Source organism: Falco peregrinus, chromosome 3, assembly GCF_023634155.1.
Source record: "Falco peregrinus isolate bFalPer1 chromosome 3, bFalPer1.pri, whole genome shotgun sequence".
Lineage (NCBI taxonomy): Eukaryota > Metazoa > Chordata > Aves > Falconiformes > Falconidae > Falco > Falco peregrinus.
In genome coordinates this window covers 112,153,718-112,225,806 of record NC_073723.1, presented here as the reverse complement: position 1 = coordinate 112,225,806, position 72,089 = coordinate 112,153,718, and the positions used below count along the sequence as shown (strand labels likewise).

The window sequence follows — 72,089 nt, the reverse complement described above, 5'->3', positions numbered from 1 at the left end:
ATCAAATTACCTGACCCCCCCCACCCCCAAGACTTGTGGAGGACAGGAAAGTGCCATTTAACCTTAGTGCTCTACTTTCACACACTTTAAAAAAATAACAACATTCAAGTGGTTAAAGTTTGTTTGATTTCTTTTTTTAATTCTGTAGAACCTGTTCAATTTATTCTTTTAAAAAATCAGCCAGGCTTCTTGTAAGGGTTATCTCAAAGCAGTTCGATATTTAGTGCTTGGCTGCAGCAAGAAAACTTTTGATGGTAGTTATATACATATATACATCATTGTTCCCACAACATGTTCAAAGAGCTGCTTCTTCATACCAAACAAATCTGTAGATGAAATAACAAGTGTGAGTGTGTTATAAATATATAGCTTATGCTATTTTGGTCAGGGCCATCACATTATCTGTAATAACTCCAGCTGTCCCAAGGACAATGTCACACGCTCTGTATCTTTCTGCTACGTCATCTGAAGAAGCAGATGTACCATACTGGCAAGCTGTAATGTATTGTTTGCTTTTAAAAAGGGAATGCTTTGAAGCCCCAGTCAAGGGACAGGTGCTAGATTCTATATAGGCTTGTCTCAACACTAAAAAAATAAAATAAGATAAAAATATGGGGCTGTACCCTGAGGAACAGATCACCTAAGCAACACGGGAAGTATGAAAATGCTGGGATTCTAGAGCAAAGATGTTAAGGGAGGGGCATGTTTTTAAAAAGAGAAAAAAAAGATACTTCTGTTTATAAAGTGATGCAGGAGGGTTACAGATAGAGTTTATTTCAATGAAATTCCCTAATAGGTTTTAGAACAACATGACTTTAAGATGCCTTACAATCAGAGGATTATGACTCCACTGAAGTCTAGCACATAAACCTTTACAATTAATTGTAAGCAATTAAGCTGCAGCTTTTGTTTCTGTAGAGGCCTATTTGCAGGCCTGCTTCTCTTGAAGAGGCAGAGGCTGAAATACTTCCCCTGTAAAACTGAAGCTCTTAAAAAATGGATGCAGCCTGAAACCAGTCTTTATACAAATAATTAATAATTTCCTTGTAAATTAATGAAAACAGACTGACAATGCTGTAAAGCCCTAAAGTCATAACTGTACTGATCTTCCAATCTCAAAAACCCACAAACCCCCAGATACCAAGTTTCATTAGCATTCTGCTAGTACTCTGTAGCCATAATTGAACCACGTTTCTCATAGGTACTGTTTGATCAGAAATTTTCCAACAGTACATCGGCCGGACCATCGAGCCCATGGAAACTGCCTGCCCTCGGACCTGACATGCATTTTCCCTAGATATGTTGACCGATGAGATATTGTAACATGAGTTTCAGTTTATATTCCTTCAACTAAAGACAAGCAGCAAGAAGCTGTCACTTACTCCAGGTCACCTGACACTATTTTGAAGGACTCCATGTGTATTCCTGGACTTGTTTTTCTTCCAGTACCTAGGCTAACCGTATCTTATTGGACAACTTCTGAAATTCATTATCACTTTGATATTATGGTCTGTCTGTTAACCCTCACAGCGAGATTTCCCATCTATAATTTTGATGCAGAGTTTAAAAAAAAAAAAAAAAGTGGCCTCAATTCTGCTGGGTATTTGTGGAGTTCAAAAAAACAGGTTATCAACAGAAATGTTTCCTAACATTCAGCAATGTACAACAGTATGAGATAATGAAAATGTCTGCTCATACGTACACTGGTATGTATAGGAAATACATCCAAAAAAATACCTGAAGCCATAAATATTTAAGTGAGCTGCATGCAGAGATGTTTGTAACTATCTATACAATAAATGTAAGAGCGTTATAATATGATATTGCAATTTATATTTTTTTTTTTAACTAAGACTGGTATTTGCCCTTTTGGGTGGAATTTAGCTGTTCTCTCACATTGCTGAATGTAGCTGACAGAGACTTGAAATGTTTAAATGTGGCATTTTATTTCTTGTATGGTATCTTGCCTCCAGCTGTAGTTCTCTTCAGTCTACTTAAACACCGTCACTAATGTGTTAGATGTATTAATAAGCAGTGAGAGAGGCATTGCCTCTGAAGAGTTATGAAATTTCATTGGAAATAGCCTCAAGCTATCAGAACAGCAAGGCTTAAAAAAATCCCGAAGCCTAGATTTAGGTCCCTAAATAAAACTTTTTATGGCCAAGTGCCCTAGAGTCCCACAGATCAACATTAGAGGGTACTTAACATTTTGCCTCAATGTCTAAATACAAAGTTTAACATTAGATGTTCACATCTGCAAATGCTGTCCTCACATCGTCAAATCCGTGAAAGATAGAAGTACTCCAAAAAACCTTAAGATGGAAGAAACAGAGTGAAAAGACAGTGGCAGTAAGATCATTTTACTGAAAATGACTAGGATATCAAATTATGTACTTATATATGCGTATATATATAGAAACAGATTTGATGCGCTTGTTAGGGAATCTAATTTCTGTTAGGAGTTTCTGCTTGAACAGAATAAAAGCTGCTGAATGTGTGAAATGTCTTAAGGCTTTTAATTCCTTTCCAAAAAAACAGGATATTATGTTCCGTATTAGTGATGTACTAGCATGTGCATGATACTGGGGGAAGAACTGCACGGCTGTAATGGACAGAACAGCCTGTCCTTTTTACTTGAAGCTTGCTCTGGTTCTATATTAGTGCATGAAGTTAAGGCAACCTTCTCTACATAGCAGATGAATAAACAGGTACTGATAAAGAATGGTAAGTCAAGAGGACTTACAAAATGCTCAGTTGTTTCACGGTCTTTTAGTTAGCTTAGAAGGTCAGATGGAACTGGTACCACCATGAAATTATGATGTTTTATTCTGAAGACAATGTTTAATATTTTCAGTGAGCCCCAGGGATACTATAAAGGTCTGGACTAGTGAAGTAAGGCGTTATTTTATTCACAGAATAAGTTTAGTATTGCATCTTAGATTGGAATGGGATGATAGAAACAGCCCAAGAAGCAAGAGGTGATCCCCTCATGGCACAAGCTTTCTAAGCAGGCTTACAAAAATCAATCCATTCTTCTCACTACACTGATTCACTTCTGAATCTCAAAACCGCTTTCTTTTTGTACTGAATTCAATCTGAGCATCCTGTTCCAGAAGGCTGCTTACAGTCTCATTGTCACCTGCTTTTTCTTTTTTTCTGCCTCCTCTCACTGCCAAACTTCTCTCCTACTCTTTTGCATAGACAGTCTTTGTCTGGAAATATGCCACTTTACCAGAATTTACCTATCCATTCACATCGAGGAGGTACTAGCTACAGAAGTCCTGGAAGTAGCTAAATGGCATCTGTATCAGTACTGGCACCAAAACCCCCTTCGAGTATCTTAGTCTTTCGCCCACAACTGCCCAAAGTGGAGCAACATGTGACCAAATGAAGAGGAAAATGTGGTGGCAACTACAGCCTTTATGCTGTGACACGGGATTTGCTGCCACTAATGAATTTTCTTCCAGTAAAGTTCAGCAGTTACCTTTGCTTAGGATACAGTTCTGCACGTGGACCCAGTTCTGTCTTCTTCAGGCTTCTTTTACCAGTTCTGCTTGTAGTGGTGTGAACATAAACGTTACAATTCAGGAAGATGGTGAACTGACACTGTGCCAACTAATCCTGTGTGTAACAGGGAAGCCTAACACTGAGCACTGATCCTCACTTAAACTTGTGCTACTTTAATTCCAAACATTCAGAACATCTGTCTCCTTTATTTATCACACAGGCAGCACAAGTCTATTTGGAATTCTGTCACTGGCAATTCTGAATGATTTTTGCAAGTCTTTCTGGAAACATCACTGTACACAGGTTACCCATAAAAATGCTCAGTCTACGCCTTCTCATCAAATTGTTAAGTCTTTCTATTACTGTTTTAATAGAGGGCAGCAAAATTTTTTGTGAGTATGTATTAAACATAAAAGGTTGAAGAAAACATTGCATCTAGCATGAAAAACATAGAAACCAACTATTTCTTGCAATCCTAGAAACTCTACACAACTTCCCAAAAAGGTTTTTCCAAAGATACTGAGAAGAAAGAAAGTAAAAAGCAAAATGAGGGCAAAATGACGGAAAGGAGAAATGCGGTCACAGTTCTCTACAAAGTACTTCAATGTGGCCGTTGCAGACTACTTGTACTGGTTTTTGTTACATGCAATTTATCTGAATCCAATCCCTTCATTGACATGGGATCTTCAGATGGGTTCAAGGAACATATTCTGCAGTGCTACGCACTAAGAGAGCACCTTTCACCTAAATTTATTCCATTCAAGCCATTTGTATTGAAATACTGAAATGGGAAGTGTTCACACAACTCAGTTCTGTAGGTCATGTGCACCAGTAACAACCTTTTGCTGGATAAGCCCAGAGTTTCAAACAGTATTACTAAAAAAAGTAGGTTAAGAGATGAAGCAAGAAAGGAAAGTGCATTTTTAGCCATGATAAAATGTGATACAGAATAAGCTCTGAAAGCAGATTAAAGATCTTCAAAATATAAGAAATTGCTGAGTGTATTTTTGTAGGATTTCCAGCTTCCCTTGAAGCAGAAAATGCAATAAATTTCCAAGGTGACTCTTGATCTTGAAAAAATGAATGCCAAATGTCCTTAGACTTTACTAAATTCAAAATTTTGAAACATAATGCCCCAAAATTGCTTAATTTAACCTATAACCATCCTTGCCTTTATTCAGTACCTCTCCTGCTTTTAATCAAATTTTTCTTAATTTCTACTGTCAAGAGTCCACCTCTTTCTTCAGTTCTCACGTCAGAGAACTTCAGCCTTGTCAACTGCTTTTTGTAAAATTCAAGAAGATGGATCAAATACAGGCAAGCAGAGGGTAGAAGATAATAGCAGACAGCTCAAATACATGATTTCCCTGAATCCTTTGACTAATACATTTAAGACCAAATTAGATCTTTGATCTTTCACGTTGTGTGTTTGTTCTGAGAGTTTGCATGCCCCCCATGGAGTAAAGCCTTTCATGAAATTTTTACACCTATCTTTGAAGGGACAGAGATCTTACAACAACTTCTCTATTTCTAAAAAATTATGTAGTATTCTTGATTTCCATGCTCCTCCTAATGGGAAGCCTTTAATATGAATCACTGGCCACCATGCTGCTATTCAGGTGTAACAAATGCCTATAAAATCAAACATACCTCACAGAAAATGTTTAAGCTTTGTAACTTAAACATTTTGATCCATAATGAATACTTTACCTTCTCTAGGAAAAAGAACAACCTGCATATATTCTCCACTTATCACCATTCCAGTGATCTTCACAGTTCCTTTGTCTACTTTGCTCTACAGACACTAATTTGTTTTTAACCAATTAATAACCAAAACGGGGGGGGGGGGGGATGTGGTTTGGTTTTGGAGTATGATGAAAATGCAGATATTACTATCTCTTCATGAGTATAAAAATATGTTTGCTGTTTTAAAGCGCTGAGTTTAATTGCCAGACTTTCAGTGCAGTTTCTTTCATAAGTCTGCCTATGAATCTGGCATGTCAGAGTATTCACTTACGGCCAATTAAGACTTCATTTCGAAATTTGGGTTAGATGAATAAATGCTGGGATCTGTAAAAACGATTCAAACCCCAGCTGTTTGTGTGAAGTGACATGTTAGAGGTGCAGAGGCAGCTCAGCTGGGCAGAGGGTTTACAGTCAGCTAGTCAGACAGGTCAGCATAAGTTATAACTTTACAAGCTATTTCTGGCAGCACGCCAGAAAGAAAATGGACCTGGCTTTTGCAAAACTAATGAGTTGAAGTATGGCTTTTGTTCAGATCACTGAGTTCTCCAGAGACCTTAATTACAGAGGTAGAGAACTTCAGGATCAATTATCAACATTCCAGTTCACACTGACAAAACTCTAATTTTCAAATCAAATTGGTCTTGTCTAACCATTGTGAAGCATCCCAAGCCTGCGTAAGACGGTGCACAGAGCCTTTAGCTTCCCTGCAATGCTTTGTACTTTTCATGAAAGGACTGGGGATCACTAGTGCAAGTTTACTGTCATTCACCCTTCCACGCTGTTTCCCTTCTCAGTAACCCCAGGTTACAAAGTCTGCCGTTTAAAGGCCGGGGAACTCCAATCTGTCAGGGAACCATTCTGTACTGCTAATCACAGTTTATTCTTAAAGAAAACCAAGAGAAGAAAAACACCAGCCAACTTTTTTTTTCCTTCCTGCCGTTTTCCATTTGTATAGGCCATGCAATGCAAATGCTTGCGCTGTTGCAGAATTATAAAGAAGAAGCATGCAGTCGGGATAATTAAGCTCTTTTCCTGGGCCCTGAAAATGTATCCCTGTCTTTTGCTTCTGCTGTATTTCCAGGCATAATGCCTGTTGCCTTACTTATCTTGATGTGTTTGCTGCAAGAACACTTGTCTCAGCCTTACAGCAGTATGGTACATAAGTCTGGAGTCTGAACGCCGACTCTTTCAGTCACTTGCTCTTCCCACCCCTCCCAGGAAAGGCCAGGCAAACCTGGCTTTGGACAAGTAAACCAGACAAGTAACACTAACGTGATTAGTTCCTAATGGGTATAAAGTTGCAACATCATTAAAAACTGAAAACTGGATATAAAATGCAATCAAATCGTAATTCTAAGAATTAAGTTTTACGCTGACTTTCCAAAAGTTGTTTTAAAAGGCACTCAGTTGTGGCCATATGGTTTTAAAATCTCATTGAGACAGTCTTCTTTTTGGGTTTAGTTTTGCCAGCACCTTTATGAATAATGTTTTGCTAATTCATTAAAGGAGACAACCAGTATTTTTGTGGCAGCTGCTCACAACAAACAATGAAACTGCTGACTTTGCACTTTTCTGCATACATGCACTAGATCTCGCCAATATGACTGCCTGCAAAGATTTCAGGGGACTTGCTCCTGGGCACAAACGCAAAACATTTGCTTCGTCCATGTCAGGCGGACAGCTCTCATAAAACCTACCACTTGGAATATTTGCTCCTTCCCTCCTCGTCTTCTCAAATCAAATCTAAATGAAAGTTTGGAAGATCTGGATGAGCTAGTAACTTTTTAGCTACTTGGCTGAAACACAACCGTGGATGAGACAAAAGGCTGTGAGGAAACCTCTCCCTAAGCTTGCAAGACACTGGGGAACACTGGCAATACCATGGGAAAGCTCAGTCACTTGAGATTTCCAGACGTAAGTTCAGATACGCTTTAAAATACTGACAGGGTGGAAGAGAGAAGAGAGATGGGCTGGGACAGGCTGTCAAACTGAACAGCCTCTGGATAAAGGGGAAGGAGCTAGAAGTTCATTAAAGGAGATGGAAAGCACAGGGAAATCAAACTGATGTTTAGTATGAGAGATGGGCAAGCACTTGGTTCAAATAGAGCAAACTTTAGCTAAAGCATCATGGAAGGTGGGAGAACAGCCCCAGGTTTGGTTTGGAAAGAATCAAGATGGAAGTTTCACCAAGGCAGACAAGAAAAATCCCAACATTTTTTCCTCACGTGACTTCTTCCTTAAAACAGCAAAGTTTTACAGTTAAGAATATTTAGGGTAACCTAGATGAGTATATTAAAAATATGTTACCCGAGGTCATGAGCATAGGCAGAACCTGAATAACTGACTACAGACTCTGATGATCAAGAAAGGAGAGAAAAGGCCTCTGAAATTTGTTGGCTCACTGTGTTTTTCTCCCTTGTTGCCTGAATTCAAAGCAGGAGTTACTTGGCCATAACCTGTTCTCTTGAGCTCTTCTCCCCCAGCCTTACAGTTCTCACCATCTTCTGCACAGCCATACCCCCCTGAACACAGCCCAGACACCAGCAGTTTCAGGCCAAGTAATAACTTGAATACTCTCTGGAAAGTTTTATGCTCCAAGCCGTTTGCCTTCTCCAAGCAGCTGGGCAGCTCGCTGACAGGAGTCTATGCCCTGGTGCTTGTTGGGAGACATGAACTGTGAGATGATCTCTTGCTAAAGCTGGATTAAGAGAGGCTTTGGGGTCGAGTGGGAAACATGGAGCAAGAGTCTGGATTCCCTATGCATGGCAGTCTTAATACTTTTATTTCTTGCTCATGCTTTTCTGCAAATTACTGGCCCAAACAACAGTATTATATATCCTGCATTTTGGGGTGTTCCAGAGCCATTTCAATTTATTCCTAATACTGGAAGCAGTGCTATTTTAATGAAAACAGTCAAAATCAAGCTACTGAAGAGTGTTTCAAACAGTGTATCACAACAAATTACTTTCAGGAAAGGGCTGACAGTCACAGTTGCATAAAACAGGAGATTTAACTCTTCTGTAGCAGCTTATAGCTGATCCGTTAAATGAGAAATAAATCAGTTTTCCTAAGGAGCTGGCACAGAATATTTAGCTGCTCAAAGGGCTTATTGTAGAAAATATATTTACCAGAGTGAAAATGAAATCTGGAAGAGAACCAGCTCTGGGCTGAATGAATTTGAAAAGGCTCTTTCACTGCCTAGGTAAGTTTAGTCTGTAAATCAAAATTATTAGGGCTTAATGTTTAAATTTTATTTCTTAACTGGGAGGAGGACCTGCTCCCAAAAAGAAGCCAACACCATTTTAATGGACTCATTTGTTGAAAGCATGCAATTACTGTTTGACCAAAAATGCAGTTTGGGTCACTGCAGGCAGCACACAGACAATTTGACCAAGAACCCTCCTTCCCTCCAAGACACACATACAGAGAAAGGTACACACTACTGTAAGCCACCAAGCTTTACCTTTCTGAAGCTTAGATGCATTGTCCTGTATCCAGCTGAAAAGATTGGCAAAGTCACAGTCACAGACCCAAGGGTTGCCCTCTAAGCGTATAGTCCGCAGGGAGGGAAGCGCTTCTAGGGCTGCCACATTTAGGCTTTGTAAGTTATTGTCATTCAATTCTAACACTTGGAGCTGTTCCAGGTTCTCAAAAGCAGCCTCATCCACATCCACCAGGTTATTGTTTCCAAGGCTCAATTTTATCAGTTTTTCTGCTGATCTGAATATCCCAGCATCAAGCTGCGTTAAATTATTGTAGCTTAAGTCTAAATACACCAGTTTGGTAGAACTGCTAAAAGTGCCCTCTTCTAAAGAAGTGAGGGAATTATTCCTGAAGTCCAAATAGATTAGATCTCCATAAAATATAAAGAAATCAGCTGGTATCGCCTGAATGTTGTTATCAGCTATAAGAAGTTTCCGTACATCCAATGGAAATGGATTAGGAACACTTGGGAGTCCTTGATCCCGGCAATCTATGGTGTGGTAGTCCATACAGCTACAGACAGCAGGGCAAAAATGACCCACGGGTAAGAAAAGCAGGCAGGCAAAGACAGAAAAAGGCAGAAGGCAGAACGGAAAGCATGGCAACATCGTCAAGGATTTGAAAGCTGTGATGAGCACCACTTCTAAGAGAAAGACATTTTGCTCAGCTGAGCAGTAGTGCCTGGTACTTGTGTGTGTGTGTGATTGTATCCAGGAGATCACATATCATCACAGATCCGATAGCAGCAGTCTTGGGAGGGGGGAGGGAGAGTGACTGAGGGAAAGAGGGAGGGAGGCAAATGTGAGGATTTACACAGTCAGAATATTATAATGCTGTACAGTGTAAGGGGAAGCGATGATTGGGTAAACGGAGGATCTTTCAAAGGACTCCCTTGCTTTTGTGAGCCAAAAAAAGCCGAGAGCCTGTTTGCCTATTTGCTGCATATTCCAGCAAATGGGAAAACACACCTGATCCTGTGACTCTGACAGCAACAGCTTATGCTTAAAAAGCCCTCCAGGTAATAAACCCTGATGAAATCATTTATTTTGTCAAGGTGACCAATACCCTATAGAAATGCAAGTGAGGGTCGGGCTGGTATGTATCCTGGCTGACTGCTAAGGACTGCTTTCTTTTTCTTTTGTAAAACAGGGAGCAGAAGAACAGCAAGGAGGGAGCCCAAAGACAAGGAAGGCTGACTGGTGCTGTTCCTGGATGCCTTCTCAGCTTTTAGAACAAGCATGTTAACATTATTTAAATATGACTCATTATCTTTTAACCAAGTAGTATAACCTACTCTAGCAACAAGGAATATGGTCTCAAAAGTGAGAGGTTTTTTTTTCCTTTCTGTTCTAATGACCAAATCAGCTACTTTCTAAAGTGGCACCAGTAATGTCTGATGGGCCACATAAAAGTGAAAATTGTGGATCAAATCTTCAGGTAGTTAAAATTGAACAGATTTTCTTCATTTTCAGGGGGCTGAAATATTTGATAATCAATCTGCCTGCCTGCCATGGGACAGCAGAGATGATTCTGCAAGAGGCATCTGTGTTTTTCTGATATCCCCAAATCCACACCCAGAAAGGCAAGTCCTCTGCCAGCTGCAAGCTGAACTTCTAACTCCATCCCTCCCTCTTTATGCACATTGAGTAAAGCAGACAGAAATGGGATTCCAGTGCTTGGGCCACACCTATGTGCTATGACTATAACGGAAGATTTTTCTAAAAAGAAGGATTGTATTTGGGTGCATGTGTCCTGAATATTAGAGCACAAACTCAAACACCTTTGGAAAGCGCATTCCTAGGCCAAAGAGAAACCAGTAATCTCAGTTTAAGGTCATATTTCATATGTGAAGTCAGAGTGTCTTTCACCCAGGACAAGGTACAAAAATCTCCTTCAAAGACAGCCTACCCTCCCAAGATACCGGCACTTAAATCTCAAACAACGAAAGCAGTATTTTATTTTATGTTTTATTTATATATATAGTATTTAATATTTATTTTAATATAGTATTTTATTTAATTTAATTTATATTTATTAAATTATTATTATAAATAATAATTTAATATTACTCTCCTTCAGTAATCATGTAGAAACACTGAACTGCTGGGAGGGAACGAAGAGGGAGCCAGACTATTCTCAGTAACGCGCACTGACAGGAAAAGAGGCTATAGGCACAGATTAAAAAATTCCTCAACACAAAAAAACCACTTTTTTACTGGGTGGTCAGACACTGGAACAGGTTGCCTGGAAAGGTTGTGGTATCCATCTGCAGAGATACTGAAAACTGGGACTGGACTGGAGACAGCACTGGGCAACCTGCTCTGACTGCTTGAGCAGGGGGGTGGCACTACATGATCTCCAGAGGTCCCTTCCAACCTCAGCGATTCTGTGAACTGCTCTTCGGAAATGAACATGCCAGGAAGGGTTACAACTTTGAACACCTCTCTCACATTTTGCCACACACCTCGCTTCTAATTCGTAAGTCTTTTAGCTAAATTACCACCTTCAGCTAGCCTCTAGATCCTTCCTATAAACACACATCCTGCTCCAGGTGTCTTCCATGTCTTGAATTACTTTTAAACCACCACCCAGAAAGAAATAGGCACAGCTGCCTCTAAGTCACCAGACCAAAGCCCAATTAAATTCCCGAGATGAGTATTTAAAATACTTACCTTTAAATTACGAAGGAAGTTGAAGTTTGATAGGCTACTTCTGAATAAAATTAAAAAAAAAAAAACAAGTAAAGTAACTCTTGGCATCAGGATTCAATGAATCAGCATCAACAAGCAACTGCAACTGGCATTTCTCACACAGAACTGATGCTTTTTCAATTTTTCAGTCCGTATCTTGCAAATACTGGCTCCTGTTGTAATTTACGGGTTTTCTGCCCCTAATTCAATTAAGGCTTTAGGTCAGAGATAAAGCTGTTCCTAACACAGGAAAGCAGAACTGACTTGATACCTTGTAGTAACGATAACTTTACCTAGCTGTCTATAAACAGATAGCTATAAATAGATCTACCTCTCTATTCAGTGAGGTTATCAACACACAGGATCTTAAGGGCCCCTATGCAGACCCACCCTTTCTCTATTGAACGTACAGAATCAGACTCTGACATTTTCTTTTCAAAGATGCCTCAGCATTATTATGCCTATTTCACAGATGGCAGACTAGAGACAATAAGGCACAATTTGTGAAAGATCCAAGAACATGTTAGTGGCAGGGGTAGGAATAGGACTCAGCTTCCCAAAAAATTCCACCAGCCCCTGCTAAAATTACCACTCCTTTCTGTAAGAAACAGACCTTGCTTTTGCTCAGCTGCTCACGGGTTTTCTTTACATCTTACCCTCTGTAGTGGAAGCACTGTAAGCAACACTCTCTTCACTGCTCATTCTGCACACTCACACGCAGTTTGCAATTTCTCCACAGAATCCGTGGAGCTTTCCTGAGACGTTTGTGAAGGGGTTGGCAGCAGACTAGTGATTACTGTCAGGCCCTGGATATTTCCAGATAGGTACCCTGTAGGTTTGTCAAACGCAGGCCCTGCTCCCACAGCACCCACGCAAACAGCTGCAATGCCTGCCATCACAGGCCATCTGCCATGGTCTGACACCTTTCTCTTGCTCTTTGATTTCACAGAGCTTCTTTCTGACCTTTCTCTGTGTAACGTTTCCCATTTCATTTTGTCCATTCAGCTTTATTCATTCCTTAGTTACTGCCTATTTCTGTACCTCGTCTGTTTCCCACAGCATAGAAATTCCCTTGTATCTTTTTGAAGCTTCATTCACTTGCCAGACATGTGATTTTGGACAGCAGGAAGGAGATTCTGAAAAGCTTTCTATCCAATAAGATATTAAAGCTTTAATTTTTTAGTCTTTTATTTGCATCAGTCAGTTATAGTAACCTGTACCACTAAAAATAAGGAGTTTTTGCCTGCTGTCTGCTAAGTGCACAGCACCCTCTTGTGCCCTGCAGGACAGTGGCCATTCCACAACCACTCTGGTCTCTCCTGGCAAGTTGTTTATTATACTCCTGGTTTACCTATACTCTGAGCTTCACTTCCTCTCCCAGCGGCCTATCAAAGAAACCCCAATCACTCCCTGCAAGAAAATAAAAGATATAACCGAGGTGGTGTTCTTATGTGCTATTTTTAGAGGCATGTACAAGACGACAGCAGAAGTGTCACAGAGCAAGCCTAAGCAACGCATAGACCTGAGAAGGGAAGAAAACGCAAGGAGCAAAGCAAGCTTCTAGTTCTCTGATTGCACTAAGGCTGAGGAGCCAAATGAGAAACCTACTGGATGCTGCCCTCCCACCATCTGAATTTCATTCTACCTGCACAGCCGGTTACACCTTTTGGCTCTTTGTTGCAGTAACAGGGACACTTGATCATAGATTGCCAATCACCTATTGGATCTGGATAAGTTTTTTTTGGGGGTATGGGGAGGAGTAAATTTGAAAATACATTGCAATAGATAATGCAGATCAGGACTTTGGCTTCAACTGACACTATGGTAATACAAAATCGCTCCAGTGATTAGTCTCAGAAATAAAGATTTATTTATAATGTATGCTTCTTCAGTACTCATAAGCAAGCCCTCATAGCTTTCTTACCTGTTATCAAAAAATACTTCTGGTACTAAATTTTACTTCATATTGTTTTGAAAAAGCACAAGCTTCCCAGTTAGAAATGGATGCCAAACAAAACCCAGACATTCTGCTCTCCACACAGATGGGATCCCACACAGATCAAATCCCAACTATCAGCTCCTTTATCTATGATCCTGGCTTCCAGGCTTCCCTAAGGCAAGGGGGACAGCATGGGTTTGAAAAACATGCTTGTAAAACAAACGGGATAACAATCAAAGAACTATGGAGGGGTTTGTGTCAAATCCTTTTGTGGAGAATGAGGATGCAAAAACAATTTCTTGCCACCTCCCAGCTGTAGGAGTTGAATAAGCACAACAGTAGACAGGTGTTGGACTAAAACAACAAATCCCTGGCTTTCCATTCCTTTAATTTTCTATTCAGGATACTACTAAGAGAAACCTCTAAAATAAACCAGGGAGTGACAAGCCACACTGGTCCTGGAACTTTAGCATGCTTGCAGTACTGTATCATGGCAAGCAGTAGGAAACTAATACAAAAACATTCGCTTCCTTGCCTAGTGAAGTAAAAATAGCTTTGCGTGAAAATAACGTTTCATCTTTCCCTTAGAAAGTTCTAGGCCTTCCCTCAAAAGGGCTCAAAACTTCCTAAAGTGATTTAAGTAATGGAAGAAAAAAGAAAGAGCAATCATAGTACAGACACACACAAAGGATTCAGATCTCAGCCAACAAATCCTTACTGACAAGAGACTGAAACTGAAAACTGTCCATCCTCATTCATATTTTTTAACAGTTAATTAAGCATATTTTTCCATGAAGGAAATTATTCCAGTCTTATGGTTCATTGAGTTAAGGTACATGTCATGTCCAAGGCTGCTGTACCAGGTGCACAAATGATTGCAAAGGGTTTTCCTCCTCATTATCATACATTAGCAATGTGTCATGGGAACTAACGTTCAAACTTGAATGACTAACAGTATGCTAATCAATTAACCAAACACTGAAATCAAGTGCTAAACAACATCTCTGAACAGAAGTCCCATTTTTATTCAGATACCTACCATTTTGGCTTTAGAGGTTTTTATTTTTGAGAAAAACCTTCCCTGGCTATGACCAGCGTGCTTTTGTGTATACAGCCAAGGGGCACCTTTGGACAGTTTTCCCTCTGATCTTACATCTAAGAAGGACTGTAAAAGCCAAAGAGAAAAAAGGTATATTCCTTTGTCTTACAATTTATGAAACTGTAGAAATTGTGAACTGAAGCTTGTTTTACACCTGCCCAGTCCTTCACTGCTGCAGCCATGCCACTGGGAGGGAAACTGCATCAAAATGAATCAATGCGGCAGCAGCAATGATTGAATTTGAAAACTTGAGACACTGCAGTTCAGCAGCCAAATGAGACCAGCCTAAACCCATCAAAAGACTTCCATCATCTGCTCTAGACAAGGTGGCTCACGCAGACATGTGGTCACTATCTTACTGTAAACCATTTACAGTCACTAAAAGCATTCACAAGAGATGGAACAGTGCAAATTATGTTTCCTTTTCCCCCCTCAGGAATGAGTTTGTATCCAGCCACGACAGTGTAGTCAACTGCATGCCCTCTACATAGTGTATATACCGGTTCAGAATTACCGCAGCTTTAAAGTAAATTAAAGGTGACTAAAAGTGAAAGTTCTCCTAAGCTGTTTCACAAAGATATGCTCACGTATATCCACTGCTACTCTTGCATGTATCAAAGTCACAAGTAAAGCTGGTCTCAGGTTTCTTCTAAAATGCTATTTATCTGATCAGATTCGCCAATGGGTCTGAGAAACCTCAGCGAGATCAGAGATTCTTTGGAAGCTCAGAGCTTCTAAATAAAAACATATATGAGAAATCCAACATTGGATTTGTAGAGGAAAACTTACAAAAGTCAGTGACTTTAAAGTAGCAGTTGAACCATAACTTTCATATCTGAAACCTGCTGCAACCTGCACCCAAGTTTCAAGCAGCAAAGCTGAACAGAGAAGGAAGTTTGGGCAAATTCTCAAAGCCCCAAGACATCACAAACTTTAATCCAGCTCTGATGTAAAGCTAAATAGATCATTATTTTTAACCCATGACTGCCATTCTAAACATAGCATATTTGCTTAAAAAGATAGGAAACTAATAACTCTCAGGAACTGATTTTCTCCAAATTGTGCACTCCACACTCATTCTTTCTAGCCCTTTTCAAGAGAACAACTGCCAAACACTTGATCAAAGCATTCAGAGGATGAATACACCACTGTGCAATCTGGCTAGGCAGAGGGTAAAGTATGATAAATGGTGTATGTTCTAGTGAAAAGGAGACAATTTTTCCTTGCCTGTAAGGAAGGAAAACCAGAAATTATTTTGAAACATCTGGGAAACAAAACTGTATTCTCTCAGTAGGAAGTATATAGTTTTAATTTGTACTCTGTCCCACACTGAAAACCAATTGGAGTTCTCCTTGTTCTAATGAGCAGCGAATAGATTTACAACAATTAAAACAGTTGACAGCTGATGTTTATAAAAACACCACGTATATATTCTTTGAGTATAAACCCCTCCAGATCATTAGGCCTGCGTGATACTCAAGAGTAAAAAAAGACAACCAAAAAAACCCCAAATGACCCAATAACAAAAAAGAACCAAACCCAAAACAAACAAAGGACTTGAATTAATTTTGCTATTAACATTGTAACATTAATGGGCTGAATGTCTTTTCCAGACCAAAGAAGATGGTGCACTTACCAGGATTTTATGCAAATTCATACCAAATACAATCCCAGTGAGAAAACAGTTGTATTGACAAAGGCATGGCTAATTTTATTGGAGGTCAAGGTATTTTAATGACTCCTCAGTTTGCTCTGATAAGGGGATTTCACAAAGACATGACAAGCTACCTCTCTCAGCTGTATTAATTTTTTTGATGTGGTACAAGCTAGTCACAACTGTGGGAAAAAGCAGGCTGTATCTTCTAGATCTTCTTTCTAATGCAGAGAAAAAAAATCCCCGAGACAGTCATTTGTGCTTACTTCCCTTCTTCCATCTACCATGCTGACTACTGCTGCATACACTTCATGGATTTAAATATGCAGAAAGCACAGAATCATAGAACATTTGTGTCAGTGGGGATTGCAAGCATTAGTTGAGTGGTAGAAATAATGGAAATGGTTATTACACCACTCTGTTGTCCTTTACCATAAAAACACTTCACGAAAAAGACAACTGATTAAAAGATCAGATGGTAATTTTAAAACAGGACTTGAAAACTGCCCTTTGAAGTGCATCACACACACTGAATTATGTGCACCGTTCCTACAAGTGTGCAATTCCATATTTTACAGGTTAATTCTGAACAGCTGGCTTTCTGCAAAATAATTACTCCACAAAAATGCATCTGTATCTGCACTGGATCTACACAACACTAAGCAGTACAAAGGGACAACAAACAACAGATTAAGACTTGAGGCAAGACAATGAAGACTAGAATCTGCACTGTGTTCAAATGGAAGTAAACTGGAGTGCAAATGTATGTTTGTGTGTACATGTCCATACCTGAATGAATACACGTGCAGTTCCTTTATTTTTAAATCCAGAGGGGCAATCTAGTGGAAACAACTGAAAGTCTGGCCCCTACGCTTCATCTGTAGAGCTGTTTCTGTGGACAGATCTATCATTCTTTTTAATTCTGAGCCAAAGAAATAAAATTCCCTTTTCTAAAGTCAAGAAACACCTGGTTCTTTTATATCCACCTGAAGAACAAAACCAAACAAAATGGTAACAAAGATCCTTGAACCAAAGGAATGAAATACCCTGATGCAAAGGACTTTGTTTTACTTTTAAAGTACAAAGTAAATGTTGAAAAGGCCTGTACACTTTACTGTATGCAAAAAAGGTTTGCAAGATGACAAAAACTCACTGTAGTTACCAATCTCTTGGTATAACTGAAGTGCCTACAGTCCTGTTCATGATAGATGAACCTGGTGATTCACGTGTCTTCACTCTAAAGTGATCTTTCTATCCTCTTACAAGTTTCTCTGACTATACAGAAGTATAGTGTCCCTTAGGGAATGCAGCATGTTTTGACTTAATGCCTTCTGACATTTCACTCGCCTTGTTAATAAGATGGGTGAAATGTCAGGTGAAATTATATCAGCGAGTGCAGCAATCCCCAAAAGGGAGATGTTTGGAGCCTTGTAATACTGCATCTGGATTTCCTTTTCAAAAACATGTTGATAACCAATGGTAATTATTACAATGACTAGCTTTCATAATTGCTTCAGAAGTTACTTACCTCCCTGACAACAAACTAGGGGTACTTCTCTGATACTCAGTGATATTAGACATAACCCCCAGAATTTTATTACAGTCAGGTTTTTAAATGGTGCATTAGTAATCAGTAGCAGAGCTGGTCTCTTTAACACAACTTCTTTCAGCCTACATGCTGATTCTGCAGCAGTACATCGTAGTTTTAAATACTAGAACTTCAGGAGGACCCTTAGTATTGGGAGGTGGAGATGCCTTAGTACTTGGTTGCACAGTTCCAGCATCCAGTTGTCCCACACTACTACACAGTGCTATCACGCAAGGGTAACTCACTGCCAGGTGAGGCAGGCAGGAGGCATATCTGGTTTATGTATATAATTAGTGTTTGGATGAACTCCTTCCTACATCTCCTTATGCAGTCTTCACAGTTTTGGAGGCTGCCTCATTTCAGAGATACCAAGACTGAGACACATCACCACAAGAAGGTAAAATGCAGAATTTCCTCCCTGGGGAACATCAGTGAAGTTAATGGGCATTAGTGCTGGCAGTATGTGGAGTGTAGCTCTCGGTTCATCACAATCTCTGGATGGTTCTACCTAATTTTTTTTTTCTTCAGTAACAGAAAAAATAAATCAGTCTCACAAAAATGGAATAAATGAAGTATCTTAAATCTCAAACTTGAAGGGAACCCAGAAGAAAAAGTATGTTTGCTTTAGGCTCTTGTAAATTTTTCAGGAAGTTAATGGCACAGAAGATGAATACTGTAAAAATATTGTTGATGTGGAAACATGTGGAATGTACTATACTCTACATTTTCTCAGGCTGTGCTATAAGACAAGATATTTTTAGGGATCATGGAATGGTTGCAGACTATTTAAAAATAGAGATGCCAAAGACGTCCAACAATACACTTTTAACAGAAGACTAAAAAAAATAATTAATTAATTTTGACTGCTAATTTGTTTTCTTTTTAGAAAGCGCTTTCAGTTGTTAACCAGGGATTTAATTTGTTAATTCTTACATTTTCTCTAAGATATTTCTCAGTAGAATATAATTTTCCAAATTTTCCAAAAAGTCATCTCCTATCACTGATGGTCAAAAATGTCTTATCTATGCATACAACGAAAGGCTTCAATTTCTTTCTTGTCACAGACACTTATGCAAATCTCTTAGTTCCTTCTGCTGAAGCTAGGCAAATGCTAAAATTGTACTTGCATGGGTTCTTCTGACACAGATTTTACATTATAAACACTTTATTTGCTTTTCCTGCAAATACAAGTCTAGCTCCCCACTTTTCCTTTATCAATAAGGTTTTATTTGTTTCTAGGAAGATGGTTTGAAGTTAACTAAGTAGGTGCATATAAAGTCCAATTATTCAAAGCTACCAGAGACAGTACTATACCAATGTCGAAGCTTTTATATGACTGCCATGGACACAGGCATGGAATAGCTGTCAAGGCACTGATATGGCATCTCTGCAGTCCTCCTCAGAAGTTCCACACCAAGAAACAGCTTTGGAGTGTTTGCAGTTACTAACAATGAACTGATAGTGGTGGGAGGAGCACTTAGTTTAAAACTGCTTTTTGTTATATTGCTATTGTTGGGTCTCTATAAGCAGGGCCCTTCTTTTCACCAAAATGACACAAGAAGTCCCATGTTAGGCAGAAGAGCATCTCTCCTCTGGCTACTATTCCAACCAGGTATTAGTACATGCTATTCTGTGAAAAGACCAAAGAAATATAGTTCTAAGTTGTACCACTGCAAGTTTTAATGACTAGTTTTGGAGTAAGATGACTCACTCTCGATGCACTCTTGAGGCTAAAAAAAAACCAATAATCCAATAAAGGATTAGTTAATGCAAGTATTCAAGAAAGCCCTAATGATTTTTAGATTGCTTTTAGACTTGTCACTTTCCAGAAAACAGAGTATACTGAGATATTGCCACTGATAACATGGCTACCAGGCTTCGCTCTATAGCGCATCACCTGATTGTGACTTTTAAAGTACTGCCTGCTGCCTTATGGCACATCATTATCACCTAAGTGATAGAGGGCAGAACAGAAGGATGCAGAGTCACAATACCTGAGCCAGGAATACAGCTTCATAATTCCTGATAAGCTTTCTGGAAGACTTACGTGCACAGAGTTTTACGCAACATAAATATTCTACACATTAATAAAGTACAGGTCAAACTCTCCGTATACACGTTCTAAGGCAAAAAATCCATCTAAACCCCAGCATTTTACTTTGACTCACACTTACTGTGTAATACCTCAGGACCTCAGTTTCTCTTTTTCAAACAGGGGAAGGATAAAACTGCTATTGATTTGAAGAATCACTTTACCAATATTCAAGCAAGCGGAGGTTATCTTTATTTGGCAGCGCTGGGTACATGAAGGATCACTCCACCAAAGTCATGCACCCCAAAGGAACCTTTCAACCCCCTCTTTATACAAGTCACTCATGTCTATTCATTAACTTTCCGGGAACTCTTTAACATATCTTGCACCTGGACAGTTAGCACACTCCCTATGTCACCCATTCAAGGATTTAGTGCATCTTCAAGTTAATGATATTAACATATTGTGCCTGGACAATTAGCACACTCCCTATGTCTCCCATTTAAGGATTTAGTACATCCTCAAGCTAACAGTAAGGGTCTCCTCAGATAAACGTGAGCACACCGTTCTTTAAATAAATCATATATGGCCCATTATTCACTATAAGACTTACAGGCTATACAGGGTATAAGATATATGGCTCTAAATCCTTTCTTTTAGGAGTAATCTTTGCTATGAAAGATGCTGTATTACCAATAGTCCTTGCAGGCAATTAAAAATGTTAATATTCTTTGTACTGTACTTGGTGTACAGCTGCCTACGCCTACAAATACATGAATCATGGGCCTCTAATTCAGTTTCCTGCAGTGAAACCAAGACTAGCTTAACATTCTAATGAAGGAAAAAACCCTTAATTCACTACTTATATTTAATGAAATGATTTATAGAATAGAGACGGTGTTGGCACTGAAGGAAGAACCTGCAATACTTATTTCCACTCCTGACCTACTGTGTAACCTAGGCAAAGTCACTACAGAGCTCAGTGCCTCAGTTTCCCCACTGTTTCATATGGAAATAACTAGAAACAGCAACAGGATGGAGCTTTAAAGATAGATGATACTTCTCTTAAAAGCTTTCAACCTTTCCATTTTAAAAGGCATGGGCTTTTAAATATTTATATTTTAACAACACAATAGTGCCTTGATCCAAAGACACATGTAGATAGCTTGGAGCTATTAATGGGGCTAGCAGGCCTCCAAGAGAGCGACTACCTCATTCTCCTTTGTGTCCTAGCATTAGCTTATGTAAGACAGGTCTTGCAAATACAGAGCAAAGCATAAAACATTTATTTCCTTATTTAAAGCATGAATTAACTAGCCCCTTAGATAGGAAAATCCTGCATTTGAACTGCCTTCCCTTCTTTCCCTTGAGTTATTACTGACAAGCGAATATCACAAAAAGTGATCTCATGCAATGGTTTGAGTAATGCAAAGATAAGGTCTATCTTTGTGAAATCCAGTTTAATTGCATTCATTTAAGTCCACCTTCTACATTCATACTGGGACTCCACTCCACCATTTCATTTTATCCAGACATAAATGATTTATAGTGTAGTTCAGAGAATAATCAAGCCCTGAATCTAATCATTGTTTTAACTATGATGAACATTCATTCATTAGATTTTTTGGTGTGCTCTGTTGTTCTTGCTTCCCTTGCTATGATACTTACTCATTTTATTTTTCAGGAAAACAACCCAAGATTATGAACATTTAGAAAAAAAAATTGTAAAGCCATACTATTAGTCTAGTATCTCTCCTAGACAAAGCATTAGCAGTTACAGCTGAGACCCTCTATTAAATTCAGTGGTATAGTATTTCATTTCAGGAGATTACAGTACCTGATTCAGCTACATGTCAGTGGAATATGTGAATACATCCAGCTTTTGCAAATAGCTGAAACATCCACGTGCCCTGCCCTGATTTCAGTGCTTGATTTAATTTTCATTTGAAGTATGTATGCTTTCCCCTTTCATAAAACTCTACAAATTGCTGCTATCTGTAGAATTTGGTTGCCAGTCAGATGGTGAGCTGGGGTCACCACAACAGCTGTCATTTCAGGAAAACCCATAGTTCCTACTGTTGAAAGATCACTGTGCCTTACTTCTCTCCCTGAACCCTTCACTGAAGCATGTTATTTTCATACCCGTTCAGACATGTAGCCAAGGTGGAAAAACATGCTACTGCTTGAAGATGTGAGGAAAAAAAAAAATCAGCTCAAAACCTTACTTGGCTGGAGTATATTTCTCTGCTTGATTTGCTGACTGGGACTAGGAAAGTGGTGGAATCCAGCCCTGGATTAAGTGCATTTTAAACAAAACAGCACCTGTGAACGTCTTGCTCCCTCCCGTGGCTACAGAGCACTGCATAGATGGTCTCTTTCTCTTTATTCACCTGCATTATTTGCAGATAAATCCCATTCATATGAAAGGTATCACAGTCAGTAAAGGCCACTGGAGAACATCACTCTGCAGTTGCTCCTTCCCCACCTTTCTAAGTATCCATCCCCACATTCTGCCTGCTTTTCTGTCCCTGCCTGCCCTCCCTCTTTTTGAAACACAACTATTCTTTATTCTTTCCACCAGCTTTTCTTCATCTTTGCACTTCCCTCATGAAGCTGCTTATTCTTGGGAACACTTTGTGTACAGAAAAGGAAAGAATGTGGTTTCTTTTCCATGTGATTCCCCCCTAAAATCAAAGTTGAAATGGGAATTTTGTTAGGGAACTTAATGAGGCTAGTATTTCTCACTTATTCAGCCACGTACACTTAATTTCTTCTAAAAGATGCACTAGCTTATTCAAAGAGACTGGTACTAATTTACAGAAAAACTGGCTGCTCACATATACTGTGCGTGCCCTGGTTTGCCCATCTCCTTATAAACCCAGGCAAATCCTGCCCCACGCTGAAGATGCCCAGACAGCTGACGGCCTGGCTGCGAGGACACAGGATGGCTTCCAATAGTACAGGGACTGTGCTGGGTTCTGCTCAAATTCCAAGCAGGCGGGATCTCAGCCACGTTGTCAGGATCACAGCCTTTCTTGGTGCATTTCCAGCACACTAATACAATGTGTATTTTAAAAAAATTCAGACATGTAAATTCCTAATGACAAGGCATTTGGTTTATCTGTACAAACTCACCGTAACAGCAGTGAAAGTCTTTGAAAGTATTAAGAAACAAACTCATAGAACCATTCTGCAATAAAGAAGAGACTGAGTACACAGTATGTGTTTTCCCCCCTGCTTCTGGCTCCACTGCTGTGTTGTTTGCCTTATATAACTGTTCTAGTTAAAAGAACACTCCTGACCTAAGAAAACCTACTCCAACCTTATAATTTTTTGTTAAATACATGGTGGTCATCCACAGGTTTAAAAGTAGTAAAGAGTGGGCATTCCATATTTAACTCTGAGTCACTCCATTGTATGTCACGTAGAGACAACTACTGGCAGACTTTGGAAAGACTTTTTCTGGATGAAGTACTGACAGGAGTTCCAACTCCAGTGCGTCCTCAGGAGCGTGCCCACTCCCTACAGGCAGCTCTTACACCGTATGTAACCTCCTGCATTCTGTGAAATTCACGTTTGCAGGACCCTGCCCCCAGACAGCTTGGCTCTCTCAGTGGAAGGCTTTCTTGAGAAAGCAGCACATCGGCTCTGCTCCAGGGGTCTTTGCAACCAACCAACATACATTTCCTCTTGAGAAAGGTGGTGCAGACTGTCTACCAAATGTGTCCTACTCCACCAGTATTTTGCTTCAGGTAGGCAATGGTGTTACTCAAAAAAGATGACAATTCATACTTTTGTGTTAAGGGCCCAAATTCATCTGCTCTAATGAAGAGCCTTATAGTACGAACAAAAACCAATTTCAATTTTGAAATTATAAAAGCAGGAAATAAAATCACTTCAACATCAAACCACAGACTTTGAAACGTCATCGAGAAATCTTCACACTTTACATAGATCAGCTCACTCCTATAAAACCACTGTGTAGCCCTCCCTACCCCTTCTCCCTCTCTCAGCCCATCTTCATCAAGTCTTTTCAGGACTGACTGAAATGACGTCATGGAGAAAAGCAGCTTGTACAAAGAACAATGACCTGTAAATCTCAAATGAAACTATTGCAAGTGTAGATGCTTACTACTTTTCCCTTAAATACTAGTTTATTTTGAGAGTCAATGCAACACATCCGAATTTCCCGGCTAGGATGAGACCTGGCTGCTTCAGAATGGCTCACTCTCCATCATCCTGCTGTATAGCCCAGAGGCACTGGCTCAGCGTGTGCCCATTTATCAGACCATAAAATACTTTAGGCTACCTCTGTGACCCATAGATTGGAGTGCTGGATTGTGAACACTGGTATATACTGATTTTGGTGAAACTCTGAGTTGTATCAGCTAGCCACATATATATATGTATGTATCTCTAGCCCCATCTCTAAAACTGACTGAAAAATATCATTACTATTCTAGCTTAAGACTTGCAACTTCAAGAATTGTTGCAATTTTCTGATTCAATAATCTCTTCTCTATCTCTGACAGCTAGGGTTGCTCACACATCTATCTATGCATGCAATATTTTACAATCAGGAGTTCAGATGGTCAAAGAACAGGACTTGATTTATAACTACTTATCTTAAAGATAGCTGTTTGTCAACACTAATACCAATCCCTTCCTGTAGGGCACATTTTACTTTTCAAACAGTGAATTATTCTTGTCTCTTACACCAGCTCTAAGTCTGACTCCACATTGAATGTTGCATCCCTGTCAGGAAAGGCTGCTCGAAACACAAAGAGGGTGAAAGTTGCAACTTCCAGTTCTCCCGTTCCCTGATATCTGCCCAGTGAAAAACTTCTGGATTGCCATTTTAAAAGCTAGAAGCTAATATGTATTCTCAAACCTTGCAAACCAAATGCATTTCCAGAAATTAGAAACTAAAAACAGTGACACAAAACCAAAAGCTACCACGAACCCACGCCTATTGAAGGCCTATGCAAATCAGCGAAGAGATATGATTGACTTCAACAATTTGTGACTAAGGGAACATAAAGGCAATTTCTGAGGGCAAGGGTCTCTATTTCTGCAAAAGCCCTTTTAGAATCTTTGCCATGTAAATAACCCCACAAAATGAGAACACAATTATCCATATTCTCCATTTAAAGCCCACTGTGTAAACCCGACTATGTGCATGTACCTATACAGATGACCTCTCAATAAACACATATATAAAAAGGACACACAAATATCCCATCTCTTGAAAGAGGAATATCCAAATTACCCCTCTACTGTCCCGCAAAGCCTCAAAAGTTGTCAGAGATTGTAGCATGGTGACAGATTTGAATGTCTTGGCTTCTGCCTGACTTACTACAGTATTTTCCATGAATGTGCAGCTCCACGTGCTGTTAGAATTTATCTTGCCACAGAACTGTTTCCAGTACAAGTGAAATCTTAGCTTAGATCTCCACTACAGAGAAAGCAAACTTTCATTTTCCCTTCCTGCTCTCTCACTAAACATACATTCAAAAAGCGTAAATTAAATATTCAACTTGATGATATCCTTTGTAAATCTGCTCTGTAACTAAAAAGATACTGTCTCCTTCTGTTGCCACATTTCCTGCTTCTGTACCCCAGGGGCAGCTGTGGGCCCTGCAGTATTTGGTCAGAAGCATAAAACCTATTTTCTGCAAGCTTATTAATTTTCAGGCCATTTCCTGTTTTCCCTTTGCAGCCAACCCACCCCTTTTGGCAGGTACTGAAATACAAAAACACCCAATTCAGCTTGAGGAAATGTTCTATTACTTGAAAGGGAGACCCAGAATGATAGCTACAATTTTTCATTACCTGCTTTCAGCAAGGCAACTTTGCTTTACTGTGAGGTAATCTTTTAGCAAATCATACTGTATTCAATTGCCCATCTCAATTTTTGAATCCTCTGCATAACAGATGTAGTCTTAGAAAATATTGTATAAGTCACAAGCAGAGAGCACCCACAAAAATTCTTCTGTAAGTGGAAATACAAAGCAAATTCTATTCATAGGTTGCATTTTTCATAACAGATGTTTAGGCAGTTTCTTGTGATATGTAACCCCAAACCATTGAAACCTTCTGTCCAGTTTGAGACACTAGAGCCTGGGTTTGCAGAAGGGATAACCATGCAGAGGCTCAGACAGTTTACAGGAGCTCTGTAAGCTTGGCACTCCTGAACATTAGAAGGTGCAAGTGTCCTTGAAGATTTACTAAAAAAAAAATAGAAAAAAAAGGAAACATGAAAAAACCCAAGTACCAATACTGGTAATACAGCCCTAAAAAGTTGAGACCTTGATACGTATAATTCTTTGTGTTTAGAGATAGCTGTTGTGAAAGGGGAATAATTCCTGAGATATTTCAGGAAAACAGTAATAATTTTGTTGTCATCTGAGATTAAGTACAATTAAGAGATTCCTGCTACACCTGGAGTTCTTAACAGTCCCTTCTTCTCTCCAGCCCATCTACCCCAGAAGCTGAATCAGCATTGTCCCTGGAGTTCATTGTCACACTTTGCCCAACATAGCATTCCTTACTTGTTGGATCACAGCAACATTCATTTGCAGGGAAAAGAAATCTGGAGTTAGGTTTTTGCAGTGTAAATGTATTAAACTCTCATGTTATTTAATTCAGCAGAGAAATGCAATCAATTCCAGGATAAACTGCCAAGCAAACTGCCAATTGTAAAGGCCAAAGCAATACGAGAGATCACCATAAAGCACTGCTCTCTCTGGAGACAGTACTTGGGCAGACTGCCTAACCCCAGTACTGCAAGGAACCACACAGTCACGCACAGTCACAGACATCAAGCTGGCGACATACACCCCCTGCATGACACCCACCTCAGCAGCAGATTATACAGCATCAGTGGCAAGGCTGCCCTTGCACGAATTGCTGTTTACAGCCTGGTTTATGCTTTTTTTTTTTTTTTAAAGGCCCATTTATGACGCTGGGGAGTCTTCCACTGACTTAGTGCTCCTAGGTTCCTCTTGCAACATTGACTGATTCAGGGGAAACCATACCATCCCACACGGCTTCTGCCACTGAGGCGTAACGCTGCAGGATATAGTCACTATTTTTCTACTCCCCCAGCTATGTTTCATTCTTTGCTTTTACTGAACTAGAAACAGCCTAAGCCTCTCACAAGCCTGTGCAAATGACTGATACGGTCAGACGGAAAGAACAGCTTATGAAATGAAAACATAAGGGCTGCTTGTACTCTAGACCCTTTCCACCTCCTCCCTTAAACCACTGTGATTAAAAACACAGAGCTGCCTGGCAAAAAAAAAAAAAAAAAAAAAAAAAAGGGTGACCCATGCACTCATATCCTGGCAATTTGTGGGAATTGTCATAACACACCCAGAACAAAAAAGACCAAATGACAACATCTCTGCATAGACCTAAACCTCATTTCATTACAGCACTTGAGCAGACAGACACGTCCACTACCAATCAGCAAAGACATACCCTTACGTGTCGGTATGAGCTTACCTTCTATTTTGAAAATGACCACGTAATTAAGTGCTGTTTTTAAACGTAGATGGATTGTTAAATCAGAACCTTAGCATAACTCCTTTTTTTCCACAAAACCTATCAGTTTAACAGAATTATAATACAGTGAACTATAGTTTCATCTAAAAAAAACCATTAATATGATACAGTTCAGAAGAAAACCACTCCTCATCTCTCTCTGGCTCCATACACTCTCCCAAAGATATACTGGCTCTTCTGAAAGAATTTTATTGATGTTTTAAATCAGAGGGCTCAGCAATGGCTTCCAGCCTTTATCTCCTTACTCAGCAACATGCTGTCCTCACTGAAAGGCAAGTTCCTGTCATGGTTGTCCTTAAGGAAGAATTTCATTCCAAGATGACAATTAGTAAAGACGTTCCTTGCTTTTCCACTATCTTGTTTTGCATCTGTAGGCAAATTTCTTTCCCTTTGTTGCACTTTGATACTGTGACAGAAGCAGATTTTATTAAATTCTTCATAGTTCAATAAATTTATCTAAAGAGTTTTTCTTTCAAGAACAGGCTGGAGCAGGAGAAATAACCTCGTACAGGAGAAACTATTCCTTACTGGGCAGAATAATAAAAATGTTAAAAAGTGTTGAAGTATCCACTGGAACTTGGACATCTCCAATTCCTGCAAGCTCAAGAGCTTCAGTTCTATACCCAGAATACAGTACAGTTTAAAGAAAGAAATTATTGAATCTAGCAAATATCTTATCCTTCTTTAGAAATGCTTATTCCTAAACCTGAGACAAATGTGTTTATATGAGTAATCATAAAAATGAAAGGTCTTCAGTGGACCTTTGAAGAAAATTGAATGAAACCCTAAAAATACCTTCTTTATGTTCCCAATGATAATTCGTTAACATTAAAAAGTCACTGTTTGCTCCAGTTTGTCTTTCATAGTGTATTACATTATTTTGTTCTGAAAATACACACAGAATTCCAAACATTCCATTTTGATAAAGTAAAAAATTATTTGTTTCAATTTATCAAAATAAGTTTAATTAAAACTGACATACTCCCCTAGCAAATTTCAGTTTTATGTGTGGCATTTCCCAATAAGCAAACATGCTTTTAAATAAATTTGAAGCAGCATTATAGATGAATAATTAATCCCAGATTTTAAGAATCAAGACATGCTGAAAGTTGGTATATGGGAATATTTATTTTACTGTTTTTCTAAAGACAATGAGCCAATATTGCTTGTTGTTTTCCTGCATTGGCACTGGCTGCTTTCATCCTACTCTCCCAGTGTTCTTCAATACAAAGAACACAATTATAGTGCCATAATTTATATCTATAGCTAACAAAGTCCTTTGGCACTTATCACTTTCAAAAGTAAAGAAAACCCCTATGGAAGGTGTTGCATTTCCTACCTGGAGCCCTCTTTACGTCACTGTATCACTGCTTATGTTTAGACTTTGCTTTGCTCCTTTATATTGCAAAGCACTGTGGGGTCTTAATGACAGCTCTTGACTCAGTCACTGACCAAAACAACCTAGCCATGGTTTAGATTTTCTTTTCGCTGTTCTTTGTTTTCTAAAGAAGATAAAACCTCTCCCACAGGTCTGTCCCACTCTTCTCAGAGGTTACCTCCTCCACAACTGTCAGCAGAAAGGAAACAAATCTATGATTCTGCTGCTGTGCTTCAGAGTCTGATGTCTGGGCTGCAGGACTTCAAGGTACAGACACTGAGGGAGAAGGTCATGTAGTCCTTCACTCAGCGATGAAGCACTGGTATAGTTAGTTCACATGTGAGCGCTGATTAAAACTCACCACATTCCTAAATAGATGTAAATCGGTAGTTCATTACTTGTCCAGGACAAGGGAAGATTCAGAAAAGGATTAATATAAAACATTGATCCCAAAGTCCTGCTTCAGCCCCAGTCCCGTCTAACAAACTTTATTTGTGTGAGAAAGTATCCGTTAACAGATGTTGGCAGAGTGTTGATCTAGTCTTGCATACATGCCACGCAATGCTGATGCGCAGAACCATACAAAAGGAAAAACTAGTCTTGCACAGACCATTGTACAGCTATACTGCTCACAGTTACAGATGAAAAGGAAAAATCCTCTCTGTCGGGTGATATTAGCACACTGAGGCCAGCAAGCCTGTGGGCAGAGATAAATGCTAGACTACAGCTAGGGTGTCACTTGAGGACACAAGCTGAGGGAGACTTAGACATGCAGAAAAATTCAGACAGTATTTACTGCAGAAATAACCCATCCTAAAACTATTTCAAGTATCCCTAAATGCACCACACTTGCTCAGATAAACATGGGGGCTCACTGAAATTAAGAAAACCTCCACCAGTTCACAGCTGGAAATAACAGGAAAAATGTTCTTAGTGTTGTTCCTTAAATATTTTTAAGGACAGTTTGCAGAAGGGAGGGAACTACCCGAACACCTCACCCTGCCTAAACACCCTTTCCCCCTTTGCTAAATAAAAGTCTCCTGAAAGCCACAACAGCTCCTGTAACTTTAAACCTGGGCTGAGATCATAATTTTAGTACTGACCAAACAGAGTGCAGAGGGCGGGCCTGGTCTTCTTTGAGGACCACCTTAGACATGCTCCCACCCCTTGGCTAAAGAAAATAATGCCGACTCCACTCAGTTTTCTTTAGCTGTGTAGTTATCATCTGGGAAAACCTTCCCCTTTAGACTACAGAGGTTAAAGGAATATTTGGAATACCAAAGTATTTTTTGCAGTGATCTCTTTTTGTTATCTCAATTCTCCTCTGCCTCTAAAAAAATTAATCAGAATTTGAATCCATCTGATCTCAGGATTGGAAAGCTCTTCTCTAAGCAGATCAAAGATGTTCATTAAAGTTCAATTCTTCATCATCGTCCTAGGGAGCGTGCCTTTCCTAGCACTTGCTGAAGAAGGTAAGAAGAAACTTTGGTTAACGTTATTTCCAGTCATTTCCTGTAATTTAACAGTTTGTGTGCTTACTTATAGGCAATATAGTTGCTCTGTCCTGTTTATAAAACTTTTTGAATTCTTAAGCTACTACTGGGCATCTACTATGGCTGTAATCAGGAAAGAAACACATCAAAAGTTTTCAGATGTGCAGAGTTACGCTCTATTAGGCATTTTCTGTGGGTGTCTGTGTAAGGGAAGGAGGACAGTACAAGCAGTCAGGGAAGACATTACATCAACAGCCCTTGGAAATGTCTTCAGTTTCACTGTAATATATGCAACGGAGACTGCAAGCAATAATTTAGCTGTTACTGACATTTAGGTGGTGAAACTCTACGAAAGTAACTTACAAATCTTTCCATTCAAGAGTTCACTTCTGGTACTTGGAGGCATGACAACAGCTTAGAATGAGCCTTCTGCAGGGTTTTGCTAATACTAACTTAAGCCATACGAGCAAGGGAAACTAAACCAGGAAGAATTATTACCCAAGACAGATTTGTGTTATGTAGTGTTATATATCTACTAGGAAAAAATTGATTTGGCAAACTATTTCTGTCGCATTTTAGAAGAAAAATACAATATAGACTTTTAGGTAAAACAGATGTTGAAGTCTTTTTCAGTTAAAGGAGATGAGTCTGATTTATTAACAGTAAATCAGAATTACCCTGAGCAGTACTTGATTCCAGGAACATAACATTCAAATTCAGTCTTTGTGCGTAGTATTTGACTCATTATGAATGAATTGGCCATTGGGCAATGTGCCTGATGTATGCGCAAACAGAAAGTATGCCTGTAGCAGAGAAATACAGCTACCACTGCTATAGAACGTGTTCCAAGCACTAGTGCCCTGAAAACAACTTGACACTCAACCCACTAGTCTTCCAAAGCAGAGATCTACTTGTCTGCCTTGGACTTGGGGACCCTAACCCAAACATATCACCTGATTTTGGCCTGGTGACAATTATCATTCTGCTGGAAATAATCGAGCTATATCGATATACAGGTACATGTGGATGTTGGATGAAACTTCTAATGGGAATTCCTGGTGTCCTGTATGTCAGAATATGAGGCTGGAAGTTTGGGGTTATGCTTCAGAATTTCACAGAAAATCTAAAACCAACAGGTATTAGGCCAATCACAAATACTGCTTTTCAGGCTCACCCAGCTACCTTATTCTTAAAAAGCATCAATATTGAAAGTACCAGAGTTTAAAGCCATAAGAAATGAGGCAAACCCACCACCATTTTACAGAATTCCCTTAAACAGTTTCCAGGATACTAAAGCACAGGAAAAAAGGGGTTTTTTATTTTTTAAGCATATTTCCTTGCAACCCAGAGGAGTACAGCATCGATCTGGTTAAAACCCTGCTAGCCAGAAAAATGATAAAATATTTCCTGCTTGCAAGATTCCACCTCTGTTTCAGTACCAGCATAGTTTGCATTGAACTCTACAGCTGGATCTAGAACATAGTTCACAATATTTAAGGCTTTTTGTGTCCGTTCAGATTTTACAAGTTTTTCTTCATGTGGAGCCAGTCATTTATGATAATGTCCAAAGGATACACCAGGAGAACAGACTCCAGATATAAAATAAGCAAGTCCCAAATATTTTGCATGCATATTGCTGCTGTTTAGCAATAACCACTGCAATTACAAGTTAGAACTAACTTAAAAGGTTAATGCCACCTTTGGCAATCTGTGCCTGCAGTGAAGATGGGAGAATTTTTTTGCCTTGTATAATACTAGGTAGGACTAGGAGTGCATATGTTCATATACCTGAACCTCTAGTCAATTTGGCCTGAGGGTTTTAGAGGAAAAAAGTTTCCCTATCAGATTCTGATACCTCTTAACCCTGACCAGGCCATAAATATAACAACAGAATACCTGCAGATTTATCTAGACACTCTGTTTTATGGATTGAGACTGAATCAAGAAAAGCAGATTTGTTTCGATCAGGAAGTGTATTTCCAAAAGGATTATTATTGGTTCCAAATTTCTCCTTGAATTGCCAAATAAACTGAATTCAGCTCTTGATCCTAGTTTTAAGCATAGCATTTTCCCCCTTGCAGGTAGTGATCCACAGTTTGAGTAGTTTCATTATTATCTGCTGTCTTTGAGTTACTGCAACTTTATGAAAAAGTCAGAGGCAAAGAAAACATTTCAGGACAACTGTGAACCAGAAACATGATTAAAAAATAGCAGTTACCACTGACCCAACAACAGGGCTACCAGCCAACCTATGAACATTTCTGTGAAAACCTATGAATCTTAGAGGAAGAAGTCAGAAGTGCTTATATATTCTTTGCTCATAGGGAACATGAAAATTGTATCTAACACCAGTAAGTTAAAAATGAATGAAGATACATGTTAAAGTTTTCTGCATTCGTGCTACTCTTGACAAAGGCAGCAATGTGGTTTCCAAAAGAAAGGATAAAGGCTCCTTTAACTGAGTCACATAAAGCAAGACATAACAAAGCTGTAACAGCATAAAATACTATATTGATGTAGAGGAGAAGTTAATTAACATATTAATTCACTTCACTTTATGTGTAAGCTTCCAAATAAAATGGCAGAAATTAGGAAAAATACAGAAAGAAAACCTAGTGACAGATCTTACTTCACTGTCTACTTAAAACATTCACACATGCTCTATTTGTGTTATCTACTCATGGTTTAAATCCTAACGAAAACAACCAAGTATTTTTGTCTTTCTTACCACCAAGAACAGCCCTGAGCACTCTATACAAGCTGATGAATATTTAGACTAAGGTATTTCCCTATTGAATGACTAGTAGATACATTTTTGTCCTTCTGTGGTCGGGTTCAGCATATAAAAATTCAGGCAAATCTTTCCACACAGGATCACACCAAATGAGTTGAAATGGAAGTTGGTGTAATTTTTTTCTGGGCACAGCATTAGTTGAACAATTAAAAGCACAAGCATTCAAATGAGTGCTTTACAGAGGCAATGCATTTCCTAATTTGAAAACTTTCCCATTGTGCAAGTATCATTGCAGAGAAGATTAATTTACTGGCTGTCACATAACATGAACAAAAATTAACATGATTGTTTAACAAGTTACCACATGCCACTTGAGCTGTATCAACTGTCCACATGCCTGATCTTACCTAGAGGCAAATACTAGATTATACCTCCTTATGCAAGTCTCAAAATTAAACAGGTTTATACTAGGTCATGTTACTTATGTTTTGGACTAAAAGCAAGCACATGGACAGGTTAACTTAGATGAAAAGTGTTTATACAGTAAGAAAGGAATTTGAAGTTTACAGTCAACCATGAAAGACTAAGTTTTCTATGTTTTTCAACGTTATAAAACCCAGAATTGACAAAATCACAAGAAAGATTTTTTTCGCAAGTATCTTGATTTACCCAAACTCTGTTGTCAGTTCAGTGACAAAACCAAACAACAGGCAGGCAACTCTAAAGTCTTCTGAAAAATCAAATTCTGTAGCTTCTGGTAGTAAACAAAATGAACAAACAGAATGAACAGTCGCATGTGACTGAAAAGGGAGCCAGTTTTCTACTAAATAAGTACAACAAAACTTTTCACCCTTCATTTGGCTGCATTATGAATGATGAGTACACTTGCACGTGTGTCCCCATATATGCCTGTTGTAAACTACATTAGCATGATACAAATCTAGCTCTGCATGTTCAATACCCAAAACTTAATTATCACAAGAAGGAAAAAACATCTTACTGGGTCTCAGTAAGTAGGTCTGCAAATCAGTCAGTATTTTGCAGCGTCTTGGTAAAAGACCAGCAGAGAACAGATAAAATTTGCTTTCTCCTCTGCACTGGGAAAGCAGAGAAGCTTGCCCATCTGCATGTCAAGTTACTCCTTGAATCTGTGTAACTTTACAAGCAAAGGAAATAGGCATATTTAAAAGCTTGCAAGTCGACTTTTCAGTAACTCAACCTGCACAGTGAGAACTGGGAACAGAGAGGCCAGATTCTCAGCTCCTGTAATTCAACAGCTTCTACTAACCCAGGCGTTTACCCCAGATCTCGTATTTGTAAGTCATCTGCAAAAATAAGCAACTGAGAACCTAGAGAGCATTTTTTAGATAATAATAAAAAAACCCAACCAGTAAAGGAAGGATAGCCCACAGCATGCAGGCTGTTGGGCTCTGACAGAAGCATGCAGTGTTTCCTCCTTGTGTCATTTGAGGCAAGCCATACATACACACGTACCACAGAAATGACTACTGTTTGCCCAGCTCTAACATATGGTCTGTCTCAGTTGCACGTTTGTTTTGTTGGTTTGTTTGCTTTTTGTCTGGATGCGGTCTGGAATTACAGGACAGAACCCAAATGCTGCCAGGTCCTACTAGTCACCGCATCCCAGATCCATGTTGCAGACAGGCAGCCTCTATAACGGCCCCCTCGGATTTCTGTGCGCACATACCATACCCTCAGTTTGAATTAATGCTGCAGCAATGCTCACATAGCTGTGCAGCATACAACTTGCTACACAGCATTTCAGAAAAAGATAAGGATTGGGACTATAGGTATGCTGGGTTGTTCTGAAGAGAATCAAATGAGAAAAGTAAGAGACAGATTTACTATTGATTTCCAACTCTGTCTCAGAAGCTTGGCCAAAGACACTCAAAAGAAATAGGAACTGTGATGCTGAGCACATTCTCATGTTGCTTTATGACTTCCTCATGTTTTTTCCATTTTGTATTTGTTGATTGCAAACACTACAGCCAGCTTAAGTTGCATCAGAACAATTCTTTGTGAAGGCACAATTCAGCTGTGTACACCATTTCAGGCAAACATACTCTCTTAGGAGGGCTTGAGCAGAATATGAGAGATGCTGCTGAGTCTGTGAAGGGGATGCACTTAATGCCAAATGCATATTGATATGTTTTTATGACTACGGAACCCATCCACATACTAGCTAGTATGTTTGTTAGTATCAAAGTCAGACTAAACATATTTGAATGGATCTGGCTTGCTGTGTGGCAATATAAAGCAGCCAGCCAAAAATCATTGTGTGAACAAAATTAAAGCCTAACCAGTTTCCAGTTTAGTTTAGCATGCATATTTCAAAGAAATGAGTTAAGAAATGATCATGCAAAGAGTTCTGCTGGCAGATATAAGGGGTTAGTAACCTTTACCAACACAGCTGTGAATGGCCCTCAGTTTCAGGAAGGAAGTGATTTAGGGAAAAGGTTAGTTTTACTGTATTAGAGGTAATTTCTTAATTCCTTTTGTCTGCATTTATATATCTCACTATTTGAACATGGATTGTCTGCTGCACACACCATAAAATTTGCTGATCCACTACACAAAATTTTGTACTTTTCTCCTTGCCTTAGCTGCAACACTCCCTTTTCCTTGACCATGTGAATGGGATAAACACAGTATGGTAATGCTGCAGTTTTAGGTGCCACTTACAGAAAGATGCAAAAGAGACTTACAGCTTGATCACAACTCCAATCTTCTTGTCCCAGTCAAACCCCTACTGCTCAGAGAAAACAATGAAATTGCTAGTAAGACTGCAAACAGGGTCACAGGGCAGCAAATGGCAGTAAGAAAGTAGGCTTAGCCCACAACATTCATGGGATAGCAACTGAGGTCAGCGTGCTTACCAGACAAGAAATCAGAGATTAACACAGCAACACTATTCAAAGCATAAAACTTAGAAGATTCATCTCTAGTTCTGCAAGGAATATTTTAAAGGAATATCCTGTAATAGAGTTTCTGCAGTCTTAATGGCCACAGCTCTGTGGCCAGTTTTATCCTTGCATAAGAGAAAGCGTAGTAAATCACCACCTTTTCCTCTTGTGGCTTTGTTTCCTAACTCTGGTTGTGGGTCATATACCTCTAGCAAGCACTTGACGAGCAGTTATTTTTCTATCTACTCAGTTAAAATGCATTTTGTTTTACTTTTCTGTGGGTGTCCTATATATGGCAATGTAGACTATTATAACATTCAGAAGACATGTGACTTAAGAACATTCAGAAGCAGCCAAGCGATTCTTTGCCACTTGGCACTGTAGATTCAAACTCTGGTTTTGTTCCTTTGGCTAAGCCAGCCACAGCAATAGAAACCATCTGTAGTAGGGTGTGGTGACCAAAGGAAATGTTTCTGACAATTCAGCAAAACATTGTGATCATGAGCTACATGGAATACCTGCGCAAAATCAGTCATACTCTGGATAGGGCTGAGTTAAGTCCTTCCTTGTGCATCATGAGCATTTTTCATCTAGCAGATACTTTCCAAAGTTCATAGTCACTCACCTTCCTTCATTACATAAAGCAAAGCTGTTGATCTTTGTATAAGGAAACTGCAGCATGCACTTCAGGATTTAGACAGGCAGTACATACTTTCTCCCCAACAACAAAAAGTCTAGACACTTAAACATGCCAGGACACTTCTGTATTATGTCATGATACATTACTCAAGCTTCCAGAAAGAATTAACAGAAAAAGAGAAAATGCCAAGGCTAAAGAAACGAAGTTCTCAGGATACTGCAGATGTCATGAATTTTGCAGAAGCCACAGGTACAAATGAGAATTTTGGTTCTTATTAAAAAAACTTCCTTGCCTTTCTAAAGTCTAAAAATGTTAACTGTCCAAAGGCTCAAAATCCAGAATAAACTATATCATATTCTTCAGAACCTCAGATTTTCAAAGTAAAAAAAAAAAAAAGTTCTACCCTGGATTTGGCAGTATTTAACCATTTCGCTAATTGAGGATGAGGCCAAATAACAGACAAAATTGTATTTGAAAGCTACAGAGCTGCTGCTGAAATATTATGCATTCAGAAGGCTGATACCTTATCAAGTCACACATTTTTGTTAAACTTCCACCACCATGAGTAAAAGTTTCCACTGAGCTTACAACTGAACTTACTCCAATAATGAGATACTGACTTGAAGACTTACTTTGCTCATAATCAATTTAAGGTCTGTGAGTGAATAATGCTTCCTCAGAAAGAGAATTCCTGTATCAGGACATAAATGCTGAGTAAAACACGGCCAAAACAGGATGCCTGACACAGGTACATCGACAGTCCAACACCACCACTTGGCCTGCACCAATTCAGGAAGCAGATACTGAAAAACATTAGTCCACTCCAGACAGTTAGCTCAGTGATCTCTCAAACAGAAGAGTGGTATCTCCCAAGTGACCTGTCCCACTAAATTCTTTCCCTTGCTTTTCTCGAGAAGCATTCCATAAAGCACTTATCTAGCAGAGCTGGATAGACTAAAATATAAGATGCAGATAAAACTAAACTTGCATTTTAAGATCAAAGCCTTTGTTTGACAGTTAACCTGCTAGTTAATTTTTGTTAGCTGTTATAACTGAAGCTGCTCCCCCCTCTCCCCCACCCCAAATAGGAGCAGAGGGACAATGAGCAATAAAGATTATTTGAGTTCTTCCTAGAGGGAATCCTTTAAGGCTAGCCATTTTTACCTACTGGTCTTTTATCGCAGAGATGGAAACTCATTCTATTTTGAGGGCTTCCTATTTCAAGTACTAAACTAAAATACCGGCTTACAACTGCCTTTGCCCACTAGCGTCTGTGTTTATCCAGACTGCTGGGAAAGAAATAAGATCTTACAACATTTTTCATCTTCAGAAGTATCTTTGTTGGTTTTGGAGATACCTGAAAGAAATGCTAACGAACAACAGTTTTACAACTCACTCTCCAACAAAACCACTGTGCTTTGAAAGCAACCCTAAGAGGTTTTTCTAGTAAACTGTCACTCCATGCATAACAATAAGTAGTGAGCTCATCTTCCCCTAAGTGGGTCATGGGATGCTTAACCATGGGATGTTTTCAAAGCAGTATTAAACTTTTAAAGACATAAAATTTTCTCCTGGTGTGAGAAGCTGCACCCTGGTAGCAGCTGGGGACTTTGAAGTGAAACGCACCCAGCTGGAACTTTGGCAGAAAAGAGATGTAATGATTAATTCACATCTGCAGCAATGTATAGCTGCAAACAGAAGAGGCGATAGGGCTGGTTGGAGACAATCATAGCACTGTGAGGCAATGTTTTTATTTACAGCCTCCTCTAAGATAATATTAAGAACATATGCAGAAGCACTACTTAACCCGATGGCTCTTGCTACATTTGGCCCACATAAGATGAAACCAACAAATGACTACAGCACATACACCCTTACACCCCATTTACATTCTCTTCTATGTCAGTGGTATATATGCCTTGTACTGGGTACAGGGAAAGAAGTTACAAGTCCAATTAGTTTCTCTCAATTGCATTTAAATATTTTTTACTTTATTATGACTTCCTCTGACAAAAAGTATTAAATATGCCATCCTACAAATGCAGTACACCAATAACACATCCCCTCCCAGTCTCTAAGAGTCTGCTTAACTACCACCTAGACCACCTCCACCATCTGTCCAGAAAAATCAAACCTGGAAACGTACTCCAGGGACTATTCTCCAGCAAATACAGCACCTTGGCTTGAACACAGTATTATGTAGATTGGATAGGGCTGGGACAAGAACTTGACAGTAGCAGAAATCAGCTTGACCTGTGAGCTTTAGGAAGTTAACAGGGGAGCCATATTATTCTAGCTTCCCTTTATAGTTAAGGAAAGCCAGCACTACTAACGATGACCCAAATCTCAGGTGAGCTGAATTACCTTCTAGAAGTATTTATCTTTCCCTACAGACTATAAAAGAAGATAAGGGCAAGCAGGCACCTTATTTAGGCACCTTTAATAAGAACCTAAAATTAGTAAAGATTAATCTGGGCCACCTCCTTTTGTCAATCACCGTACAGAGGGCAAATGCACTGAAATAGATTTTCTACATGGCACTTATTGCCAAGAATCTGCAATAACTTTTATCACGCACAGAATAATTCTTTTGTGTTTCTGCGACATTCACTAATTCTCTACACCTTTGTTCTGTGACACAGTTTCCTTTCCCGACTTCACTATCAGGTCATTCTTCAGGCTGAAAGCTACTGCCACACCAAGAGTATAAGCAGCTTCTCTGAATAAGCTGCTTGTTGTTAACATACAAAACTTCACCTTCTACTTGGTGTTTTTCCTCTGGTAATTGGTTTTCTCCATCTTTGCTTATTTTGCAACCAGTGAATAAAAGCTGTTTTTTCAGTTCCAACTGGGATTACAAGGTAAACTGTTCCATACACAATTCATGTTGTTGAGCTCTATTGCTGTTTCTTTCTTTATACCTGACATTCACATAGCATAATCCCAGTACTGTACTTTAAAGACATTACTTTAAAATACTTTTTGCTTATAAAGTAGTGCTGTATCTTAACATGCCCTGATCTTTAGAATGTGACTAAATCAACACACCTAAAAGTCAAGCCCCCTTTATTCCATCTCAACAGAAAATTTTCAATGCTGCTTACTTGGGGTATTTCAAATGTGACCAAAACATTATTTACACCATCTAATTTGGAGATATGATTCACCCTGGCCTGCTCTGGTCTTTGCAAGGATTATAAGGTGATTTTTGGGAAACTGGCTGGCTTAATTAGCCACTATATTAGGTCTCATGTTGGCATAACATGAATATACTTTCTTCATCTGTTAGTGCCTAAAGTACTACTTGCACACCCTTTTGGCTCTTAAATAGAAAGTGTATCTGTATTCAGGCTTATAAAAGGTATAAAAATATAAAATTCTATTTACTTGAGTAAACATGGAATTAGAAATCTAAATTTAGATCAGTGTTTAGTCTCTTGGCAATGGGACAAAGCTCTCAGTCTTACATGGTTAGAGATGGATGAAAAATTTGTAATTTGGTTCAAAAATGAGTTTTGGGAGCAAGAAAAAATATTTGCAGATTTCCAGTAGAACTCAGATGAGAGTTTCAGGCAGAAACAGATATTTTTTTTCTCCAGTGTCAAATCATTCATCCTCTTTATGAAAAGTTTCCTTTAAAGTGCCAGTGCATTTTTTTCTTTTACTCATTTCAAAATTAAATATTGTCTTTTTCATTTGAAATAACATCTTTATTTTAAAAGGGACAGTTATAAAGTGAACAAAAAAATGGGACTCAATTAAAGAAAAATAATTTCCAAGTAATATACGCACAGCTGATCCAAAGTGATTCTATTCTTTTTCAAATTTTTACTGATACCAAGGAAAGTGTCCGTTCCTTCTAACTTCAGTCAAAGTACAAAAATTGTTTACTTGCCTCTATCATATACAACACAAGTAGGATGCATTTAGGATCATAGCTTTTCATGTGAGTCTTACCACATGGAACTAGTCTAACAATTCAGAAATAGTCTAACTTCAAATGCAGAGGAGATGAGAATGTTTTTACGTCACTAAAAAGCAGGTGAAATTAGTAGAAGCAGTGTTAACATTTAATAAAACAAACAGGTCATGAATATTTCTCTTACATAAAATATTCAAATGGTACAGTAAATCCCTGTCTTTAAATAACTCATGTGAATAGCTGTCCTCCTCCATGAAGACATCACTATGCAGCACTACCAATATACCACTTCCATTTTACCAAATTACAGAGGTATCAAGCTGTCTTGCAAAGGAGAAAAAGATTAGTTATTCTTTGTTCATAATTAGCCTATTAGCAGCTGACAATTGTTACCTAGCATGCATCACAGGCAAATTATGTGCAAGCAGCCAGGGTTTTCTCCAACAGCCCTAAAAGGTCTCTGCCTTTTGAAGAGCATGAATGTGGCTCTCAGTCATACAACCATCAGCTACCATTGCAGTATTTCCTAGCAATAACGCAGTGTTATTCTGAAAAAGTTTAAGCTGGATTTGAAAATGTTTGGACAAACTGTTGCTCTGATTGCTGAAATAGAAGTTAGATGCAAACTCCAAATCCAGGAAAGATTTTTTCAGAAGTTTTAAGGTTTTTTTTGCCTGAAGTTTTTGCTCAGGACAATGTTTATTAGTAGCTCTTTGCTTTAAATGTAAATGCTGGTATCTGGAATTAGCAGAACTCTTACGCCCCAGGCAACAGCATAACAAGCAGCCTTACCTAGCTTTGTAATCATACAGATCAGGTACCATACCACATTAACATCATACTGTATATGGACATAGTTTGATGAATCAGCAAGAAGCTTAATTGAATGATACTTACATTTTCAATATTTTCTTGATACTGCCAGTTATCTTCACATATCTGTATCTTTCATGTTCTACCTTGTCCCATCTCATCTTTCCTATTGGTGAAGTCTGGCTGTCTTTGTAAAGAGTGAGCATTGTGCAGGCCAAAATTTAAATGTCCATTATACCAAAGACCACAGATGACATGCATAGGTCTAGAATAAAAAGGGAGACCTTACAGTGTTACCTAAAAAAATCCAAAATGTGGCAAGTAGGGTTTGCCACTTCAGAAATATTTGAGTAGGTTTGTGCAGGAATATTTTCTAAACTATAGCTACACCTGTAAATAATAACAATAGTTCTAAAAATAAAGGTTGCAGCTGGGACTGAACTGGAAGATGGGAGAAAGCTCTTACATTTCAGAAAACGAAAGATGCTTGAAGTAATTTATCCAAATACATAAGTTAATGCTTAACTTGAAATCTGGAAGTCGCATCCACTGGGGCAGGAGGGAGGAATCTTTTCTTCAAAGAAAAGAAATAAATCTTTTCTTGGCCACAGTTTTTATTAACCAATATGTTTCAAGGTTATATCAGGGTTAAATGTGTACTTAAGTTTTGTCCTACAGCTTTGTACAAGAGTACAGCAGATTCAAAGTTAATCCAGATAATTTTGTAAACCTAAGTGCATGGGGCAGGGAGATGGAACTCTACATAGATCTCATGTTTAACAAAATTTACATGTCAAAGTAGCCAGAACATGTGACTACCAAGTAAGATCCTAACAAATTTTCTAAAATTTTATTCAGCAAGCTCAGTTCTAGAAGGAGAAGAAAGTGCAACAATTGATTTCAGAGAGAGAAATGACACAGAATATGAAGAATTACCAACCCTGGTGAGTATCATACTGAATAGAGATTCCTTTAGGTTACCCTGATTTCATATTCCTAGTATTGTCTCATGGCTTAGATTTTGAATAATCATTATAAATTATGAAGAATAACCTTGAGTTCTAACACCACTGCTTTTTTGCTTTGCAAGCAATCATGTTGAAGGTGACAATTTAAAGGTTTTTTGGTAGCTGTTTTGCGCTGCAAAAAGCATTCATAACCTGCTTATTCACTGCCATTTACCTTCTAATTCAGTAACTCTCCATTAGCTTCAGTGAAACCAAACTGCCAAACTAGTGTAAAAAAAGAGAAACAGAAAAAAAGGCAGGTCTGCAATATTCTGCAGTCCTTTCCTACACCATTTGTAGTCCTCAACTGAAAGGTTCTCTGATCTGGAAAGCCTCTAGCTGGGAAGACAAATTGGCTTTTTTTTTGTCACTGTACAAAAGTCAAAGATGACAGGTGATAGCTAAAAAAAAGCATCCGTGAGGCACCTGATAGGAGAAGAAATTTAAATGCTTATTCCATACATGTAGACTGGATGTACTGAGGTTTTCTTTTCCCTCTTTTTCCCCCCCACCAATTCTTATAGTTGCCCACAAGACTACACAATGTAACAAATCTCTTGCAGTTTGGACAACTGATGACCACAGAAAGTGCATTTGCCACAGCTGAAGAGAGTGTTAATTCTACTGGTTATGAAGTTAACACAGAAGATGTTGATGGTAAAAACAAGTATCTTTCATTGTTCTTTTTTTATAGCTGAGTTTTACCGCCATCTACTTAATATCTGGAAAATTCAAGTACCAAGTTTAAGGTGCTCTCAAAGGTAGCACTGCTGATTTTTGAAAGGAAAAAGTTAAGATATCTAAAACTACTTCTATACCATTTTATTCACCAATGCACTGCCAGTTCTACTCTGAAGCCTTCACTTTGATTTTCATACTAATCATCTGAAAAGAAACAGCTCTCCAGCTTGTGGTTTTTTGGGTGGTTTTTTTTTTTTCTCCTTTTTTTTTTTTGACCAACTCAAATGCAGAAAACGTTAACTGTTAGAGCCTGACTGTTCTCTCAATTTTGGCTGAGTTGTCTGTCTTAGCTTCCCTGCAGAGACACAAATTACTGTCATGCATGTACAAAGAAAATTGCACCCATTTCTATACAGTAGTCAACAAGCAACAGATGGGTGCAGGAAGCTGGTAAAGTGCATTCTGACCCGTTTACCTTATGCCTGCTCAGCTGTCTTCCAGGCAGCTTGCTGAGTACCTACACCTTTGTGTCTGATTGTGTACAGGAGAATGTGTGGGCAAAACAAATGGGCATATGCTCTATATGGCTTTTGGATCAGGACTGTTCTTAGTGGTTTGTTCTTGTGTTTACCAGTAAAAAAAACAAAACCACAGGGATTATACTTTCTGCTCCAATATTCCCCTCCTGCAACAGTATCAATGACTGGTCATAAGTTTAATGAATCTCACTTTAAAATGGCCAGATGAGCAGTTATGAGAAGAGAGGTCTTTTTGTTTCCAGACCAACTTTTTGATAACTAAATGCAAATTTAGCAGTGTCTAAACAAATGAAGCATGGTTTCTCCAATTTATGTGAACAGTAATAGCTGCTGCCAACAGATGCTCACAGTGCACTTTACCTCAGATATAAACTAAAAAACCAGGTCATAAGTTTGAGAAATCTGTGACGCTTACAAGTATGTCACATTCACCTATCAGAATACATTTGTGATAGCTTAATTCACATGAATGGCAGTCTGTCAATCAAATCTCAAGTCAGTTTGGTTTTAGCATATAGGCTTTGGTTTGAAACAGTCAAATCTATCTGGTGGCAGTTGTATTTCTACGAAGTCCTACAGTGTGTATATAATTTACTACTTGCCCTCTAAGTAGCCTGAGCCAATTACTTCTAGACATGAGCAAACACCTTCTTTACCTAGCCTTCTTTTTGAAGCTTCTGTGTTCAATGGCAATTTTATGTCCCTCAATAAATTAGACTCATTTCTTTAGAAATTGTACATGCTTCTATCTCCTTTTCCAGCCTGCTTGTCTCTGCTGAGAGCATAGACCTCTTCTCTTACCATTAAACAACAGAAGCAGTGTTTAGTAGATCTGAATTGCAGATAGAATTTGAAGAACTTTTCTAAAGGACATAAGTACTAAAGAATTGGGATGACATTTCTAATGAATTAAAAGTAGCATTTGTGTTTCATCTGCTTCTGATGGGGACTCCACTAAAAATTCAATTCCAGAATTAGATAAATGTACTAAACAGATTTTGTACAATCTTCCATACACAAAAAAAGCTACTTAAACTTTTAAACTGCTAAAACCCCTTTCTAAATAGACAATAGTTCAGCAAATACACTGAGAGCAAGGCAAAATTTTACCAGCCTGAACCTCAATTAAAATCTGACTTCTGTTTTAGTTATAATCATTTTACACCAGGTATATCCTTACTGAACTTAATGAGATCACACTTAAGTTTCGCTGGTACATATTAGATCACAATCAGTCCATTAGATTTTAATTTCTTTCTATTACTTCAGAGAGCTTTTTGCCCTCATTCCCTCAAGCTTTTCATCTGCTCACTTCCTGTCAACAGAACTACCCGTTACACAGCCCTCAAACCATTGTGATTTAGCTGATGAAAGTTTCCCTTGGATATAGCATTATAAATTGGGATGCAAAACTCTGTAGAAAGCAGAGTAAAAGTAATTATTTTCTTTCTGGCTTTACAGGTGAACCGAGTGGGGAACCAGAGAAAACTGAAAAAGGTATTAAATAGAATTGTTTATAAAGACAAGGGAGAACTTAACTGCCAAGCGATACCCTTCTAAAAGCCACTAGCTATGCCCACGCTATTCTTAAATAAAAGTTTTGGGAAGAGCCACAAGTGAAACTCCCTGACCTGCCTCCTGCAGTGCACCCCATTACTGTCTCCACAGCTACTACATCTGTACAGAGCCCTCCAGCCCAAAGGCACATTTGCAGGTCTGCAGGCTACAGCTAAGCCTGCTGAACTTCCCAAACCTGCCTCCGAGTTCATGAGAGAGAAAGAAATTTTCCCCAAGGAGTGGGATGCAGCAGAACAGTGTCAGTTCTATCAGTAGCCTCTCATCAGTGGTCTCCATGAGAAACATGCTAACATTCCTTATTCCCTCTTTCAGGTGGCCTGGAAACAATTGCACTGGTTGGAATAATTATTGGAATCATAGTTGCAGTTGGAATCCTTGCAGGAATAATCATCGCTGTTGTAAGGAAGATGTCAGGCAGGTACTCGTAAGTAAATTGCTAATCATGCTTTTCAAACAAGCATCATCCTCTGAGCAAGGTCGCAGGAATTGCTTCAGAAATTTCTAATGCTTCCATTTTGACAAAACAACCTATTTTCATGTTACACAGTGCCCGATTCTGTAAGAGCTGCCAATGTGATGCGAGTGATCTAAACCCCCTCATTTGCTTAAAAATGTCTGCCAGATAACAGTATGCATGCTGTCAGAACACTCATCAGGTGCACAAGTTTTGGATTACTCTGCTGCACAGAGGTAAAATTCACTACAATTATTACAGGGCAAACTTCTGGAAGTGCTGGATAACATGTAAACACTGACAAGTGATTTTTATTTTATTGCTCTGGACTTTTGTGGAAGCTATTTTGGTACCAACGAGATTCATTTGTGCCATACAAATCTAAAGTGCTTTACAAAGTAGCAAGAAAACCACACTACACTTAAATACTGTTCACCCAGCATTATGAGAAAGCAAAATATGAACTGGGAAGTGAAGTACAGCAGTGACAGGAAAGACAAGCAGGGAGGAAAAGAGATCATGTAACTATGAACAACAACATGTTTGTGGTTTTTGTTTTACAGGCCCTGAAAACAGCTGAAACAAGCAACCATGCCATTCTACACCAGAAAAATACAAGTGCTTCTTATTTCATAAGAACTAAAGACTATTCCTGTTTTGGTGTGAGAAGATGATCCATGGAAAACATGGTCAAAGAATTCCAGATCTATGGGGATCACACACAACTAAGGACTTCTTCCCCCACTACAGAGTATAAACATTTCATAGGATTTTTACTAACCAGGAGTTTACTGGAAGAAAGGAAAAGCTAATGCAGTAAGAAAAAACCCAGCACCAATGAGATTTACAACTGAAATGTGATTTGCAGGTAATATATGCTAGCTTGATTTTTAAATGATATAAAAAATTATTTCACATTACATTTTATGCATTTCTTTAAAAACATACCTGGAATCTTATAAGTGTTTTTGACTGATTAAGTGCTTGTGGCATGTTTATCTACCAAATGACGTATCAAAAAGGAGGAATTAGCTTCAGAGAGAACCAGTTATTTACAAATTTAGAAAATACTAGATATTGGAAGCTAAAAACCTTTCCACTATTGATACAGATTTTTCTGCTTTTGAGACTTATTGGCAAAATATGGTAGGCCCAGCTGGAACTGACCTACCAACTGAAAGCTTGCTAATCTGACTGTTGCACCAGGAATTTCCTGTCTTCTGTTGTTACAGAGACATACAGGGATTGAAATACACATCCTGAATGAAAGGGTGCTTGGAAAATACCCAATTTTGATGGGTCACTTTAACCAGTTACTAAGCATGCTTTAGAGCTGACATGTAGAAGCTTTTGAATTAATAGAAGCCTTTCAATTAGCGTATGCATTTTTTTTCATCTGCCTCATTTTCTAACTGTACAGTTGGCTTGTTTGATAACGTGTGCAACACTAGATCAGAATATGTTAACCAAGTATAATGCATCTTTGGAGTCTACAGCTTTTCTGTGGCGTATTTAATGCCACAGTACCCAAATGCAGAATTCAGACCAAAGGTTTTTTATGTCAAGTGGCTGCAATGCATCATGTTTTCTAAACTTTAAGGCACTTAAATGTTTGGTGTAAAAATTGTGATAATCCATATGGTCAATAATTGCTAAAGATGTCAATTTATCTATATTTGCTTTTCTGTTTCATGTGCCATGAACTATCACATCAATCCAAGCTTTGGAAATAAAAGTTGTAATGTAAATTGTCTTATTTTACAATAATTGTTCTTTATTTTCTTAAAAAAGTTAATGTTTTAAACTTCCCTTAGTCTTCCTAAATTATTTTGCTACTTGTCTTGTCAGTGCAGTGTCAACCAACTCATTTGACACTGATAAATGAAACTATCATAAAAACTAAACATGGGAGAAAAAATAATTCACAGGTTTTTTTAGTGTCATTCTTAAGCTCATATAATGGGACACTCAGCCTGTGATTACCAAGTAGTAAATTTTATCTTCGGACTGGTCTGTGCTGAGACCTACAGACTAGATCCAAAGGCTGTGATTTCTAGATTCTGGTGACTTTATTGCATCTATAAAGTTTTTGAAGTCTGAATTTAGACTTCTTGTCAATCTCTGAATTAAAGCATATTTGGATACAAAGTCTTAGTTTGTAGCTTGCTGTCAGTAAACATAGGTGTCTCCAAATTACTGAGCTTTTATTCCTAGTAATACTTTACCTGGAACAGTCATTCTCTTCCTTACCAAAGGAAGATTCTAAACTACAGTTTTCCTGCAGGAACAACTTTCCCCTTGAATAACTATTCCCATCACATTACAAGCAGTATCCACAGGTAGGAAGTTTATAATGAAATCGAGTTTTGAGACTCTGCTCTGATAAAACACTATCAAGTTCATTACATGTAAATTGAAATTATTCAGTATGTATGCACCCACACAAAGATGCAACTAACATTAAGGAATTTCCCACGTGTTTGGATTTAAGTACTAATCCCCATGCAGTGCAACTTCAGATGCAGAGCACATGCATCCCAGAAGTTGTCCACAGTAATGCAATACCGTGCAATAATACATTCATGTGTCACCTCCAGCATAATCTCACCTGGTTTATTTCTGCTTACACTTAAAAGCTGCATAAAACTAAAAAAAGGGAAAAATTAATGATACCACTGTACAAAGTCATGTTATATAAAAAAAACCCTATAACAAGTCTAAGCTTAGTGTATAACTCAGTTCTTCACTAATGCTAAGTTGGTATTGGGCATTGTACTTTAAAGTACAAAATCCAACACCCACAAGTGAGCTTGAAGTAGGCTGCAAAGTTTTCACTACCTTTAAGCCATGGGACCTTGATTTAACATTTTTTTTCAAGGCATCTAAGTAAACACTTAAGCATCAGTAATTTTTTTTTTTACCTATGACTCAGTGCATTCTGCAGCATTACTCATGTAACTCAGTTATGCAGTTAGGGTAAACTTTCATTTCTGAAAGTTCTGGTATATTAAATCAGCTATCTTTAAAGAAAACAAGTCTGCAGTCTCTTACAGATGAGTATACGAGGTCCCATCCCTGAAATACAATTCACACACACCTTAACACATTTTCCATTTCCTGTGACAGTTGAAACATTTATCTTGGCTAGGAAGACTAACTTTTCACACTCACACTAATGTCCTTTGCGCCTGTACTTTTAGGTTACAGTACTTCAAGGGGACCAGATTACTTCAAGTATTGTTTCCAAGTGTCCATACATACCACTGGTTTTTAAAAGATAATTATAACAAAGTTTTATGCATGACTGTTCTATTTGCATGTGTGACTTGTATGAATTAGCTAAAAATGCATGTAAACTCTTATGAAAGCAGAAATATCACAGCTTTTTCTTATTGTGGCAGTGTAAAAGAACAGTATTTTCTGTTACTCCAGAGTTAACAAATTCTTGTCTGCACTGGAAACTACTCCATAAAACGTTCTGACAAAATGCATGCCATATGGAATTATGAATTATTCAACCATTGTAGGGAATAGCACAGATGTCACCAGTTTCTTCTGCACCAGCTCAGTTGCTGCTAACTTGCAAATACCACAAAAGAAAGCCATTCTTGGGCCAATTTTGAATATTGGTTAAGCCAGGAGTAACAAGACCCCATGTGAAAGTGCACAGCATTACAGCAGACAACCTTTTTGTGAAGTTCTGAGTTTTCCTGGATTCTGTACAGAACGCCAGTTGAACAGCCTGCATTCTGCTCAAATAAACTGTGCTTTGCTCCTATACTCCAGAATCTCCCACTAAGAGTCATTTTAACTTCATATACAAACTATCCACGTTTTCTGGTCTTGACTGTGCCTTTACATTTCTTCCCTCTAGTTTAAGAAAAGGTTTATTAACCTTAGGTGAAATCAACCCCTAACCAAGTGACCCAGTGTTCCACTAAAACATTACTGGGGGGCTTCCAGCACTGGAGACTCAATATTAAATATTGTGCTGTACTAAATCTGAACCTGCAGAGTGTGGAGACATTAATTTCCTTCCGGTTATCAGCTGAAGTACAGGATACTCAGTATATGGCTGAAGAAAGCAAGGGCTCTGAAGAATCAGACCTCCATTATTCTGTCAACGTGAAGAAACAGCAACTGCTGCTACACTGATACATTTAATATTCTGATGATTCATACCGCCTTGCTGCCTAGAAATCTGAAGTGTAGCACATTTCACTCAGCTTCAAGCAAACATCAAGAAAAAATGATTTCTTCAGGAAAGTCTGTCATATTTGTTATGTATTTATATGCTACTGAAGAATTCTTTAATTAATTCATAACTTCATGATACAAGCATTCTAGAAATAGCCGTGCAGAGGTCTGTATTTCATACGCAAACTACTGCAGCATTCCATAACTGAGCTTTCATTGACTTGTATTATCTAGCTTCCCACTACTAGTTCAGGACTTCAAAGGTAAGGTCAACAAACGACATGTTTTTTGATAGAATTTATATGGAAGATGGGATCTTTTCTGCTCTGCAAGAAGTCAAACAGCACATTGTCTAGGGCAAATACTGATCATTCATTTTAGCTTACAGAAGTACACATGCTCGCAGAATCAAGGCCCAAGGTCAGGAGACTTCCTATGCATGAGAACACATGGGGAAACAACAGCTCCATACTTTCATCAGCTGGCCAGGTTTGATTTTTATTTACAGGGAACAACATTCAATGTATCAACACTTGCTTTTGATTTAAAAGTCCTTACTCCTGATCACATTCATTCCTTTATAGTTAGTAACAGTAACATTCCCTCTTGCAGCTTGGCTTTGAGTCATGAATGTGGCTCTCCCTAACAGACAAGCAGGCACCAGGCTTCCTGTGAGAATGCCAGATGTCACTAAAAAGTATCATAAACATAGCTGTCCCCTTGTATTTGTGTCAGTGGGAAAGATACACAGCAGTAGTATACTATGAAAGCAATGACTTGATGCATCAATATTTATAATACTTCTAGCCACCAGTACAGCAATTCTTACAAGAGCTCATCTAAGGCATGTTTTTACTCTAAGAACAGAAAATGTCACAAGAAGGAATTGAATAAAACTAGCAATAATTAAGTATGAACCAGAAGAATTGTGGAGATCGAGTTACTCCTGTAAATTTCAAGTGTTCAGTTATAGTTAAATACCAATCAAAACATACAGCAAATGCTTTTAAATGTAATTACTCACTATTTTAAGAGCACCTGCAGTATGCTATTGCAAGTATTTTAACCACATTTCATTAAAAATTAAGTACAACCTGCACACTAACACTTTCTGTAAAGGTCTCAGAGTCGAAAGCACTGATGTATCATTCACAGAAGGATGGCAAGTACTACCCCCGGTTCAGGAGAGTACCATACACAGATTAAGTGACTTGCCAAGGATTATAACATAGGTAAGGGAAAAGCTACCAACCCAGGAATCTTTAAACATTAGTCCTGCCAAAGCTTCATATTAGTTCAAATAAAGTGATGTTCCATTCTCTCGTGTTATTATCCTTAATATGCTTTAATGTGAGATAGCAACAAGGGACACAGGGGAAAACAGCAATTTGCAGAATTTACCAAGAACCCTCAGGTCAGAAGTATGCTCAGATTGGTTTTGATTAAAAACCATTTAATTTCTCCTCCCACTACCTGAAATTTTGCAGTGCAGATGCTACTGAACCACTGCAGTTTAAAGCTTAAGCCATAACTAGCCTACACCATGCCTGAAGACTTTGTTATACCTATTTATACTTATCTACTTAACTAGATTAAGTACCAGATTAACCATACCCATCCTTTACCAGACTGCTTTTTTAACCTAAAGTATTAATCATACCCTAGTTCTTGGCATCTAGTTTTGTTAGACAACTACTGATGGATATAGAAGGTAGCAGTGGACATGCAACTTGACACTAGGTGCCATAATGAGAAGTTTGAATTAGTGCTTTGTACATTTTTCACAGCTGCAGCATGGAGGTATTTGCGTATAAATAAACCCAGCATCACACTAGCCATGTGTCTTTGTCCAGGCCTTGTGGATTTAGGCATCAGACCAAACCCACAGCTCCCCCTGCTCTGCAGCAAACAGTTGGACTGCAACACAAAGATCCCCATTCAATCATGTAGCCTGTTAGGCTCTTCCAGGCTGAAGAAGTCAGGTTTTCAGACTCTGGTAAATGCTAAATTGGCAAGTGTCCTAGCAGGCAAGGAGTGCTGCACATTCCATGCATTTTCAAGGTTGTGTTCTGTTTCCAGAAAGCAGTTGCCAAGGATGATTGATTTTGAGAGTTCAAAACCAAAACCAAACAGTGCCATTCACAAAAAAGCAGAAAATGGAAGAAGAGATTGTCTTCGCTAAAATTTCATTTTCATTCACATTTCCAGATTAAGCTAAAATGAAACAATGGACTTGCCCACTTGTGTGGGCTATTTCGCATGTTAAGCCGCACCAGTACTCAGATACACTTGTATCAGGGGAAAAACTTAAAAATCTTTTGTTCTGGCAGATTAGAAGTTTGTCTCAAAAAAAAAAGCGCCATTTGTCCAGGGTCAGACATACAGGGGCTCTAGGACATCAGTCTAGTCTTTTTCTGATCTACACTTCAGGTTGTCATAAAATCATAGTTCTAAAGTGTTCTCTGGGATCTGGCAGCACAAATACAAGGATAAGGAACCTCTCTATTCATGCTGGGCTGCTCTTGCAGCATTAGAGTGTTCTGCTGCATAGACACACAGCATCCTTATTTTTATGTGCAATCAGGACCCCATGAACTACCAAACATTGTCTTTAAGTTCACTTCAATGCATCTGGATCTGGCTGTACTATTCTTTCCCACAATTGCCCTTAAAGTCTTCTGAAATAAGTCCGTCAAAGGGTGAAGAAGGCATTCCCTTACAATAAACCATTGTAAGTTTTATCCAAGTTGGAATAAAGATAAAAGTTTTACTGATAAAGGAATACCAGCTTGCACAGAAGGGTAGAAAAGAATTATTCTTCAAAGCACTCCAAGTTAGATCCTCCCTCTACAGCAAGCCTGTTGAATCAATAACTACACATACAGATAAAAAAAATAATTTGATTTTAAGCTTACTTTTTCCTTAACAATCTAGAAATTCCAAATACATACCTCAAATCACACTCATTAACTTTGTTCAATGAGAACATAGCTTTAAAAAAAAAAAGCTTTTGAAAGATTTCTACAAAGTCTACCACATCTTCTAGCAAACTGTACCAATACTTAACTATACAGTCATAAATGTTTGACTTCTCAAGATCTGAGTTAAAGCCATGTGCCGGTTCTGTTAAACTAGAGTTGTATTCACTAGCAAACTTCCCTCAATATAGTAACTATAGTCCACTAGAAAGTTAGATGGCTTTCTGCTGAGTATTTTCGGGATTTTGACATGAAGTACAGACTAGAATCAAATTATTTTTCCTGCAATAAGCCTAATTATGCACATCAGTAACACAGCTTCTCTTTGTGCTTATAGTCATACAAAACTCCAGGATGTACTTCTCCACAAATGAAGAACTGCTTTCTAGTCAAAGATTGAGTTCACAGCAAATATTTTTGTGCCTGTCTCCTCCCCATTGCTGGGCCTACATTCACAAAATAAAAAGGGAAAGAAGGACTACTTTTCCATGGCTCATCCTTCTGAAAGCATCATTAATTATAATGCAGTTCTATCGGGTAAACTTGAATTGTTTGTGCTCTGCATCTAATTTAGATCTGGACTGTTTTTCTTCTGAAATGGTCCAGCAACACTGGTATAATCCAGGTTTAGTCTTCCTAACGGAAGGTAAGATAGGAAGACACTGCAGTAACAGAAAGTAACTGCTACCTTATCTTCCAATAGGAAAGGGAACACAGTAAGAGCGATACTGATGCAACGCAGCAACAATTCCAATAAAACCTGGATAAAAACAGAAGCTCCCTCTAGTTTTTTAGGGGGAAAAATGGCAGAAAGAATCTGTCCTTCAGAGAACTCCTCTTTATGCTTTCTGCAGAACAGGAAGCTACTGATGTTTTAAGAAAATTGTTTTCTCTGTACTACATAAGCCCTTTAAATATTTTTTCCCCACAATAAGACTGCCAGGGGGTAACAGCTTAAGGCAATACTGACCAGCAACTGAGTTAAATCATTGACTAGAAATGGATGAACCTAAATCCTTATTAAAACACTTCCTTCCTCCCTCCCTCCAGAATGACTAAACATTTTTTAACAAGGCAATTTTAAACGTACTGATGTTTGTCTTAGGAAATTAGTACTCTATGTCTCATTTGAGCTGGGAAGCAACTCCATTTCCTGCTTTTATCAACCATGTTATCCTTAACACATTCATCTAGAGTATCATGAATATTTTGCCTCATGACATTTTTGATTCATCCTATGCAGGAAACAAGGAAGGAATTAGCAGGTTCAGCAGGTGTACTCAAGGGAAAAGAGACAGGAAATGAGGAAAAGCTGACATTCCAATCTACCATTTTGCAAAAAAACCACAGGAGTTGAATAAGCAGTAACAATTGAGCATAGCATAACACATGCTAGCTTCCTTCTTGAAGCAATGTCCTCCCCTGTGCACTTAGCATGGATGCAATTTGCTGAGAAATAAGGGACAGCCAGTTGCAGAACTGTTTTCCTGCCTAATCCCATACAAACTATTTATACAAAGAGAATTGAGAAAAGTCCAAGTCTCACAATTTAGATAGAGCTTTAGAATTTGGTGGTACAAGATATTTTGACCCAAACCCCAGCTCTTAAAGGTAAGTTGTATAATAAAATGCAGCTTACTTTTTTAACAAGGCAGCCTTTGGCTTTAATAGTGAAGTAGTGAAATAACTTGCATAGTGTAATTTGGTGCATAAAGTTACCTCTGTAATCCAGAGCTGGACTTAGTCTGAGGAAACTGCTCCTGGCGCTAAAATCTGTCTCTTTGTAAGAGACAACAGTAGTCTATGCTTTCATAATCTCATTAATATTTTAACCACAACTCAGGGAGGCAATCCCTGCCATCTGTTCATTTGAACCTAGAAGTGCTGAACTTAAATCTTTAACTCATAATCATGAAGTTACTTCTTGAAAACAGGAGTTTTCTGATCACTTTTTCCATCTCACTTTGTCATGATTAATAATTAGCTTACTTCCACAATAAGCATGCTTAATTGCCTGAGTGGAAAGTAATAGAAGTACCTGAGAAAGTAAAGCACACTTGCATTTCATGCAGAAAACTAAGCAAGAATAAGAATGGTTTTAAGATTTGCTACACCTGACAAGAAGCAATGTATAAAGAAATACACAAGCAGAATACTAAAATGAAAGACTCTTCACTGCAGCCTAATAATGGAGATGCACCATGACTGCACACTCAATAAACTGTGTCCTAGCACCAGCTAGTGGCAAGAATTACTGAAGGCATTTTTAGAAGAAAAATGAACATGTTCATAACAGAAAAGCTTCAGATTATTACATATTGCCTCCTAGCCATCAAGCCTCATTTATTTTAAATGCTTCCAAAAAACCCGAAGTTACAGATCTGTTTCACAGAGTACGCCTACACCATCTATACAGCACCTCAAGTGGTTTTTTGTTGATCAGTTGCTAGAAGTTGAAAGAAGCAACAGTACAGACAACCTGATGCTTTCTCCATACTCAGCACTATTTCATCCTCAGAGCCAGCTTGACACTAAACAAGTAGTAGGTAGCCAAAACAATAGTTAAGCATTATTCATACTTTCCCTCCCACAAAGTATTGCCAACATCTTCTCTCAACATAAATATTTCTTGTGTTTAACTTAAGTTTAAGTGATTACTTCAGCTAAGAAGCTCATGGTCATCCATTTTCTGGACCCAATCCTGTAGTGCTTGAATCTGTTTACAAAGGCAGTCCTAAAATGTGCTGTAGTTTGCAATGGATACCATCCAATGTCAGTTTCTAACTTTAAATGGACCTTATCTTTATTTCTGTGTCACTGTTGGTGTAATTAACACAGATTAATTTTAGCCAGTTAGTAGGAGTAGTACTCGGGTAATGGCTACCAAGTCCTACATAATTTACCTGATGGGCTGAAGACCTCAGCAGCTGTCACATTCTGGAGAAGGCAACATTCAAGTGAAGCATGTCTATTCAGTCTTGGACAGAAGTTATCTGTTCTTTAAAATGGAAAAGTCTTACATTCCACAGCCTATGATCAAGAGGTAGTAGATTAATTTACATGAGCAGCTAGAGAGCCCTAGGATTCATACATGGAAGACTTCTGCATCAAGAGTGACATAGTAAAATATTTGTAAGTTTCTACTTTAATGACTCCAAACTAGCAATATTAATCCCAGCTCAGAGATAAACCAGTATTTCACTCCTCTACATCCTTTCTCACCTTTTGCAAATAAGCATACAATGACACTCCTGAACTACAAATCCCTTTATCCACATAAGAAGAATAATTTGTGTCAGTACTTTGGTTATCACAGTTGAGATACACTAATGATTTCCAGAAAGAAGTGCAGCTTTGAAATTTGACAAAGATTCTGTCTGTTGGATTCTACTATAGCTTTAAAAAAAATACTTTGTCTATACTACACAGATTATCAGTTTCCTCTCAGATGCAAAACAAGCCTTACAGCAAAACAGGAGTGAGCCACATCCAAGTTTTCCCTTTGGTAGTGTTTTGTTTCAAGTGAGGTATTGAAATAACACTTAACAGTCTATCTGTGAAAAGCAGCAGTTACTAATGAAAGAAATACATTTTTAATCAAAAGGGCATCTGCCAGATTCAACTACTTCACATAGCTCTTGCATTTCTTTAAAAGAAAGGGCATTAAACAGCAGTGTCTCTCTGGTCCACCTTTCACTTTTAAGAACTATATATTAACTGGACCACAGCAGCACAGAAAACTAGAAATTATTTTGATTATTAACAAGAAAACAGGGGAAAACATACTTGACCATAAGGTTATGGGTTCCACTACATTTGAAGTATATGGGGAAAACTGTGCTGAAGGTACACAGTTATTTCACTCACTCAAAGCATGCAGGCTAAACATATGGAACCTAGTTAGGTGACAGCTAGTTGGAAAACAATGGTGTCCAGTAACACTTGAGCAAAGCTCAGCTGTTTAGAGCAAGAGTGATGGGATAAATAAAAAAATACACAGGCTGCAAAACGACCAGTGAGACCCCTAAGGTAGAATAATCGGAACCCCCGCAGTTCAATATATGTGATACTGAGCTGACAAACCATGCCTTATGCCTCAAGTTTCTTCAGATCTTGAGGTCTTTCACACAAAGTAAAAGTTTGTGTTTGTGGACACCCCATTACTCCCTACTCTTCTGTATTAAAAGACAGTGGAAACTGGTGAAGATGATCATAGCATTTAATTCAAGTCACTGCATGAACACTACAAGGATTGTACAAAGCAATTTTACTTCCTGTTATCAAAACTCTTTTAGTTTAATGAGACCCAGTGACAGCTAGAGAGATCAAAATTGCTTTTAGACAGCTTAACAACACTCAAGTTATTTCAAGCAATTGTAAAAGCAAAGTGTATATTTTCAAAGTGATTTATTATCACACACAACATATTATTCAAGGATACCCTTATAAAAGATTCACCAAGCATTTGACATAGATACTGCTGTATTTGCAGTTTGGCTTATTTGCATCCCTTGTGTGTTTGTTTATTCTATTCTGTGCAGTGGAAGTTCCTGCACTAACTGTCAGGTTAGCACTGACTGTTACAGCCACAAACTAGTAAACATCACAGACATTCTCAACTTTACCCTAAAGAGAGCTAGAGCATTGTTAATGGGTTTGTTAACATTCAGATTTTTACTATTAATTCATCATTGTAATGCAGGGGCTGGGTTGTGGGCAGACACACTCAATACAGTATTTTGGAAGCTTTTGATAGGATTGCTAGCAGATGGAAGTACGATACCTCTTTCTGCTCACTTTTCTTTTATGCTTTATCTTTTCTTCATATTACTTCTGTCATCCTGAATTTTGGAAATAAAAAGAACCTGCTGTAAGACATAAATGGAAATGCTATACTAAGCAGTATTAAATGAGAACCTTTTACTACGCCTATAGTAGCAATGCCTACAATTTAAAAGGAAGTTTCTTGGTCAGAAGTGACTTAAGGCATTGAGTACCCTTTTATTCTTTGAAAAACCTTGGAGGATGTTACAAGCTAAAAAATGCAAATATCAAGCCTAGAAGAGACCGTGCATCCATCTGGACAAAAATGGAAATACGTAAGACACATACAACAGTATATTTGCTATCAAATGGCTTCGGAAATACTATGGGAAGACAAGGACTAGACTGAGCTCATTCTGATAATAATGTTAAAATTGTTAGTTACCAAAATTAATGATAAATTGACAGCACTAGACAAGTTTTTCCTACTTTTTGTAGTCATACACAGCTACATTTCACACATTTAGAGTATTACTGTTTTCTACACTGAAAATTCTGACTGAAATTAACACTTCTTTAAAACACCTGCAATTTTAAGTTCCTTAGTTTGTAAATAAATGTAAATCAATCTAAAAACCTAGCCTGTCTTAGAGAGTGATTAGCAAACTCTTCCACATTTAGGATCTTTGTTTCAACTTACTCTCTTCTGATTAAGTCTTATTAGCTAACAGACAAAAAACTTTAAAAATCTAAATAACATAGATTGTCTTAGGATTCAAAAAGTCTTCTAACATTTATAATATAAACCTTCCAAAAAACTATGAACTTGATCAAGAAATGTATTAGCTTTTGTTATCATGAAATTATATATTATTAGCAATTATATACACAACCCCAAACAATTGGAATGAGTCATCTGAGAAAATACTATGCCTACTTTTCAGGTGTTCCTTCTTTATCTACAACATAATAAGAGTATGACAAAAAACATCTAACAGAATAAGTAGTAAGTGTTAAAAACAACACAGGACTAGGTAACTTTCATAATTGATTATATAAATAATTTCAGATTTGTTTAGCATTGTATTTCTACACAATAAGAAACAAAATTATGCTTCTGAGTCAAAATAATTTAAGGCTTAAACCCTATCCATTAAAAAGCTATTTAAGAAAAACCATTCATGTCAAAAATATATCAAAGAATCTTTAAAAAAATCTTCAATTAAGACAAGAAAATAATTTCAGCTATATACCATTCCTACTCTCAGTACAAAAAGCCCAAAAACTGTTAAAAAAAACCAAAACCCAAACAACCCCAAAAAACACAAAACTAAACTTAGAGAGAGGAAAAAAAAAAAAAAAAACCACCAACACAAAAACCCCAACCTCACTGAAAGTGACTCTAATAGCCTAAAATCACTGTAGCCTTCCACCATGACTTTTAAAGGGACATCCTCCAATCAGTAGCAGGGTGAGTCTTCAAATTAAGTGTCTGAAGAACCACTACAGCCTTGACCAGGAAGGAGTAAATATGTAGTATCAGTACTTGATCAAAAGCCTTTACTGCTTTTAGTCTTAAATAAGTGAGTAAACATTAATACTGTAGTATTTAACTTGGGGGGTGAAACCAAACACCACAGCAAAATAAAACTCAGTTCAAAGGAAGTGTTAAAAGTATCTGTGTTTCACAGCTAGTGCTAGAAATTTTTGGGTTACCTTGTTCACACCTACTGTGTCTTGTTTACAACCTCAGAAACACCACCTCTAGAATATGGGAGGGGGAGCTAATGTAGTAAGGCAATAGGCTAATTTATGTTTTTAAAAAGAGGTGTGTTTTGAGTGCTCTTGGAAACTTTTTCTACAGCTATAAATATGTTAGGTAAAGGAAAGTTATAACTTGTTCTGTTTTCTTTTTCTCTGTTATAAGGCTCTAACATGTAAAATGGAGCCTTGTTTCTTTTTTAAATAGCCCCAAACTTACACAGGTATAATTAGTCTGCTTATAAAATTAAATGATACAGTTAAATCATAAATAAATTAATTTAGCCTAATAAGTTTAAGTAGTTTAAACATATTTATGTGAGGATTTGTTACTGTTAAAATCAGAAGTTTCAAAGCTGATTTTGGTATACCGAAGCAAAACTTTAAAATATAAAGTGAGTATTCCAGTGGTGAAGACCACTGAGTCATGTTGGTTTTCAGTCCGCTGTCGCCTGGCAGAGTTAAGCACTACCACAGAGGTATTCAAATGTAGCTTCAGAGTGTGCGTTTTCCTTGCTTGAAAGGCTATCTTTGTAGTTATGTTTGTTGGAAGTATGGTAGAATGTTTTAAAAAGCTTCAGTTTGACTAGAGTGGGTAGCCAGGTGGTTTAGTTGGTTACTTGCTGAGGATAGCTTCATGGAACGGGATTCCTCTGCCCTGGTACTATTGTGTGTGCTTTGGGTGCCCAAGGTTATCGATAAGCTTTAATGTTACTCCTTGGTGTACATGCACAATGAACATGAAAACCAAATAAAGAAATGAAAAATATTTCTGAACTTTAGACCTTTAACTGTATTAATGCCTTGCATCCATGAGTTTCAGGCAGGGCGTTTTTCTCTGAGGAAAAATGACAAATTCTTAACATTTCCCTGTTAAAAAAAAAAAAAATAAATCGTAGTCCAGGAGGATTACATCTCCTTCAGAGTATTACACATACAAAACTCAAGTGAGAGAAAATTATTTTGCTCTACAAATTAAAGAAAGGGAGACACTGTTAGCCTTGCAACACAAACACAAATATCCCCCAGGAGGTGCCTGTGTTTCGTGGTTGGTTTGGGTTTTTTTCCTCTCAGGTACTTGCTCAGGAATTACAGTGCGGTTCGGTTTGCACGGGACAGCACAAACGGGTCAGAGCCGCCAGTGCCAGCCCGGGAAACAGCCCCAGGGGCCAGCCAGGCTCTTCCCCTCCAGGTCGTCAAGTAATTTCCCCTCAGCCGCCGATTTTATTGTACGTTTTCAGTCACCGGCGATAAAACCACCTCCCTGAGGAGCTGCGTGACTACGAAAATAAGAAAAACAGACGGGGAAAAATTAAATAAATAGGGAAAGAGAACCTGCTCGTCTGCACAGCTCATTGTCTGGGATGAGGGCGGTGGCTGGAGGCCGCGGTGCAGGGGCCGGCTCCGGCAGGCGGGATGGGCTGAGGGGGGCTCGGGGCAACACCGGGCGTGAAGCGGCGGGGCGGGGGGCGGCCCCGCTCTGGAGGGGGTCCCGCGGCGGGGGGACCTGCCCGCTGGCCTCCCCCCAACGTCACTTCCGAGGCTGGAGACAAAATGGCGCCCGAACGGTGCCGGAGCTGAGGCCGCTCCGCGCCGCTCCCAGCCGGGCCGCAGGCGGCAGCGGCGCAGGTGAGGAGGAGGAGGCGGCGGGTCCCACCGTGTGCTGCCCGCGGGAGCCGCCGCGCCGGAGGGCGGGCCGGGCCGTGGGGCGGTGGGCAGAGCCGGGGGCGCGGCTGCCAGGGGGCCCGGCGCGGGAGGAGGGGACGGCGGCGGCGGCCCGGCCCGCAGAGCAGCCTCCTTCGGGGGTGGAGCCGCCCGGGGTGCCCACGGGAAGGTGGCGGCCGCAGGTGCGAGGAGGGAGCGCGAAGCCGCGGGAGCCTGAGGGAGAGAGGCGCTCTGGGGGGCCGCAGGGGCCGTTCGGTGGAGCGTGCAGCTTTCCCAGGTGTTTGTCTGGCAGGCGCTGCCCGGGAGGCGTCAGCCGGTGAAGTGGAACCCTGCGGCCTTGGCCAGCCCGCCGGTGGGACACGCTGCAGTGTTCCTGCCGGCGTGTGGGCGAGCTGCGCGCCCGAGGGCTGGCGGCAGGGTGCCTCGCAGGGGGGCATGTCAGGGTTGGTTTCCTCACGGGGAACGTCCTTCCTAGGCCGTGTCATGGAAATCGGAGGTTTCTTCATGATGGCGCAGTGGTAGCGTGGGGACGTATGTTTGGGGTGAGCAGGAGAACGTGTGTTTAGGACCACTCGAGAAGTGTCTTCAAGTACGTGCGTGTCTGGAGCCAGTGCAGTGTGTGTAGCGGCACTGATGGCTCGTGTGCCAGCACGTAGCTGAAGTCTAGTATAAAGTTTGTAGTGGTTTCAAATTCATATGAAGCAGCAAAATTTCCATTTTGTGCTAGTAAAGAAAACTTCAAATTGTTCTCAGCTGCTGAGGAAGGAAGGGAAGGTGATGTGGTTTGCACCTGCTATCTGATGATTCGGTGGCAAGAGAAGTATTTTTTTTAATGTTCCGTTTGAGTAATCAACAGTGGGCAGCTCTTGGAAACAACAGGGCTGCTTGCATCTCTGTGCTGCTCCGGTTTGCTGTTCCCAGTCTGTGCTCTTGACTTCGGGTGTGTTACTTGGATGCAAAAGTCTTTTTCAGTTTATTCACACGCACTAAGTAGATTAGGAGGACTGGAGATGTACAGCAGTGTAGTATGTAATTACTATGTTGCTGCCTTTTGACACTTGCCACATTCTAATAAAAATGATGTGCCCGTTAAGAATTCAGAAATGCTCTCCGTGTTACAGACAGGCCTCCACTCTTCCAGCGGTTGAAACATGTGATGGTGAATCAGTGATAGCATGGGCACTCTGCAGACAGAGAACTGCGTCATTGGTAGATGAGGGGAGTAACTTTTAACAAACGAAACAACTACTGCACTTGCAGAGACAGCAACGAGAACCAGGTAGTAGTAGTACCTCTTGGTTTTAAAGCAATGCAGATTGGTGAGGGCAGCAGTGTCTCACCAGCCTGTCTGCCCATGGCATAGACTGTAAAAATGAGGCCAAATTTCACCTATAGTAAAACCCTAGTTATGTTAAATAAAAGACAAATCATCATTCTGGGTAAAATATCTTGGGTAGAAATGCTATGATGAGTAAGGTGTTGGGAGGTTCCTGAATTGATGCCTGTTTAGTGTATATATGGAGGTCTGAAGAACAGCCTGCCAGAGTGGCATGGAAGATGGGGGAAGGACGCTGAAGTATACTTATGTACATTTGTGTAACTCGCCCTTATTTTTCTACTTGAATATTTGCTTGAAAATGGCAGGGAAGTAAAGCAGAAAGTCAAAGTGAGCAATTGTTTTTCTGTAAAAACTAAAATGGCTCTTGAATCCTCCAAATGCAGTGATGTCCCCATTTCACTGTTTTGCTTAAAAGCCTTGATCCTTAGGGGTAAACAAGTAATGGTATATAAAAAGGACTTCTCAATATTGTTACTTACTAGGCGGCTGGCTGTTGAAAACAGAAGTTCAGAGAGGTTTAGTGGTGATCAGTGTGGTAACTTCTGTATCATTGGTATCCAGTTGACAGTTTATTTGCAGTGTGCCTGCAAGACCTCTGAAATGAGGATCTCAACCAGAAAAAACCCCAATAAATTAGTCTATGGCTTACAGCAATAGTACCTTGATCATCATGAGTCCCTTGCTTACTGGTGGAGACTGGAGACTGCTAGTTGTATTTTTTTTAATCAGGGATTTATAAACAGCTGGAGTTCATAAATACTGGATATCTGCGTTGGCATACGTTTTTAAAGTACTGCAATATATTTGCTGTTGAACTTGTTAGCATGTGAAAGGGCAGATACTATCCTGATACTTAGTGACTCCCCCCCCTCCATGAAATAATTTCTTCTACCACTGTGTTTTCTCTGATTGTATTATTTCTTCTCTGCCTCTGTATCAGACATGCCTGTAGTCAAAAGTGGGAGACTGAGTCCTGCATTGTAAAAAGAAATGACTGATAGGACTTCTTCACGTAGTAGGAAATCAGCAATATACTTCTCTGAGGAATTTTTCATTTGCATTTACTGTCTGTGCAAGTAGAATTAAAAGTGTACTTATGTGTGAAGATTGGAATGGTACTTCTGTATATTTGCAGTTGTTAGAGACTTGCTATTTTTTGTTGACTTCTCCCGACTACTTGCTGTTTAATTAATAAACTTGGGTTTTATTTTTGTGTTGGTGGTTTCTTGGTTATCTGAATAAACTTTTCTAAGGTGTAACAGTTTATTTTGGTTACATGGCAGTAAGCAAAGCCTTGTTTTCTTAATGGAAGATTTTGGTGTTCAGAAAATAATTGTTTGCCCATTTTTTTTCTCCATTATTATTCTAGCAGTCTTGAGTAACCGAAAATGTATGTGCAACTAAATGCCCATAGCTAGTGCTTCTTGTTTCCATCAAATACTTATTTTAATATTTCAGAGTTAACATGAACTTAATTTTATTTTATAAGCTTTGTTTCACCTAATACTTGGAAATTTTGTGGGTTAGAGTATTTCAGTATTGAACTGAAAAAATGTAAATATCCTGATGATAAAAAAATAATAAAATATAATGTGCTTCAACTAAAAAATAAACAAAAAATAGCACTGCAGTATCCCTGCCTGAAACCGTGGTCATTAGGAAAGCAGACTTGAGACTTTCAGGTTTTGTTCTGTAACGAACGTGTTTTCATCAGAGCAGTAACATAATGCATGTCCCGTTTTTAGCTTCCAAAATAGGATTGATAGTCTTATACCTGGTTTTTCTTTTCTCTGAATTGGAAGCAACATTCTCTTCCAACGTAAGTTTTGCTTCTGGAATTTAAAAAAACACAAACCAAAACACCCCACATACAGAAGCGATAAAAGTAGCTTATAAAATCAGAAGATAGACTATTCAGTAAAACCTGGGAATGCATACTAGAAGTACCATTTGAATCAGTTTGAAAAAGATCATCTGTAATATTGGTTTTGTACAAAATTACTTGCTCTTGTTTGCAAACTTTATTCCCAGTAACTTGTATTTTTTGTAAAGGAATATTTAAAATTAAGTGTAGAATTCAGAAATAAGGTAAAAATATTTTTTGTTTCAAGCATTTAATTTTAACATGACTACGGTGTTGCTGTAAATATGAATGCCTTGTATATTCCTATCCAAATAAATATTATTTGTTGCCTAACAGTGAGCCTTTCTAAATATACTTTTCTGAAACTCTTAAGATTATGTGATGCAGTACGTCATCTTCTCATGTGTTTGTTTCCTGGATGCTTTAATGGTTTGAGAAAGTACACAGTATTTTTGTACTCACAAGATAAACAGTGGTAGGTAGTGGTTTGAAATAAATATGGCTTGGCAATGTTTTCTGGAAATCAATTAAAATTCAGGTTACTGTACTGGTGAGTGTGCGTCATGTTTGGCATAGAACCTTTATCTTTTCTTAGGGACTTCAGTGAATCTTCAGAGTTTACTGTGGTAGATGTAATTAACAATATTGAGGTCTTCGATAGATGCAGCTGGATGTTCTTGAGTTTTGAGGAAAGGTTGAATTGAAATAGTTGTTGCCTCTCTTTTGATGGAGCTTCTGATGTGACTTTTTCAAAGTACTAACACCGTTGTAGACTGTTGCTAACCTTAAAACTGATTTAATGTGGTCATTATCACTTCTTTTAAATTAATATATCACAATTCCCCTAATGACAAATCAGAGCAGTATCATTTCCTTTGGGGCTTTCCTGGAAAAACTTGCATTGGACTTCACTGTGTGTGTAGCTAAGAAAGTCATTAATGTAGGAAGTGAAAGCTTGTTCGTGCTTGCAGTGACAAGAGTAAGTACAGTGTTGGTAGTCATTGATCATACAGGGAACTAATATTTGTGCAGCAGTTGAGAATTTGTTTAATATTTTCTTGGTTTTGTTGAACTTTATGTACTAAAAGTTAAACCCCAAATCTAGTGGTACGGATACCTTGTCTTTCCAAGGTTTCATTTAGGCAGAAAGAAAGCTAGTGACTGTACGTAAGTCTGTGTACAATTGTGTGTCCCCCACGCCCCATCATCATCCCTGTCCCCCTGCCCAGTGCTATTAATCTTGCTTTCCATATAGTTGAGTTCATTGTTAATAAAACAGGTAACATGGAGAAAGGAAAAATGGGGAAATATTTTCAGGCATTTTTTCAGTTAGAGAGTTCATACGTGTAACTTGTCAGAACTGCAGGAATAAAATTCTAAGATTAAATGTATGTTTTAAGCTAATAGCTTTACAAATAGCTGAAGCTTTTGGTTTACTGTAGCTTAATTTCTCATGTAACTGCATTTTGTGGTAACTGGTTTCTCTGGTTGCTTGCAGCTGAAAGGGTATAGAGTAATGTGCCGTCTGTTAGGAATCTAACTAAACTGTGTTATGTGAATGTTTAAGGACATCAGTATGTTAAAATTTGTCATTTTCTCTGAAGAAATACCCTTGAGAGGTTTGGATATAGCCAGTTCTGTAAAAGCTGAATAAAGCATTTATAAAATTTGTGAAAATACCAGGCTTAGTTTTTGTTTTCAAAATTCTTTGAAAACAATTTTAATTCTAAGCAAAATAGTTTTGAATTAGTATGTGAAATGCAATAAAAGTGTATTTTTACTACTTAAACGAAACAAAGTAAAAAAAAAAAAGTGTTGACTTTTCAAAATTTTCACAGATTTATTTAACAACTCTGGTAAGAAAGCTCAGCTTAGAGGAACTTCTCAGCTTGGTAGGACTTTCCTTTAGGATTGATCCCTTCATCCCATCACTTAATTGATATTTACTTGCTGTCTCTCAAATTCTTTATGTTTAGTAGTGATGGTGTTGGATGTTTGTTTCTGTAAGACAGTGCTTTAAGTCTTCATTGTCTTTACACAGCTAGAGTTCTGGGCTAAATGCCTTCCTCTTGTAGCCAGTGTTGAAAATGACATATATGCTTCAGATGACTGTCATTTACCACAGTGTAAGGTATGTGCGCTTCTTAGGTTTTCTAAATCACTTTTCAGAACCATGATAGAAAATGGTTATGTGAACAGTTAAGCCCTTGTCATTGAGGGACTGATAATCTTCAGTGAGAGGGAGGAGAGAAGGTAGAAATAGGCAGCTGGAGACAATAACCACTTACACTCATATGCTACAGCCATAACAGCTCATCAGGGTGCACTTTAAAATCATGCCAATAAAAGGTTTGTGCTTTTGTTGCCTTTATGTGAATAGTTGTCTTTCGTGTTGTAGCCAAGTATGGAAAACCAAGACATTTGTTGCTAAAAATAAGTTGTTTTTCACACTAGGAAATGTTTTGATGCCTCTCTTGCTATCCAAAACATTTCATGTATAAATTGACATTGTGTGTGTATTGTCCCAATGAACAATGAATAAGAGCACTGGATTTTTCTGCTATTCCGGCCTCACCTCAACTACAGAAGTTTATACTGACTCCAGTTTTTACTTTTCCTTAATCAGCATTTCCAAGTGCTAAGGCCACTTTCAGCAGATGACAGGCAGTCTGTGCCTCGAATTTCAGAAACCATTTGCCTAAAGCACTTGTGTAAAAATGTCTGAAGTAGAAATCATGTTTGTCAGGAAGGAAAATCAAGGCTGAGGGAAGTAAAGGGTGTGTGGAAGATGCATGAGAAACAACTGTGTGCTAGTGCATGAGAAATGTAGAGCCGAAGGGACGTTACTGTCATGGCAAGATTTAACAGTCTCAGGAGCGACTGTAACTCGCAATGAAACCTGTGGAGCATTCCTGACTGCTTGGTAGTTTCTTGGTGTCACATATATTCTCTCTCAGTAGAGGAAATTCTAGAAATTAATTGCTTGGAATGCATCATTCCTAGGAATTGATTTGTATTTGGCAGATGTACTGAAATAAGTTAGAAAGTTGTAAAAGTACATTCCAAAAGGAGTGCTTTTCTTCAGATGTTTAAAGCTGTTCAGATGGAGCTCCTCATCCCGTAGCTGGTCTTTGCTGGCAAACTAAATCCCACAGAACAAGTTGCAAAAGTGGAACTGAAATACAAACGTTTCAGCTCTTGGTCTAAATGCTCATGTGATAGGGAAATATTAGAACCAAAGGAGTTAATCCTGGAAGGGCTGTATACAACATAAATATCCTTTTCAAGGGTGTTTTTGTTTTTCTTACAAATTTCTTAAGCAATGCAACATTTGTATGACACTGGGAAGTATTTTCATTGTTACGCAGCATTAAGAATTCTTACAGTGCAAGGATGTGAAGGATTATATGAATTTTTTTTGAGTATTTATTGGGAGTATATTTTGCTTCAATGTAGTTTATATTACATGTTAGTATTTATACAAAGTACTTAGCAAAAAACCAGTGGTTCATTGCTATAATAAGAAAACCAAAGACAGGGAAGAAATAGCAGTACTTGAATAAAGAGCTTTAAGTGATTAGGCACCGGTTAACCCCCCAAAAAGGGTGTGTGTTTATTGGAAATTCTGGGTGACACCAGGAAGGGTAGTTTCCAATGTAACTTGCAATAATGCTTTTTTGTGTGTATTAAAAAAAAAAAAAATTGAGTTGATTAGTCTAGACTCTCAGATACAGCATCATTCTGATAACTTCTGTGTTGTCATGAGTTTCCAAATTTGATGACTGCTTGAACTAGGATTTTTTTGTTTGAAACATTTTGAAATCTCAGGCTTCTGTTAAACAAGAACGCCAAATGCATTAGTGTAATAAAATATGTTAATGAAAGGCTCAGTTTAAAGGATTTCCTATTTCTGATATGGGAGAGTAGAAACTCAGATGCATGCATTTTGTTAATTTGAAAACCACTTAAGGTCTTTCATAATGCTTTGATACTAAATTTTAAAGAGATCTGACTGCTAGAGATCTTAAAAATACTCAGTCTCAAACAAGCTAACTTGTTTTTGAAAACAATCATACTTGAGCTCATTTCTGCTGCATCATCATTTAGAACTGGGAGAAAGATTAATGATGGATACCCGTCTTGCGATTAAATATATACATCGGAGCTATAACAACAAAACTGTAGCTTGGAGCAGATGTTTTTACAAAGCATTGTGCTCCTTTGTGACAAACACTTTAGGAAGAGAAACTAGAGGTCTGTGTGTACTTTCAATTCAATGTAAACTTGTAGGTAGGTACGTGTTACAATTGTCTGTTTTTCTTTTTAGGGCTCATGTAATCACAGGAGTTTCTTTGTTGTGTGTATCTTTTCAGAACACAACAGGAATTCAAAATGAATCAGGTGAGTATAAAAGTAAGACTTTATCAAAATACCTAGGTGTTAGAACAGTTAATTATTAATAAGAAAAGTAAATAATCCACTAAAAAAGAAATGTTCTTTAAAGTCTTCAGTGCGATTAAATTTCATAATCCTCCTTGCCACAATGTGTATGCTTGTAAGATTTATTTTATTTCATGGATTTAAGTTTTTTGTGTGTGAATTCCCTTTAGCAACATGTAAGTTATTACTGCTGGCGCCTCTTATAAGAACACCTCTCCAGAAAAATCTATTTCAACCTGAGGCTTTTGGTAATAACTCAGCTCCTTATAAAAGTGGCTTGAAAATTGAAGACTTCCTTTTTTTTTGTTTGTTTTTAACCACTTTGCCATTTCAAATGTCCAGTGAACAATGTGTCACACAAACTGATTGATCAGGAAGTTTCACACTTTCCTGGAACCCTACGTATTTCCTAGCATCAAGTGAAAAGACCGAGAAAGCGCATTTCTCTTGTGCTGCGGTACTCTACTATATTGATGCAAGAATATCCTGATTGGAGGGTGTTGTTTTAATCAGTGCCAGGTGTACATGATTTTATTTTACATTTGTCTATCCAAGTAGGAATTATCCATCTGGTTGTTTGTCATGCACAATTGTATTACTTAAAGATACTTACAGGAAAAGCGTATGTCGCCTTAAACTTTTCTCATAAGTGCTTCTCTTTTGGATGGTCTTATGATGTCCCTTTGGCATGGGAGTGTGAATGTAGGATATTAACTGAAGGAATGCCATTTTTAATTTGCTAAAAAAGGCAGCTATGATCAGAAGCTTTCTTAGCCAAAAACAACCACGGTACAGAGTCTTGTAAAATGCTTTGTATACTTTTTTTATTGATACCTATATCTAATGTGTGCTTTTATTTCCCTTTATGCCCTTATTTGATCTTCAGCAGTTTTGAATTGAATACAGTTAGCATCTTGCTGAAGTATGTTTTCACTGAAGCTGTAGAAGTATATATATAATATAAATAATTACAGTGTGAAATGGGTTGGTGGGATGTTTCTTGTTGCTTTTTTCCTTTGATTTAAAGTAAAAAATTTTCAATATGTATGTGCATATTTTAAAAGTGAAAAGCAAAATATAATCTTTATTAGAGCCTTGAAATACGTATTGTTAAAATACATATTTATACGATACCTATACACAAATATAAATTATCATCTGTATAATGCAAATGACATTTACATTTGCACACTTCTAAGCATTAGTAGTCTAGTTTGGGGTAGCTTGGTTATCTATTGCTTCATGATTTATTTCTCTTGAGACTTAACATTTTTTAACCTCTGAGGTTTGTTTTGAATGTGCTCAGTGGCATGAAGTGAACAGTTGCTCTGTCTGCTTGAGTAACAATCCCGCTTCGTTAGACGTTATGATAATCTTGGGATTGTGCTAAAGTTCTGAAAGCTGTAGATCCTGATCTGTAATTGTTATCATTGGCTGTTGCCTTAGCATTTCATTTGTGTGTCCATATCTCCCTGCGTCCTGTTCTTGTGATCCCTCGCCCCTGAACTGTTTCTAGAATTAAGTAAGATTTCTGTGCTGTATGAAAACAAAGTAATCTTTCTTATTGGAACTGCTAATATTGTTTATGCAGTGCTGTGATGTATGTCATCTTACAATTAAATAACGAGGTGACCCTGCCTCTGAGAATACTTACAATAGCTTAGAGTCCTTGGTGCTTCTGGCTTTCACATTTAGTTTTCAGAGTGTGCAGAGCTCATACGGCTTTTTATTGTTCAACTACCATTCATATCAAGTGTGTATTTATCATCAACCCTGTGGTGTTTTTTTCTAGCAGCGCCCTTGTCATTTCATTCACTGTTGACAAGTTGTAGTGCCAGGTCTGTATAAGAAATGTTTTTGCATGATGCCAAACGTCTTTCAAGTGTTCTGTTATCTCATTTCTTGCATTCTGCTTATCTCTGCTTTTGATGTGACTTCAGTGACGCTGAAACTAATTGGGCTATTCTTAATTTGGTTTGTACAAAAAGATTTTGTTTTATTGTTTATCCCATAGGAATCTTGAAGTAGTGAAGGAAAACCTTTGATATGGTCATCTTGTAGGCAGCAGGAGGAGGAGTAACAAAAAACTGCCAAACAGCTGTTGCTGAAATTAATATTTTGGGGTTTCTTGGAAGATGGCTGTCACAGGATAGACAGTGTGCATTCTCTATCTGTTTTAAAAAGACATCTTCCTTTACTATGTAAACTACTTTGTCAGAATATGCTGAATAATTTATTTTGAAAAACCCATGCGAACATGGGGTTTTGATTGGTAGCATTTATTGCATCTCAGACTGCATTAAGATAGAGCAGGAAGAAGGTTGTGTGCTACCTGGAAAACTGCATGGGCAGTTATTTAAAAAAATCGTGAGGCATATGTTAACAAATTACACCTGCACTTGTTCCAAATCTCCTTCCCCCTGTTTCTTCTGAGTTTTTCAATGATTATTTAAAATATTTCTGATATGCCTTTAATTTTCAAGCACACACAGTGAAATTGTGGCAAAGAGGGGTAGCCAAACAAGGTCCTTGGACAAGCAGAGTTGTTCCTGCTTCTGGTTTACCTTTCTTACACTAGCTGGCTGTTTGTGTCAGCAGTTTTCCTTAGTCACTTCATGTCCTTTTCACCACTACCTCTTCGAACTTTCCTGCCGTGTCCCCCTCTCTTCAATGGTATCCTTTCCTTTATCTTTTCGTTTGTCTTAGTCTTATTTCCACCAAAACATGATACTGTTTGTCATTCTTCACACAGTTCAGGATTATTTTTTTTTCCTTTTCACCCTAATCTCTGATCATCTGTAAACATCTTGTTGCAGGTGCTGTTTCTACTCTGCTCAAATACTGCTTGTAACATTATAGTCTAATTGGTACATAGGTACAATTATATTGAAAGTGGTGTGAAACACTGCTTAATCAGTGTGGTGAAAGGTGCTGTCAAAGTCACTGGATTCTGAATTCAATGAACCAGGAAAAGATAGTTTCAGTTAAAGGAACCCCTTCAGCCCTCAGCTAATTTTTTTGCCGTTGCTCTTAAGTCATTTCACCCCAGCTAATATGAATGCTAGCCATGTAATATTTTTGATGAACTTCAGAGTAAGAAGCTTAAAAGTGAAATAAGCTTCAAGTGCTTTTGTATTCAACATTGCTGCCTGGGAGTGAGTGAAGAATACTGTATTAAGTCTTCAGTTAAATGTAAAGTTGGCTGTAGGAAATGCACCAGTATGCTGTCCTTATCAAGAGGTGAATTTTTAGACAGAAAAATAAATTTGAATGTGATTGTTCTGTGTTGGTGGAAAAATGATTGAAATACAGTATTTCTTTTTTTGGTAGACAGACATTCCTTGAGGACAAGTTGTGATCTGGAAAATATTTTAAGTTGCTACATTTAGATTGCAAATAAAATGAAATTGCACTGATTTGACTGAACTAAATTGTTGTTTATTTTACTGTTTAGTATTTGGTTACTTATTACCATTCGTTTGAGGTGTGAAATGTATTGTTATGTACTAGACCATAGCCAATTTTCTGGTTCCATTAATATGACAGGTGTCAAATGAGTCTGAGTGTTGTATTCTCTGAATGTAGCTGCTAGTCTTTGATTTATGTAGGTACAC

The 72,089-nt window shown here is 38.4% G+C and overlaps 3 protein-coding genes across 16 annotated transcripts in view; 2 read left to right on the top strand and 1 right to left on the bottom strand.

Annotated features, from left to right (window-relative positions):
* LRRC38 (leucine rich repeat containing 38) overlaps positions 1 to 9,495 on the bottom strand; it is a 21,727-nt gene extending 12,232 nt beyond the window's left edge. For all 3 annotated transcript variants that reach the window (XR_003554882.2, XM_027788192.2, XM_005229614.3), the window contains exon 1: positions 8,717 to 9,495. Coding sequence is in view for 2 of the 3 variants with exons in the window: in XM_027788192.2 (XP_027643993.1) it covers positions 8,717 to 9,344 (628 nt within the window). In the remaining variant the exon portion in view is untranslated. The remainder of the gene's footprint in view (positions 1 to 8,716) is intronic.
* Positions 9,496 to 29,834: 20,339 nt separating this feature from the next.
* Positions 29,835 to 49,156, top strand: PDPN (podoplanin). 8 transcript variants are annotated; one of them, XM_027788236.2, is made up of 6 exons: positions 29,835 to 30,154; positions 42,067 to 42,152; positions 42,779 to 42,872; positions 44,897 to 44,932; positions 45,326 to 45,437; positions 46,031 to 49,154. In XM_027788236.2, exons 1-6 carry the CDS (start codon positions 30,085 to 30,087, stop codon positions 46,035 to 46,037), a joined length of 405 nt encoding a protein of 134 aa, XP_027644037.1. In that variant the 5' UTR covers positions 29,835 to 30,084; the 3' UTR covers positions 46,038 to 49,154. The 8 variants fall into 8 exon arrangements, with proteins under 8 accessions (XP_027644037.1, XP_027644020.1, XP_027644009.1 ...); XM_027788219.2 differs by having other exon boundaries at positions 42,740 to 42,872; positions 45,326 to 45,431; XM_027788208.2 differs by having other exon boundaries at positions 42,740 to 42,872.
* Positions 49,157 to 60,516: 11,360 nt separating this feature from the next.
* The window catches only part of PRDM2 (PR/SET domain 2), a 68,963-nt gene continuing 57,390 nt past the window's right edge, over positions 60,517 to 72,089 (top strand). For 2 of the 5 annotated variants that reach the window (XM_055798717.1, XM_055798718.1), the window contains exons 1-2: positions 60,517 to 60,796; positions 68,363 to 68,436. In XM_055798717.1, the coding sequence (XP_055654692.1) occupies positions 68,428 to 68,436 (9 nt within the window). In that variant the 5' untranslated portion in view covers positions 60,517 to 60,796; positions 68,363 to 68,427. The remainder of the gene's footprint in view (positions 60,797 to 68,362; positions 68,437 to 72,089) is intronic. The other 3 variants (XM_055798719.1, XM_055798720.1, XM_055798722.1) reach the window with 3 other exon arrangements.

Bases quoted from the DNA above. Each gene is read 5' to 3' on its own strand.
- PDPN (XM_027788208.2), top strand. From the start codon at position 30,085: ATGTTCATTAAAGTTCAATTCTTCATCATCGTCCTAGGGAGCGTGCCT. The intron at 30,155-42,066 runs GTAAGAAGAAAC...AATTTTATTCAG, and splicing joins CCTAGCACTTGCTGAAGAAG to CAAGCTCAGTTCTAGAAGGA. The intron at 42,153-42,739 runs GTGAGTATCATA...CAATTCTTATAG, and splicing joins ATGAAGAATTACCAACCCTG to TTGCCCACAAGACTACACAA.